The following is a 72,089-nucleotide window of genomic DNA, read 5'->3' as shown; positions in this document are numbered from 1 at the left end:
CATGGGCTGGTTTGTTGTTGCTGAAACCAGATATCGATCAGGATCGATTCCGTTCATGTCAAAGTTCAGGCGTCGCACGGTGGCGAACGGTATTTGAAATTGAAAACATCTTCGCGTTTATTCGAGAGTAACTCGTGTTCCACAATATAATTCGGTCATTTACAATAAGGTATCTAACCCTTAAGTGTTAAATTAATCTCGATTGAATTATTTTACTTAATGTTGATTTTTATCGAATTAGTTAATGGAAATCAACTTTGGAGAAACTAATGGAGGATTACATAAATTTATATTAAATAATTATTAGTTTAAACTTGCAGAGTAGTGATGCACTTAAGGGTTAAAATGGGCAATTTCGTCAAAATCCTTCACGGTACTCGAACTTCGTTAGTTTTAATGAGGAATAAAATGTCAGTATAGAAAGTGATTGAAAATAATTGTTTATAGAATTGGTGCAACAGTAAAAGTTAACAGATGTTAACAGTTCACTGAACAACTGATGTTTATAAAAGAGGAGGTTCGAGGAGGGTTCAGGGATAATCCAGCGAGCCCAAGGATACGGATTGTTGGCAATAGAAAAGCCTCGGCAGTGCTTCCTTCCAAAAGCAATTACAGGCCTAAAGGGTCGAGCCACGCGATCCACGTTGATCACGCGTACTAAATCGAACGATTCGCAAGAACGCATGTAATACGCGGCTCGCGTGCGACCCCGCCGATGGTGGAAACGTTCGATTTAGAAAAATCTGTATCCTAACACCTCGGTAGAGGCGCGTTGCAACAGATATAAATGAACGGGCAGCGGGCAAGCAAATCCTGCATCCACCAGGAGAAATAATAGTTCCCGCATAACCATTGGCCGGCCTATAACCGGTATTTAGAGGCATTCCTCGCCTGTCCCGCGATACACTCATAAAGCTGGTATGCCTCGAATTACCTCCGTTCCTTGGAAAAAAGAAGATCGAACAATGCCGTGGTAATATTAGCCGGGATCACAGTCCGATCGCACACGTGCGCAAATTTTATCGTACAGGAAACGTTCTGCGAATTATACGAAATTAAACTCAGCCCTCTTTGCTCATCCTCTGTTACCCTCCCTCCCCCTCTTCTCACTTTTTACTTTTTAGTTAGGCATTCTCAATATTTTATTTTTTTTTTCACTGTACAGTACATGACGCTCTCAAGACCGATTCCTCGCCCCGGATTCATGCAACTATCGTCCAGTTCCATTTTTCACGATCCTCGGAGTCTTTATTATGTTCCAAGTGCCCCGAATATTTTTTTATATTATTTCAATGACCTTGAGACGTGTCACCAAGGTCAACGTCCTTGGTATTCCACATAAATACGCAAAGTTTTTTTGATACTGTACAGGGAGTGTCTAAACATTTCCTAGACGACCTCTAAATATGTATAGGCTCGTTAACATACGAAAATACTCAGTTTTACGTTCCAGGGGTTAGGTTGAATAACAGTACTTTTAACTGCACACTCGTATACGTATTTTAATTACATTTTATGTAATAATATACTCCACAGCATATTTGTTTATCAGCAAAATAGATCGATTCCTTTGCATTTTATTATAATTCCGAATCTAATTCTTTTTGTTACTATTACTGCGTTACTGTAAAATTGTCAAGGTGTTCTGAGTTGGGTGTCGACGCGTTGATGATTGAAGTTGATCGAGTCTGTAAGAATACATAAAAGTGTATGGAAGATTGCACAAGCACATACACGAGAAATTTTGTTTCAACAGTCATAGTGACAGTGACAGTTACTGTTACTGTTCCAGATCCTCCATCGATACCGCGTTCGTTAATTCTTCCCGTCGCCGTTCATCGGTGTACTTTTTTTTTTCCTTATCATTCACACTTTCCTTTGTTCTTTCGTTCTCTAACGCTCATGAGAAATTCAAGCGACCCAGTTCGGGTTCAACGGCGAAGCCTCGGGGCCCCGTCACTCGGTCGCGAAGCGCAGCGTCCCCGTGCATCCTTCGAACGCGCGGAAATGAAAGAATAACTGTACACGCGGGAATTCCCGCCGTGGTCGCGGGGCATGCGCGAAAAATCTGCGCGCGGTACGAAGTTCACGGTTGTAACGACGCCGAAGTCCCCGTTAATGAAACATTTGCCGCGCAACGCGGTTCGAAGAAAAGGTAATTAAGATTCTTGGTGCGCGCTGTCAATCAATGGACTCGTGGAAGAAAAAAAAAATATTGTTTCCCACTGGTATCAAGCGGCGCTGTCTGAATCGCGAATAACCGAGGACGGGGATATTGGAAGCTGGGTGCACCATCATTCTCGCATTCCTCGAAAGCTTGATCCTCGGACGGAGCTTGAGCCAATCTTTGTTAACAGGTTAATGAATTATTAAGAAATAATTTAACAGTTACAGCGAAATGTTACTAATTCATTACCACCTTGAGCTAGGTCTGCGTTATTATAATTATCGTTTATTTTTATGGACGAAGAGTTTGCAAACGAGTGTTCCATCAGGTTATTCCGTTGAAAGTTTACGTGGATAAAATTTTGTTCGTTGTTTAGGTAAAAGTATGCCCAGCTCTGATGCTTATGAAATGCTCCATGGGGTACGATCAGCACGTGAAACAATTTAAAATGGCAAACGATCAAAGATCGGAGGCCGCGCGTATGGGCATGCATGGTCAGATGCGCGCTCGATGCATCATCGCGTCGTTGCACAATTTACCGCGGCTCTCGGAGCCCAAGATGGCGTGAACATGGCTGCGAGAGAAATTGAAAGTTTAATATGTATGAATGGTTAAGAGGAGCGAGGTAACTCTGCGTTACTTGCTTCACGATTATACAGGGTGTTTCTCAATATGTAGCAAATATTATCAGCACATAACGTCACCCTAGTGACCTGGCCAGGGTTCAGCAACTGTTTGGCCAGCTCCAATGAAAGTGCTTGAGAAGTCCTTAACTTAGCTACCCTGAAAACTTTTTCTTAGGTATTAGCCAAAAATGCCAATAATTACTGTAGAATAGTTAATGTTCTGATGAATCAATTTTCCCTTGGATCATTACTCAAAGATTATTTAAAATCGTAGAAGACTTTGTTATTGTGGGTCAAACTTCTTTTCGATTTCACGAAACATTTGCTATAGTGGTCTGCTGATATATTCATGTGATGCAATAATGTGTTGGGGAACATTATGAATTATCTGGAACACAAGAGAACTCAGCCTTGGATTAACTCGAGCACAGACTACGCTTATTCGTGGCTGGCAACGCGAAGTGCAACGATAAGATTCGAAGCTCTCAGAAAAGCTGTACGACATTTGGGTCACAGATTACGCCAAATATTCTGTGCAAAGTGGCTCTAAAAATAGGTGCTACTGCGTGTTCCTTTTTCATCCGAAGGACAAACTTCGAGTTACAATGATTAAGCCCATACGTATAAGCTTGAGAAGTCTGATGGACGACTTGTTAAGGCAGTTCTCATGAAACCTTATGGACCACTTCTATGAATAGTTCTCATAGAGTCTTATAGATTAGTACAATGAGTAGTTATCATGGAATTTCATAAGTTATATAAACTCCTAGGGAGTCTAATGCATGACTTCTTTGGGCAGTTCTCATGAATCCTTACGAACTAGTTCCATGAATTGTCATGGAATGTTTTGGTCCTATAGACACCTATGTACTGGTTGCCTTGAAAATTCTCATGGAGTCTCATGGACTATTCCTTCAGGCAGTTCTTATGTAGCCTTGCAAGCTATTTCTATGGACAGTTCTTACAGGATCCTACAGATTACTTTCATGACCAGTTCTCATGGAGACTTACTCGTACCATGAACACTTTTTATGGAGTCTTATGGAACCTCGTGAAATCTTATAGACTAGTTTTATGTTCAGTTCTTACACTTATCATGGATTACGTTTATGAACAGTCCCGATGGAATTTTAGAAACAACTCCTATGGAGTCTCACGAATTACTTCCATGGACAGTTCTTGTGGAATTTTATAAACTAGTTCTGCAGACAATTGTCATGGAATTTTTCTAGCTCAATAGATGACTTCTCTGGACACTTCTGATGCAATCTCATGAACTAGTTTTATGAAACTTTATAGAACAGCATTATGAACACGTAGCTTCTTATGGGCAAGTTCAATGAACAATTATAGACTCATGGAATCTTAATGATTTCTTATTTGGACGTTCAGTGTTGAAAAATTACACCAAGTTTGAATATTATGAGCAATCTAGATCAAATCCCACAAAATAACGACACCTTACTGGGACAATGCGAGCAACAATCGTCGTCTGCCCATATCAGTTATGAAATTAGAAGAGCCCGCGTCTCGTATAATCGATTTTCGCCTAATGTTTCTCCCACCAGAGCAATTACTATCAAAGGAACTCGACCAGTGCCGCTGAGACGCGAACTGTCACGTTAAGAAGAGTGGTAGAAATACAAATTCTCATTCTTGCCCTTGGGCCAGAACTCCCGAGACCAGCACGCGCACGACGAAAAGGAACGAATCGAGAGACGACTCGAAAGCAACTTGTCAGAGGCGTCGAAACGCAGCGATAAAGCCCGCCATTTTTACCGTAAAACGCAAAGTTGCACCATCGCGTTGTAACGATAATATTTTTATTACGTACACACAGTCGAATACATTCTTGACAATTTATAATTCTTAAAAGCAAGGATTTTTTCCAAGCCTCGAACCACTCTGCCCTAAAAAAAATGGCGGACCAAGCGTCTCGTTTTTCTCGCCGGGGCTGTCGCTGTTTGCATTGTTAAATATTACTAATAATAGTGCCCCAGGCGCGACACGACCGGGAGGTTGCGCAATTTACGAGCTAGGAATAAATACATCGCATCGCCTACAGCCTTGGACTAACGAAGTTGGAGCTGGTGCCTCATGAACCAGTACAAGATCATAAAAACGGAGACCACCGGAGGCTTTGGCTTCTTGCACCGGTTTCTCCAATTCTCGACCCTGTCTCGAACGAACAGGCCATCTTCTCCGGCTCTTTCTGCAGAAATTCAGAAACCAAACGAACGTCTTTCGTCTATAGCGAGAGTTTACGAGGCTTTATAGCGTAATAGTTTCGGAGGAACAGTTCTCAAGAAGCTCTAATATCATGATTAGTCCAGGTGTTTTGTTGGTTGTTTCAATAGAGATTTGCAATCCCCTAAGTTGTGATGAAGGGATTTGTGCGGTCTATTGTATAGTAGTTAAAACTAAAATTCCAATAGTGGATTCTTCTTTTGTTTCGTAGTAAATACGAAGAAGAATTTGTTAATTAAGATTTTTAATTTCTAATTTATGAGTAGTTATAGCGAAAGAAAGGATTGTAGGAGTGTTTTGCCTTGTATTCCCACGTGCATGTGACTTCGTAGGAGAGTATGTGTAGTTTATGTGGGCACGCGGAGACTCATTAGTACCGACATGTATTAATTTCCTAGCATTGTGCAGGGGTTTCAAACAGGTATTGAAATGAATTGTCATTGCCATTAGTAAGACGTACTAGTTGGCATTTCTCGAAGTATCGATGTTATTCAAACATCGAGTTTCATTGAGACATCGATGATGATATAGTCAGCCTACTGTCGGAGTTGTTGGGTTCTTGGAATACCTTGAGAGAAATCTCTATCTAGATTATTGTTCTTCGAGAAAAGGGTGGCTATGATTCTCTTGAAAAATTGCAACGAATATATCGTAAGTTATAGAAAGTCGACCCTCTCGATTTATAGAGGTCAGCCAACGACGCGTCGGAATAAAAAAGAGCGTGCAGAGGAGCAGAAGAAGCGCGTGGACGGAACGGACGAGGCGGAAATGAGCATCGAAACCGCGATTCGGTGCAAGAATTCCGGGAACGCGGCTCGTGAAACGCGGAGAGGCACGTTTCTTTGCTCGGAGCGTGATCGAGCGAGGTGTCCGCAATGACGAATCATGTCCAGAGCGCAAATCAACGACAGGAAAAAGAGCATGGACGCCGCGCAAGAAGCTGTGCCCGAGTTCCGACCGATCGAAACGCCGTACGAATACTGAATAAAATTCTTCGACGATCGCCTCCGTGGCGTCATTGACGTTTTCATTAAGCACCGTCCCTACGGACCCTCTCGCGATTAATTAAGCGCCTCGATTCCATCCCTTCATCGAACCAACCGGAAGTCATCGCCAAGACCAATGGAATCATTGTTGAAACCTTTCTTTCCATTTCTACTCGGAAATTTAGGCCATTGGATGACTATTTCTACTCTGACAGAATTTTATTTTGTGAGAAATCAAGTTCTAGTCATTCTCAGTCCAACGAAATAAAAAAATATTTCAGACATGGACAGATATATAAAAGCATGGAAATAATGTAGGGGTTGAAGGTGTTTTGTTCGTAAAGGAAGGAGTAAAAAGATTGTCTGCTCAGTGTGTTTTAAATTCGTTTGTATATTTGTACAATTTTCTCCTTTACTGGAGCAACCAACTGAAAATAAACATTGCATCGTCGAAGAATAAAATTGTTGAATAAGAGTTTGCTTAGAGTATATAGAGAAATTGTTTTAAAATTTAAATTTTGAATAGTTTGTCTTGGGCCTGGTCGACGACAGGAGATTAGTGCCGTTGCCAGGACAATGCGTGGTGCATCTTGCAAAACAAGGTCGGTTGTGCCCCCTTCTGGAAAGGATTGCTCCTCGACATGGAGAACGTCTGGGATGCCGTAATACCGCGTCAACCACGGCGCAATCAGGTTTAAGTGCGCAAACGCGACGCGCAAATAAACGCAAACTGGAACGGCAATTATTTACGTAAGCAGTTGGGATCGTGGGATCTCGTTGGAAGGACGCGTCGTCGCAGGATCGATATCCCGTTCCGAAGCATTACGGCCGATCATCCTTGAAACAGACTTAGACATCGCGAAACCGAACCGACAAGTAGTACCTGCACCGTGGCAGACGTCTGACAGTCTCCCTCGAGTTAATAAACAAACACCGAGAATCGGGAGGAAGAAGCCCGTGAAGTATTCAGCCACGACCGCTGATCTGAATATGTTTAGAATTTCCACCGAGTTGACGTCAATGGATCTGGACAACCAGTACTACTTGGGAGTGGTATTCAAAGCAATACGATAAGAATGATGCGTAAATAGCCCGGGATGCGTAATTTATTCAAATTAAAACGTTTTTAGAAGAATTTTTTGGGAGGGGGAAATCTGTACTCTGGGGAACGAGTGACAGCGTTTTAATAGCGTGTGGACTTAGAATTCAAACGATTAGAGAACTCGACAGTGGTATTATAAAAGGTTTGAAAAATGTTTCTTTTTATGTAGAATTCCCCACCCTCCCATAAGGTGACTTGTTATGGTCATAAACTAGAAATCCCTACATGTGATAACAGTATGTACCAAGAAATGGAGAACAGATATAATTGCAACTAGAAATGAATTCCAATAACAGAATTTTGAAAAGAACAATTTTCTGACGAAGACGCTGGGGTTTCTAACGAATCGCCACGAAGCTCGTAAACTGGAACATTAATAAGAGTTCGTCCCACAATCAGCAATTATTTCCAATGCCAGGTTTACGCTATATATTATTGCTATTATTCGCATAATCCTACACGATCCGAGCCTTAATTGAATGCCTTTAGTTTATCGCGTGTACGGGGTTATTTACGGAATACTTTTGCGAGTAACTGTATGGCGTATCCAGCGACGTTGAAGAGCAAAGGCGCTGACCTTCGGAAGGTCATCCGTCTTGCAACGATGGACGATATGCTTCCGTGTGCCAGCAATGGCAGCCCGGCACTCTCGTCGAGGAATATATTGACCCCCGGGTGAATAAAATCATTATTTCTTGGTATTTGACGGCCAGTTAGTTGATAGAAGCGATTAAGGTGTGAAATTAATTCAGGAAAGAATGTTTCGTTGCATTTCTTATTTATAATATACAGGAACCGAACGAAATTATAATACAGTTATACGGACGCTTCTTCTTCGTAACGAAATAAAATATTTTAGTACGTAACTTTCGTCTTGAGGAAGTCAATTTAAAGTTGGGGTTCTAAAATATGATAATATTTAATCAGAAGGAATGTGGGTGGATAAACCAGGTTTTATGTGGAATTTGGATTATGTAAAGGGGAGTAGAAACGAAAGTACCAATCAGAAAGGTTGGCAAATTAGAAAATAATCCACGTCTAATGTTCAGAGAATTGTCAAAGAGGTTCAGTACATCGCAGTTAACGATAATTCGTCACTTACACAATGTCGCGTCACTTACACGCTCTCTCAGAGCGGAACAATGCAGAACGTGTCAGTATCTCGCCATCGTTGCTCTCCCGATTCGGCCATTCTCGGCCAGAATTGTAACGAGAGATGAAAAGTGGGCTTATTATGGAAATTGCGAGTAAACCTAGTAGAATTGTCCCTCACGGAAATCTTACGATAAAAAACGCAAACATCGTTGAACTTTTCCCCAAACTGTTCAGTTAAAGTTATGTACGAGTGCAAAAATCTTCAATTTTTGTAAACTAAGAAGGCTCAAAAGCAAAATTTATCACAATGGTCGATTTATTATGGAACAAACTATTCTCGTTTGTACTATCAGTGGATAGATTGTATTCATTTTCTTCGCAACGGTTATCGAATGTTACGTGTTTGCGACCGTACTTGATAGTTGAGAGTCACTGAGTCGGGGCTAGTTCAGGCGTGTATGTGGCGAGAGTACACGCGTGTACTCGCGTACTTGGCTCGTGAGCGGTGTACAAACTTGAATACGCACGGCATGTTTGATGACACTGGTTCCTTTGAGCAGCGCGGCATAACCGACGGCCTGCCCCGTCGTTCAGGATGTCACGTAAGTTAACACACTCCGATAATATCCGTATTAGCGCGCTCAGCCGGACGCGAATCTTCGATGATTATCGTCGCTTCTTGTCAGTTCGTACCGCGGATAATTATAGATTCACGGAAACTTTCACTTAAATGACTTGGCAAACATGACACAGCGAGGGACGGTAATTATATTCTATAATTCTGAAACCCCTGTCGACCTCGCTGCGTCGTTAGAATTTCTATCCGTGCGTACGAATACTTCGGATAACGAAATTTAATCGTTTGATCGAATTAATCGGCATTATATTTTTAAGGATATTATTAGAGCGAAGTTCCGCTATGCGTATGCGCGTGCACCGCTCTGACCGATAGAGGGCGCGTGTCCGCGGTTCTGCGCAGTCGCGAGACTCGGAGTGGTGGGGATATCTGTAGACTTGAGCGGCCAGTTTAACTCGTTACCACTATGGTGGAATTTAAACGCTCGGATTAGATTATTTCTTTCTGTATCACACAGTTATTTTTTTATTCAACTTCATCTTTATGCATATGTAATAGTAAATTAAATTGTTCGATAAATTTTGCATATATCGAAGACCAAAGTCAAGCAACTGTAGAAGCAGCTTGTTAACCTATATCGATCCCGACGAAACAAACGAAAATAGTAATTATTATTGAAGAACCGTGTTCCCGAGATTCGCGAAGGATAACGCCATTAACGAAGTATTTCACAGCGCGTTTACTCGTTAGAAAGAAAAATTGCTGGCCAGGGTGTGATTCAATTCAAAGGCAAACAATCACGTTCGCGTATACCCGGCACAATACGCGCCGTGATTCGTAACGAAGTACAATGAAGCATAATTCAAAACGAAGATCCGTAGGATAGAAGCACCGGCATTCTCAATCCCTGACCTCAGTCAACAACGCCGCAGAGAAACGTATTAATAGGCCGGCGGGTCGCACACAATGAACACCGTCGCTCCTCGTCGCTGTAATCATCGTCGCGCGAGTCAATAATCATTCCGCGAACGGCAATTACGGGGGGACAATGACGGTCGCGTAACAATTTCTCGTTTAAACACTGCCATCAATATTCTTTGCGTTCCAGAGTAATTAGCCGTCGTCGGGAGGTGGAACGTGAAAGCGTTTGCAGTTCCGTGTGTGGAAACACGTGTGACTTTTTGCCGCGTCTCTGATGAAAGGGGCGAGTCGCTGATGAGACAGGATGACGTGTGCTCATCGTGGGTTCTGAACTTAATTCTTTTCGAAATCGAACGAATACAGTTGGCCAGGCCTTCTCAAACTTTTATGGAGCCCACAGATTGAAAACTTATGCCCTGGACCTACAAAATAGGAGTGGACAACATCAAGGAATAATGATTCTTAAAATGAACATCTCTCGTACAGTCTTCGTCTTTCGTACAGTGGAGGCACCCCAGCTCGTATCGTTCTTTAAATGTCGTAGGGTCGAGAAGGATAGAAATGTTCAATTTACGAATCACGTGTTCATTTTAAGAATCATCACTATACACGAAGTACCCATACCTCATCTAACGGATGTGAGATAGTCGATAGAGGGATAGAAATGTTCAATTTACGAATCACGTGATCATTTTAAGAATCATTACCGTGGAAATATTTATCGAGTGACTTCTTTATTGCAGCATTGTCCAACTTCGTACCTATATTTTGTTTATGCAAAGTTGGAGAGATCATTATCCGTTATTGTGTTTGCGGAACAATCGAAACCAGAGTTTGAGAGGTTTTTCAATTCGTGCTCCATCATTAAACCCGTTGGTGTCGGGCACCGGTCGTCGTTCATTAAAAGGGAGTGGCAAAAATATAAGTTGCGGGTCTACCTGGCTACTCCAGAATTCAAATTCTAGAGGCAAACTGCGATTGTTACGGCGGGGATTTCGCATCGATCAGAGCTAATACACCGTAGAAACAGTATCGTAGCCGAGCACCGTTGCGCAACGACCAATTGCATTGCATTATTGGCCGCATGCCGATACGCAGTTGCTCGTTTTTCCTAGAAACGGACACCTCCGATGAATAGATTACAAGGGAACCTTGTATCGCAATACTCTAACGTATCGCTGACATCATGAATATTAATGCACAATAATCCGCTAACGGTACTTGCTTCTGTGATTAACCTATCGTGGACGGGTTGCATCAATGCATCGATGACGAGCCATTGCTCAAGATGCATTCCTAATTTCGAAATCCATGTCAAAATAAATTCTTACGCCTTTCGTTAAACTTGATTGTTTCGTAAGTCACGAGGAACTTATGAACAACGTTGAACACGAGAAGAGCAGGTCGGAATTGCAAATGGAAAGTCTCAGCGGGCCACTAGGACCGACGGTCAGCGTGTTGCGCGAACGATGAGCACGTATTGGAGGTCAAGGTGTAGCAAACTCTCGTTAATTGTTCCTATAGACATAGCGAAGGCCGAAGTCGACACCTGGGAGCAAACAGATACTACGATTTACGTTGGAGGTCGATGACGTCGTTGGAGGACGCGTTGCATAGCGGTTCATCGGGATTTCTGAAAAGTGGCACGCCATATGTTCGAACAGCATCTGTTGGATACGATGCACGTAGCCGAATAGAGATGTATTCTAAATCGATATTTGTAATTACGAGGTTTGATTATGGTAACTGTTAAATCGCAAAAGAACAGAGGCGTCGGAGAATGTTGATGCTCGTGCAAGATATTCCGAGGCGTTTATTGTTTTGTTAGGCTACTATGTATCAGAACCACTACATAATACCGTGATTAATTTCCTGTAGATCGATATGATTGCAATTTTTAATTTTGATGGAATCTGACATATTTCTTCTCATTTGTTTCGAAGACAAACTATCGTATTTGTTACAGAAACTTCGTAAAGGCACGTTCTAGACGATAACAATTCAAATTACTTCGCAAACGTTCTCTGAAATTCTAATGAGCAATTTTCCAGCGAGTTTAATTATAATAATAACACGTAGAGTACGGTCAATTAAAAGCTAATTATCGTTAATTGCACGAAATCAGAGGTAACTATATTTTAATTAGACGAGGTATTCAAGTGAAAAACCAGTCGTAAGTATTCTAGTCCGGGCACGGTCGAAAAGTAAAATTTATTAATTTTGCGCGTTTCGCGAATCATATGGAATGTAAATGCTAATCTCTCAATGGTGGAAAAAAAAGCGTAACGTTACGTGATGAGATTAATCAAATACCACAACGCCGATGCAATTACGCTATCAAGTGAAACGTATTCAGATTATGGCCCCGTTGCTTCAATCTCGTGGAATTTATACGAGCTATGCAGACACGTCGAAACTCTCTCGGTTTCATCGTGAAATGCTAAATTACGATGTAGTAACCTATGTTAATTGCACAGATAGGTTATATAATACGCAGTTGTTAATTAGACCGCAAACGCTGTAATTAAACCATGGTATCCAATATCGATCCCGTGATAAAGAAGGTAGTACTTAGCGGTTATCACGTACCTCTCCCGAACAACGATATCTCACATAAATATTAAACGAAAAAAGCTAGTTGACGCGGTGGAAATTGTAAATAGAACGAGTTTTCCGCGCAACTATACCAGGGAAATTTTTAACCAGTTCTTTTTGCAAATATAATGCGCTGCTTATTCAAATTTTAACGAACGAAGAGTGCAGTAATAGTTACAACACGCTTCACCCAGATTGCTTATATTAGATGAGAGTTATAAATTACGATTAGTAGACTGGTATATCAAAAATTAATTTATTAAATTAACATATTTATTACAAACACGCACCATCAATGGACAAAACAAAAGTATTCGAACCTTGCATTTATTGTTACATTAAATGTATATATACATGTCTCGATTATTTTTTCTCTTGACATGCGTGTTGATGCAATCTGATATTTATTAAGTCTTTTTTCAATTTCCCTCCACAATTGGATTGTTATCTTTATGATGGAGTGTTTAATGTATATGGTATATTGTAAAGCAGCCATGTTATCCTGCTGAAAGTGGAAATTTGCTAAAATTCTAATTTCCAGGTAGTATCTTTGAGATTATTTTTTAAAACGTTGATGTATTTATATTTATCAAGCTTCTATATAACCCCATACCATAACAGTACCACCTCCATGTTTTACTGTTTGCGAGCTAAAATTAGATTCGTCTGAGAATGTTATTTTTCCCCAAAAAGCATCGTCCTTGTTAATATAAGTTTTTGCAAAATGTAGCAATATTTGACTTTATCTTGACAAGTCTATAAAGTCATAAGTAGACTGCGGATGTTTATGCATTTATGGAAAATTTTAATCCTCAAAAAACTACAGAATGCATGTAATATGCAAAAATATAAGAAATACTTAAAGTAAGATACGAATTATTATATTTAGGGGTTGAGACAGCCCTCTGCGAAGCTTCCGTTTCATTAATTCTATTAATAAAAATGTGAATTTGCATAAAGATCCGCAGTCTAGTCATAAGCAACAAAAATATGCAAAATACGTAGTCTATTGAGTTTTAGTCATAATTTTAAAGAAATTCGTCGCCATAGTATTCAGTGGAGGTTGACGGTGTCGTGGAAAATGGCGTGAAGAGCGTGGAAGAGGGCGCAGCGGGAAATCTGCCGCGGAACCGGAAGCTTGAGGCGCGCGGGAAAAGAAGACCCCCCGGAAGTCGAATAGAAAGGGAGTGGAAAGAAAAGGCAGGTCGAGGAGATCCTCCGTCGGTCGGCTCGTGTGCCTCCCGAGTCTGCGCGATACAGTTTATTTGAAACGTGTCGGAGGGGTGGGGATAAGCCGCTGCGCTGCTCGCGGCGCGTCCTCGCGGATCGCGAGCTTTAGTCGCACGATCTCGTCCGGAGCGTCGGGGGCGCTCCACGTCGCGCTCGAAGCCTCGATCGATCGATGGATGGATCCACCGCGTCCCTCCTCGATCCTTTGAGAAATCGAACCCGATCATCTTCTATCTCCGTCCGTCGTTTGATCGGTCGCCGGTCTCGTACACGGTCCGCTAATCGTCATCGGACAGTGAAAGTTCCGACGAAACACCGTACCGCGGTCATGGTTGTCGTGTGTTCGGTGCAGGTGAACCGCGTGCGTGCTTCTCACACGTTTGGTGGATCTTGAGATATCACCGGGAGCCGAAGATCGCCAGTGGGAAAGGTGGGTGCGCGATAGGAAACAGGTGGAAGGGTTTCTCTCGACGGATCGACGATCGATTTCGAGTACGTGGTGCACGTGCGTGGCTCCCCCGACGTGCGATTTAACGAGGTTATGTTTCCAATGGGGATGGGAACGTTAGAGTTCGTTTCTACGATGGCACGATAGAGTATCGATCGAGGGACTTTCCACGGTTAGCAGTTTTTCCCAGCGATGGAATATCGCTTCGTGGGAGAAGCGTGGTAAACACGACTCCGATCGATCGCTGATCGTTGCTGGCGTAGGTGGCGTAGGAAAGTTGCAATTTTTTTTTTAATTCGAGGCTGAAAAAGATTATCTGGTGCATCGAACCGTCGAAGGAAGGTTTCTGGGACTCACGGTTATCGGAGGAGCAGCGTTAGTGGTCGTAGAAAAATTAGTGCAGCTCCGTGACCGAAATGGAAATTTCTGTGACTCGCGGTCTAATCGTTTCTGCGGTCGTAGGAAAGCGATGGACGATGAAAAATTAACCCGATTCGCCATTGTTCGACGAAAGAAATGTTTGCAGGGGAACGACGAGAGACGGAAAAACGGAATTAGAAACTCGATGAGATTGAAAAACGACGAGGATGGCGGAACGTTAACAAGGATAGACGAAGGGAGTTATTAAAGGCGTTCGTTATGACGACGATGCCGGGGCCGCGAAAAAATTATCGCTGCTTGTTGGTTAAAGAGAAGCAAACAAGTGGCTCTATGTGTATATTTATATATAGCAAAAATGTTGCACGACGGCTTTTAACTTCTCAGCCGGGCAGAACAAGTTAACTCGTCTTTTACGAGAACCGCTTCCACAGTGAAGTTTGCACTTTTACCAAGATAACGCTTTATCGGAGCCTGTTGTCAAGTTTATTTTGAATTTTCATTTGGAAAAATACCATCGAACTGCTCTTATATCAGAGAAATGTCCAACAAAAATTAACGAATTCTTTCCTGCTCCGATATGTATGGTAAATAAATAAAAATAAAAAATGCCATTTAAATTTCACAGTTCGGATATCGCTACTTTTTGGAGTATCCTTCTATAAATATGGAAAGAATCGACACTAACGGTATAATCACCTTGCATATTAAAACACTGATTGTTCTATTCATCGTTAAATGCGAAAAGAACCAACGATCAAGAATTCCGTCTTAATTGCTCCGATTTCGTAGTCCATTATTCTGTTTACAAATTTCAAGTTGCGCTGTGTAACTCATTAGCAATAGTCGGTGATTTAACACGTTACACACCAAATACTCCACAAATGCGTAACACTAACATTTCCCAAGAATTTAAACGAACTGAAGGCATTATGAAATAGGAAAATCAAAGTAGAGGCGTGATTTATACGAATTCGATATCAAAGCCTTTGTTAAGATCAGTCAGTGATCATTTAAAAACATTTGCAATCTCATAAATTAATTCAGTGTAAAGTAATTTTAGTTTTTATTTGCTCAATGTCAAATATTTGATGGAAAAGTTACCTGTGGGATTTTAAATGCTCCTTTTATTAATGTATCCGCCTCGTTTGAAAATGATCGCTTGAATTAATCAAGGGCACTTTATCAATTAATTTTTATGGTATTTCTGGAATAAGTTTACTCCTACCTTCCTGTAATATTCTCGAGAAGTCCTTTCATTTCATACACACGTTTATCTTGGAAATTACTTTCCCGTCCAATCTTGCTCATTGCGCATTAACTTAAATTATATATGTGCATTGTAAATTGTACGGCGAAGGGATAACTAAAATTAAGTAAATATAACAAAATAAGGTAACAAGAACGTTTCAGGATATCGTATCTCTATCTTAATTTGCATTTTCCGAGCCGGACGAGCAAGTGCACGATGACTTATAGACGGCAGTGGATATTTGCGGTTTTAATTAGAGATAGAAATATTTTTTTCTCTATACAAATACTCGAGCCGTTCAGTGAATGAAATAATCGGTGAATGTGTTTCGAGTGCTTATAATTTGCGCTAATTGAAGTTACACGCTGTTCCAACAGATTAAAAAACCGTAAATGATATCTTGTACTCAGCGTGCGGCGATAGAAACGTATTGTTATTATTAATAAATTCCAACGAGCAGTAATAATGATGACGTTTCGCTCTAGGTATGCTAAGAGACTCGTCGATAAATAAATTGGAGCATACGTGAACTTTTTCCATGCATAGCAAACATTTTATTTACAATACTGTGATGATATATTAATTGGGCATTAATTGAGCATAATTTGAAATGGAAATATGGAAAGTACAGAGGAAAGTTTTTTCATCCAAGTCTTTGTTCCATCGAGAGTGATCGAGTATGACTTGTTTGACGTGTCTGACCATTGCTCGTTGTTTCTACTTACGTTTGGTGTTCCCTGCCACTGATATTGAAGTGGTATTATTTATTTTTGAAAAGGTTATTCTAATCAATTATGAGACGATAAGATTAATTAAGAAGAGACATTTCTATGGAGTAAATAATTTTAAGGCCACCGGTGCAAGTAGAAATATCGAGTAATAGACAGACACGCGTTAGTCGAGCCGCCTCTCGGTAGTATGCGAACCCCAAGAATTTTTAAAATCATTTTTCTCGAGAATAATGTGTACAAAAGATATAGCCCACATATTCGATCGATTTTTTAATATAGAATAATAATTAGAAACAAATTATTGAATAGGAGTGGTTCGAGGCCAGAAGCTTGTGGAACAGGAGTTTCTCATTTTAAATATTAAATATTAATATTACAATATTTTGATAGTGATGAAATATTTAAATATTTTGTCAAATAATTTGACTATTCAGATATCCCAAGTAACGATAGTATTCTTCAGAACACACGAATACTAAATTATCCGGCTAATCCCAGCGCCATTTTTAACCCGTTCGTTGGTTCGTTACAGCCCTATCGCGTTTCTTCTTTCGTGCCTCGAATAATCCACGTAAAACGATAGTTTATCGCGCCGGTACCATTGACTCGTTACGATTTAAATCCCCTGGATCCCAAGGTTGTTCGGCGTCTCGATTTGCGCATAGCGAAACGAAGCGGAAAGCGTTGAAAAATCGCGCGATGCCGCGAGCAAACTCGGCCGAGTTTCGCGGCGGGGCGGCCGACGCGTTTCAAAAGGCCTGGCAGCCGCCGCGGCGCGGTTTCGTTCTCACGGAACTCGTTGCGAAATATCAAACGCATCGCAATCATAAATTCAGATACCCCACGCCTCTACGAAAAATATCCCGTACCGTTTTCTTTCGCGAGGCCCCGTGTGCTCGTTAATTACGTCTGGCCGCCATGCAAGAAACCAAGACTCCCCTCGCGCTTAATTAAATCCGCTTAGTTCTGCGCGGACGCGTTCCGCGTCAAATTACGTCAGCGACGCGGGCCGGAATAACGTCACACGCGGAAAACATCGAGCGTTTTCAGCCAGCCGTGAGCCCCCGCTAATGGGCGAATTGCTAAATCGAAAACTTTCACTCTGGCCCCGATCTGTTACGCGCCAACAGCAAAAAAAAATCTTCTTTTTACTCGTCGATAAATGTTTGCATTCGCTACGGTCGTCCACGCGTCTTTTTCGATCCTGCAATTAGCAATTTTTTATTTATATTCAGTGCAAGTATATGACTGAGTATTCTCATAGTAGAAATTTTGTTTAATTTATAAAAATTATTGCTGTCAGATTGCACCTCTTTCGAAACTAGACAACTTTTGTCTGAACCATTTTTCGATATCGCCAATCGTTTCAGAGATACGTTCATGAAGTTCGATTTAAATAGGTCACCCTGTATAGGGTCTAAAGTCATGTTTGTACTCATTTTCTTCGGAGAAACCTCATTAACTCGTTCATGACACTCTCGGGAAGATAAACAGAACCAGCATGTGGGAACGATACTATTTTTTATTATATTATATGTTTATTGCTCGACGTATGAACAGCTGGCGTATTACGTGAATGGTTCCCGAATTTAAGGGGTAACGATCGTCGCGCGTATGGCACGGCGTCGGTCGCGAGAGCGTTAATTGGCGGGAATGGACGTTCGCGTGTAATTAATTTCTTTCGCGCTCCATGGCAATTTCGCCGACGATGCGGCGCGCGCCGGCGATTACGCGTGTTACAGATGACAGACGCCGGCCGATTACACCGGTCCCGGCGATACCAAAAAAGGAACGAGCTGGAAAGTGAAATGGCTCGCAGGGCGATTTCGCGAGAACGAAAGCGTTTCGAAAGTTCTGCTTGACTGGGCGATTGCTCCCAATGAAAAGCCCCCTCGTTTCCTCGAACTGCCACGACAAAGAATTCACGACAAATCCCGAGACTTATGGGGCACACGTAACCTGTACCACGTTTTCTATCAGTCGATCGATTTTATTTTCAAAAATACAATGTTCTTTGTGAAACAACTCTTGCTCTAAACATTCTCTTAGAATCTTTTAAAAAGAGACGAGTTATCCAACTGATTATACTTTTGATAGAAATGATAATTATAATTATTATAACGGTGATACTACTAGCATTTGAAGTAAATGTCTACGAATACGAAGACTGAGCTTTTCAAGGAGAGAATCACATATCCAGGGTCAAAGTATCTAAAACAAAAGATCGCGTATGCGAGAACAGAAGCTGTCCACAACCCCGTAACAGAATACAAAGCATTTGACCGAACCCAATCGGCATACCGAATCACGGAACAGACTGGACAAAGACTGCCGTTGAGTATTTATGTTATACAGTGTATACTGTACATAGCTATACAGCTAACTTCAAAGATAAAAGCAAACTTATAGCATAACATGTGGGGGCCATTGCATTCTATTTATAATTCGTTATAAATCATTGTGCATTCGTGATCATTCGGGGACAAACCAAAATCGACGACGTCAAATCGGTGCATCACTTTTTTAAACATTGATTCTCATTTACTGGTACTTAAAATTACAAAATATTATAATTATCATTTGTATTGGACAACATCACCTAAATAGTACCTAAGATCCAACTATTTCCATCTTTAAATTAAGGTACCTAAGGTACAACCATAACTATTCAAATAGCTAAGGTACTCAAGATACAAGAATGCAATTTGAAAATACTACTAAGGTACAATCATCCCCAACTGATATAAGACAAAATCTTTAAATACAACAATCCCTATCCAGTCTAAGAACATCTAAATTGGGAGCATCTAAATCTGAACCAAGATGGCGCCCTAAGACACTGCAAGATCGCAAACTCTTCTTGCGATCGCACGAATTTCGCCTTCCAAAAGTTCGACAATCGACTGCACAGCTATTATAAGAGTCCCAAGGCGAATAATGGGACTGGTCGAAGTTGGAGACAAGTTCTATCTTAGGTTTTATGGGAAAAGGAAGAGAAAAAGAAGTGGCTGGCCATGCGTATTCATGACCGGAACCATGTATAATGCCCGGAGTCTCCGCACATCATATCTTACACAGCTGGAATATTAATTCTTGTCATTCGTATGCGATGCGAGCGTCGTGTTGCGGCGAACACGCGGCTGAAGAATGGTACAGGTGCAAGTCACCTAGGAAACTGCGTTTTCGTCCTCCGAGGGAAGACGTCGCGGTTGAATTCAGATCGGACAGATTCAAACGATTGTCGAGGCATTATTCGAACAAACTAGACGATGGAAATGAATTAACTATAACGGAGAGTTGCAAAATGGCTCGAATACACTTGTAATCCGTTCGTTTTTTAATTCCTAAGCGCATCGTTGGTCGCTCTTCCGTGTAAACGTTTGCAAAAAAAAATTACTGTCTTTCAATCGTTTGTTGTCCCGGTGTAAAATACGCGTATAGGTTGTCCAATCAACGGGGAGAGCAAGGATTGATTTATAGCCGTACACCGCGAACGGACACGGCGAATCATCGGGTCGTCAAAAATCCCATTCGCTCCGAACCGGCTCGTCTTTCAGAATTCCCACGATCAATCCTCGCGCATCCCCAATCAATTAGCCTTAATTTGTCAGCTGGCTGTCGCGTGTCAACGCCACTCGCCGGAACAATCCTTAACCAACCGCGAACCAGCCTCATTCCATCATTCCGTGGGCATTTTTTTCTCGCGCCGCTGCCTGCTCGTCTGAAAGACAAACACCGGTGGCGACACAGCAGTACGCCACGGGAGATAATCATCGTCATAAATTCATCATCATCACCATCATCGTCAAGCCGCTCCGGAGTATAATCACTCGTTAGCCGAGGCACACTCTGCCGCCGGCGAATCACTGTCAAGGCTGCCACGCTTCGCGGAATAACGAATTCCGTAGCTGGAAAGGGCCTCGTTCGCCGGCGTTTCCCTCGATACGCAGCTGGCCAACATTCTGTTCCAATAACAGCGAACAAAATCGACGTTACAGCCCTCCATTACGAAATATTCCACCTCGCTGCTCAAATTCGAATTTTTTATTCGGATAAAAACAATCTCAACAATCGACTACTCGGAAAATTGGTATTAGATTCCAGAAGATCATCCATCTTTGAGTCTAAGGTCTGCGTCCTTCAGAATAAATTCAAACGGTGCAGCTCTTTTCACGTCACGTCGTCTCTCGACTGAACTCTAGCAAACCTCGTTCTGTATACCACAATTAAAGCGTATTGTGTTGTTACAAAGTAAACAATCTACGTGTTTCAACAATGGCGATGCGGAGGAGCGCGAAGGCAGTAGCCAGCTAAGATGTCGAGACTCTAGAGCTTCGGAACGATTCTATAGTCCACGCACGATGGGTGCTAAGGCATAGGAGACAGGTGTTGGCTGCGTGGCTCCGTAATAAGTGGCGAAAGACACATTTGGCGGCTGGTATCGTCAAGGCTATCGTGTTCCCACCCGAGTCTGTCTCAAGTATCATACAGTATTCCTTCCAGGTTTTTTACGATCCCTTTGTCGGCGGGCATCTGGATTACAAACTTTAACACCATGTTTAAGGATGCATATCGTGTTAAACGCGATATCCATGCGTCTGATCGAGGGATTGTTTTGCATTAACTTCTTCCTCTCAGCGTTGAAAATCTGTCTATACCAGGGTAGCAGGAATCACCTGTCTTTAGTTGAATTAGAATGCAAGATACGCCACTGTCTGAACCAACACCTAGCATACCACCTTCCATATCTGCATCGAGATAGTGTTCGCGATACAGCTGATTCTAATGGAATTAAACCAGCATCTTAGACAGAACCTGAATTATCAGATATAATTATCTTTATCTAAATCGAGATAGGGGAATATGATTCAGCCAATTCTATCTGGACTAAACCGACACCTTTAGGTGTAACTGTCTCTATATGTAGCGATAGTCTCTTATCTGAAATAGGATAGCATTTAAGATACGACCACCTCTATCAGAGTCTACCAACTCTATTGCACCTAACGAATAATCACGCCTGTTTGAATTAAGATCCCATTTTAGATTTAGTATTCAATAGCTGAACTAACATAGCAAGAACCGTGTTATAACAACTTGCACTTAACACAGAATCATCTCCATTTGAAATAATTTTAATCATCACTGTATTCACTAGAGTATCACCTAACATTTGCTTGTATACGGACTAGGACATCATCGGTTCTATCAGAGCTAGGATCTAAGAATGAAATCACTCTAGTTCTAGTGTTTGAATACTAAATATATAGTACCTAAAATACTGGTCCATCTTGACTAGAGTATCCACTAGAGTATCACCTACAATTTGCTTATATCCGAATTAGGAAATTATCACTTCTATCAGAACCATCACCTAAGAATGAAATCACCTTAATTCTAGTGTTTGGAAACTAGATATATAGTATCTACAATACTGATCCATTTGAATTAGAGTATCCACTAGAGTGTTGCCTAGATTTGCTTGTATCCAAACTAGGACATTGTCGCTTCTGTCAGAGCTAGTACCTAAGAATGAAATCACTCTAGTTCTAGTGTTTGAGCGCAAACTTTTTGGTTCCAGGACGAAGACACTGCCGCTGTGAAACGTGTAATCGCGTACTCAGTGTCTATGATAACGTGAAAGCCCAGCTCGTGCGTGACGATGTCATCGAGTGGTGAATTTTCGACGCTGTCCAGTGGTGAGGTAACCGGGACTGGCGACGACTCGTTGCCAAGCTCCCGCGAGGCGACCGCGGAAGCAGCGAATTCTGGGGCTGGATTTATGCCTCTGCGCGAGTTCCTGGACAGATTCTCGCTGCCCAGGGTGGTCAGGGTGGAAGGCGCCGGTGGACGACCGATACTGTTGTACAAACAACAGCAGAGATCGCTGAGAGTCACGGCCACCCTGCTGATGCACCGTTACCGTCACGACGTTAAAGTTGGCCCGGAAATCGTGATCCCGGAAGGATACCCTGGTGAGTACCGAGGTCCGCCATTAGGCTCCTGATTTAGGGAGATCCTCCAATGGATATTATTGGCAGCAAGAACAAGACGATCGTAATATCGATCTAATCCTGACTTTGGTTCTCTTATAACTATTTGACTTCTGTTTTAGGCTTGTTTAAATTGTAAAAATAGAATAAGGAGTAGATTATCTTGTTCTTATTATCAAAAATATCATAGTATATTTAGGATTAAAATTGTTGGGAGGGAGAAGAAATTAAAATTAAGTGTCTGCTGCATCATACTATTTGGCTATTTTTATTTGTACTTTCTATAATTTGTTTCTATTTAAAATTTTTTGATATGGCATAGAATTAGAAGTATCGTCTGGGGTAATTTCGAATTATGGAAGTGGCCTTGAGTTTGATTCAACCATCGGTACATACGTTTGCCAGTTGCTCTTATGGTGGTTGTTGACGATGAAAAATCGCGCATTACCGAAGAGGAAGATGAACTGTGTAGTAATTACACTATTTCAAAGTCAATTTAATGAGAGTTTCAGTGCAATGCGAATTATATCAGATAATGAACAGTTAATCTTGAATGCGAACTTGATATAACAAATTATGTTTTCAACATGCACGAAGTCGTTAATACATGGAATGGATCTATTATCTTTGTAATCGTCGATCTATTATCTTAGCAATTATAGAATAGCTCCTGATAGGTTTATTTTCCGTTAAAGTACCAACGTGAAATTTTTAATTGGTCGATTTATATTTATCAGCGAATTTCATACTTTTTATCGACTCCATTTTTTTACAAGAACAAACAATTCGGATTGTATACCTCACAGACTTCCGTCTTTTTGAAAACACTAATTGGCGTTAGAATAGGACATCTTGGCTCAATTAATTAAGAAAGGGAATTTTACTATTTGTAACCAATTGAACAACAATTCGATTAGCAGAACAGTTACTCCATATCGTATCACATTAATAACAATTTTCGATTAAAAATTTTACGTTCCACGTTCGAGTCGACTCCAGTAAATCTTTCCTTCGACTCCTACGCGAATTCCGATCCACAATTAACGCGATCAACCGAGTATTCTTTCAAAACAGTAACGTGCACGATGAATTTGATCTCTAATCGTGCTTTATCTGTTAATCACCCGAATACAAAGTTAGAAAATCGAGTCGATCGATTTCAGGACAACCTAATATTATGTACTAAATATACTCGTACGAAAGAATTCGTTATCGCTGTCCGTTCGATCTGTAAATAGCAAGTATAATAAGAGAAAGAGCCAAACGAGATTCGTAACATTCCTGAATTGCACCCCCGTCTTTTAGCGCGCGAGACAGCTGGAACTTTTCCCTGGCCGATAAATCAAGTCAAGGAGAACCGTCAAAACGTTAGGCGAAGAAAAAGCGAAAGCCAATAGCCGCGCAGCCAGAAATTCATTAAAGTACAGTGCGCCGGTGGCGCTTAATGGACCGCGAGGTATCCGTAACTGCATAGAATTGACCAACCGTGCGGAGTGTCGATATATCGATCACGTCGACGGCGATGATCGATCGAGCGCGCGAATCCTATCGGGAATTCGATCTTGGATTAAAGGCATTGCAGCTGCTTGCACAAGATCGCGGCTAAGAAAGCGACCGATTAATAAACTGTTCTTTTGATCGATGAAAACGTTTACGGTTTTCATTACTTTTTTTGGTTCCCATCTTCAGGGACGTTCGGAATCCACCCTAAAACTCGAAACTGTTTGATACATTGACTACCAGCGACATCTCTGACGGCGCCATTTTGATTTTAGACTGTTGGAAACTACATAACCTAAAATGTGTCGTAATATTTATTTTTATTTATTTTTAACTCGTAACAGAATTAGAATTATGATTTATCTTAATAGCCTGTGTGACATTTATAGAATATAGTGAAAATGTATTGGAATTTCTCGTGTAAATTGTGAAATAAGCTTGTTCGATATTTCGAAACATGAAGTTTATGAAGAAAGTTGACAGAATCGGTTACTTGGAGAAAGAATTAGACAGTTTCGATTATAGTATAAATTGTAGCGCTGTATCTTATATAATATTACAAAGTATCGGCTAAATAAATCTCGTTAAAGTAAATCCATAAATCAACGCACACCAAGATGAAGGTACTTAATTTTATTTGCGACGATCGATTAAACACTCGAAAGTAATAATTTATGATCTTTCCGCCATAATATTGGAACTAACAAGGTTTCATCACCTTCGCAGAACCACGCAAATCGTTTCTAATGCGTTGTTAACAAGGAAAAATAAATGATTTTTAGTCGGGCAAGAACGATTCGACTGATTTGCTGCGTGAACCGAGGAGTACTTGTCGAACAATTTGCAACGAGGCATTAGACGTTTCAAAATACACGTAATTGCATGCTATTAAGATCTGGTGAATGATAGGCACGTGAAAGTACAACTATTGTATCTCGTTAACAAGAATCGCTGCACCATTCCATGAAATTAGAAACAATTATATTTTTCAACGTAAATGGTTAATTCATTTTCCATTAATAATACACCTCTATATTTATTCCTTTTGAGCAAAAATCTCAAGAATTTAGCGGCTTCCATTTGCTTTTCTTTTTCATAAATTTTTTATTTTAAAATGAATCTTTCGTACACATACTCCATTTTCTCCTCTATATATAAGGTACAAAGAAAATGTCACCCTTTACACGCGAATAAAATTAAAATACTTCGTGGAAAATGTGTCTATCCTTGTTCAGGGAGATCCACACGATCTCTATGTAAATCCTGATAAATAATTCTAGGTTTAGAAGCACATAGCACGTGGTGTGTCAGGGTGTGCTAGCTCGAGGGTTGAACATCCCTCGATATACCGGTTCGTGGCATCGCTTGCGCCATTCTCGAGATTTCCTGCCGTGGAGCGATACATAAGATGTATTTGTTTGCTTATTTACCCAGGATCGAGTGTGTACATATGTAATCGGGTTGTAGTAGGCACGGTGGTGATTTAACCGAGGTCCACGGAAAGAAAGTAACACGGTTGTAGGTGGCAGTGTCGATTCAACAATGAAACCGAGCGTTGCCCAACCGGGGAACGTTCGACTCGGACTGTTCTTAATCCCGAGCAAGTATTTTATCTCCCATCGGACGGGGTTACAGTCAGAAATAGGCTGCACTCTTAAAAAAGCTGTGGTTTCACTCGACGAGACGACCTGGATTCAAAACACCCACAAAAGTGAAAAGAATTTTTTTGCCCGTTCGAGACCATCTCGAGTTCGAAGATTAAAGCCTCCTCTTTGCAAACTTCCTCTCAGAAGCTTCCTTATGGCTGCTAGAGTTTGACGGATCTCCTCGCGTTCCTTCATGACTCGGATAACGATGAGAAAGCTAGGTATTGCGAATTCAATAGCTCCTGGCAGTGATGAACGGAGGGGTAGATCATGTTCTTGATCTTCGGATTAAGGATCTTATAGGCTCAATAGCCCCGGCACACTCAATGCCAATGAAATTTAAGGGTTTTGTTCCTGGAGAAATCGCGTTAAACTCTGCCAGAAAAAAATCATGAGACCTCCTTACGTCCCTGATAACGACGAGACAACTAGTTACTTCCAGTCTAATACTCCCTGGTAGTTCTATACCGAGTACTAGACCTTAAGATCAAGCATGTTGTAGGCTCAATAGTCTGAGTACTCTCGAACTTACCTCAAAAGATGTTGAGTATCTAAGAGTATCATTCTACTATCATTACTGCAGTATTGTTCAGAGCTGCAAAGAAGGCAAGTCTAAGAAATTCTGGCCCAATTGGTTCACGTGGATGGCGCTGCAGTCGAGAGACTACTATCGCGACCTCTACACCGTCTCGGACTCGGTTCGTAGCCGTCGCTGGGTTCGAGAATAGGCACGGTCAGCCTATAAATAGTGAAGGAAAGTCTGAAGTAACGCGGCGAAGCGTGCCGTGAATTATAATTTAATATCGTCCCGATTCGTAATACCTGGCGAGTGCCTGCGAGACCGGTGAACGTACGAATCTCGGATGGCGATTCTTCCCGAATACGCACACCCGCGCTGATCAACGAACAACACAGGGCGTCTATTATTCAACGAATGGGCCGTGGCGGAGGTGGTCAGTGACATACGGCCGCGAGTAACGGCCCCGGCCTCTCGTATTAGCATAACGCCCCACGATACTTTTTCAATGAAAACGCATGAATTACGTATGCACGATCCGGGAGCAGCGTGGGCCGAAATTACGCCGATGCCGTAACTCTGCACGGAACGGTGCAACGTTTTTTTATCGGAAACACGGTAGATATGTCTTCCTGAATCCGTCTTTGTCCTCCGTTTTCATTCCTGCCTCTCGCGATTACTTTCTTTTCTGCCCCATACCGCGTCCGCGATAGTTTAATTGGACGAATTTCAATGTTTATTCCATCTGTTTCGCTGCATCTTGCGCCCAGCATTTCCCTTTTGATCCTTTTCTTCTCCTTCCTTCATCCTCTGCCTCGCCCCCTGAGCTCCTTCCCTTCTCACGCCGTAAGAACTTATGCAAAGTAGACGCGTAATGATCACATCTATTCACAATGGGTCGCTAACGAAGTCCCGACTGCCCTAATCTAACTACAAAGATCAACCGTGCAACAATTGCCGCGCACTTCCAGGCTCATCGTGCAGGCCCTCTGAGTATTTGCTCTGGCAATGCTCGCTTCGTGTCAAGTCAGCGATCGATACACATTGAGGATTTAATTAACTGCCCAACAATCCATGGGTAGCGTTTGCTTTTGTAGAATATCACTCTTGAGATAGGTTCAACAGCAGCTTTTATCCCTGGGACGATGTCTTGATTCATTTCAGACTATTTTCGAACGTAATCAGAAGTCTCCATAGTGCAATTATTCCCCTTTTAAGCTTGCAATATTTTATTATGAATCTACATAGCAAAATAAGACGAAAAGCAAAAATGGCAAAATTGCATTGGAGGCTTCGTTTCCGAGATATTAATTGCTAAAGTTTGTGGATTCACTGGCGGCGCGCGCATCTCCGCTGACGCATGCGCACTAGCAATAATATAGTTCCCTTTACGCGAATCTTTAGCAATTAATATCTCAGAAAGAAAGCCCCAAACGCAATTTTGTCATTCTTAAATTTTCTCTTATTTTGGCACGTAGAATCAGCCTATAAAATTTTTGACACCTGTCATCGAACACTATAGACACATAGGCATACGAAAAAATTAAGAAAATCTGTTATAATATTTGCGTTCCTCGCTTTCCAAACGTTTAAATTCCAAAGCAATTTACACGTCGGTAGTCACGATTAAACCGAAGTAAACGTTAATAATCGAAGGAAGGGGAATAAGCTGTAAGTGATTTAGAACTGCGGTTCGATCAGCGGAGAGCCCAGAAGTCCTCCTAGGGTTAAACGCTCGATTACGCTGCTCTCTCTGCCCACGCATAAATCTCGCGTCGCCCATTACATCTCTGATGACAGAATAATCTTTCTGGCAATGTTAATTGATGATAAGGAGCGTGTACGAGCGAAACATTATGGACGATAGGTGTAAGTTCAAGGGTCCGGGTTCAGATGCGATAGATATTGGATTCTGCCTTTTATTGCTTCCTGTTTGTTCGAACTACTTGGACGAGCGGGATTTTTAGCAATCATTTCGAATAATGGCTCCTTTCGCGATTATTTTCTGTAATAAATAGCGTTCGGTAACTAAGCTTGAAATTACAAAAGCTTTCTCAACACGTAATTGATTCGGGAATATTTAACGACGCTAGTTTCGAAATTTCCACTCGATTCTTTCTGTCGGTCGAAAGTGGGGGCTCTTTGTTCCTCGTAGAACTTTGTCAATGTCAAGCAGGACCGACGTCCGTCAGGTGCGGCCGAGTTTATGTGCCTAGAAGCAATGTTTCTCGGTAGAAGACGAAAAAAAAGGTCTATCTTTATTGAGGCTGTATAGATATCGCGTGAAAGCGCGCTCGTGACTCCACGAAACCGTGGGAGTGCCTTCCCGTTCGAACGAAATTCCTTCGACGTTTTATTATTCACGTAATTTTACGAGTACGTCTACATATAGAAGTATAGTGTCCACGAAAAATGATAAATATGTCAACATAGGTCCGTGGACCAACCTTTGCTGGAGGCGAAACAAAATAAAGGCAGAAGATTTATTTCAATTCTTTTTTTTTTTTAACTGGTATCGACTATTATCAGCCATTAGCCAGACCCACAGGTTTAAGTACTTAGACCCCAAATCTTCTAGATAGTCGCCCCCCTAAACTCTGAGAATGCATTTAACGCAGTTTCACTTTGGAGATTGAAATCGTTGCTTTAAAAAATCATTTACTCGAAATGATACATAATACTATGTAAGTTGTTCTCGATAAACGAAGAAACAATATCGCGAATAATTTATCAAACCTAATGGACCAGTATCGAGTACCTCTATTTGCGGTATGAAATGAAGAGTAAGAAGTGAATTATTGAGGCGTAGAATAACCTGATTACATATGCTAATGAAATGTGTAGATCGGCCAAACAAGTTAATGATACACGCGGGCAAAAATAAGAGACAGACTAATTCCTTGGATAGAGATTAACTTAAATTAAACGTGTGATATAAATTGAATGGCTAAAAGAGTTAAGTACTCCGCCTTTCGTAAGTATTTTCCCACCTTCACTGTATCAGAAATATATTATACATTGCAACTTTTACTGCTCTTTTGATCTCGCGTACTAATGTCCAGTAATTAATGGTACGAATAGTATTTAGTGTCAGTCAGTGCAAATAAAAAAATAATAAGTGGGAAGGAAGTTTAAAAAGACATTGAAAAACTTGTTACTCGAGTGTCTCTGGTAGTCGTTTTGATTAGCAACATTTGCGTTGTAACAGCGATATAAATATTTTTATGTGAACAAGTGGAGCAAATTCTTGAAACACGAAGTCTTAGTGATGATACTATTCCACGCATTGAAGTCACTGGGCACTGTCGCTACCACGCATTGAAGTCACTGGACGCTGTCGCTACCACGCATTGAAGTCACTGGACACTGCCGCTACCACGCATTGAAATCATCAGAGCGGTGTTTCTTATATGAAATTTCAGCGCATTTAAAAAATATTTCTGAACTAAAATTTCAGTCAATTCAAGGAAATCTATATGCAATTAAAATACAAATGAAACATTGATTTTTCAAACACTTGCACTTAAATTTAAGGCAAGAAAACTATACTAAGGCATATTTTTATATTTTCTCACGATACAAATGAGTCGAACTCTTGTCTGAACATTTTTAAAGACCCAAAATATAAACAAACACCATTCCTAATGAAATATTCCAAACAAACGACACTCAAAGGATTGAGTGCCGCGACTTGCACGTTCTGAAAACTAATTGGATGTCTGGGAAGCCTGCCTCGTAAATATCGCGAGGAATCGTTGCGAGTTTGAAGGGCCCTGTCGTCCAGCGACTACTCCGTCAAACAGGAAACAGATATTAGTTTCTGGAGACCAGGTACGCGGAATATTTGGATAATTGGCGTTTGGACACGGAAGGCTGAACAGTAAAGTTGCAAGAAATAACAAAACGCGTAGTTTTTCGAGAGTCATCGGGCTGGAAAAGATGCAAGCAACAGCGGGGCGGAAGTGGTCCCTCGACTGGGCTTCTCCTCGCATAACCCTTTGATTTACAACCAGAAGTGCGTCGTGCACGCGGATTTTCAGGCGGCTTCTTGCTCGGGAGTAAGCCTGGCTCGTCTTCGGATTTGCATAAATCTCGGAAACGCGGGGGAGCCGCGAAATCGAAAGTTCAGCGCCGCCGCCGCCGCCGTGGCGGAGATATGAAGGGTACTCCCATGCTTGAGCGTTTACGATCGAAGCCGGTCGAAGGAGTTCCTTGGTTCCTCCGTAGCCGTCGAACGCCACGGACGCGCGATTTATGGCGAACCAACGCGAGGAATTTCTTGTTTTATTTATGACCCGATGCTCGACCGACGATCTCGCTAGAAATATGTTTATTCCCGTGTGGCTCGGTCTACACCTGGTTGACTCCGCGGAAACGAATCCCCGACCTCCGGGGGATGTTCTCCGAGCCCTTTGATTCCTCCGGGCACAACTGACAGGGAAAATTCTACAGATAAAACCCCCGAGAACGTCTATAAACCGTAGCTTTTAAAAAAAAGCCCCAAACGCAATTTTGCCATTCTTACTATTCAAAATTATATTCCTAGTATAGTATAATAGACATTCCTAGTTTGTACTATTCAAAATTTTGCCTAATAACGTCGATTTATTTACGTTTCAGAAGAATTTTGCTTGTCTCTGTGGTCAGTGACATAATTCTAGCTGATAAAATCTCGGGTTCTAAACACTTTGATTGTCTTTAATCGACGTTTTGCATTACCCTCTCCCCGATAACAGTCCCCGAGGTCGAATTCCGAGGCGACGGGGCCCGCGAAGTGCAGTTTTAACTGCTATCTCGAGCGAGCCGGGAGATATCTCGGAGATTACCACTTTGACTCGCCGACACTTTCTCGAAGTCGTCCTCATATTGATTGCGAGTGGCTTATCACGCTTCGCGGTACGTCCTCCAGCGAATGCAGGCCCCTATCAACCTATTGGAAATTGCTTATCGTTGCCATTCCATTTATTATGATGGAATTTCTTCTGCGCAAGCACGATACACCGATTAGAAGGACATTTAAAAGTTTCGCATCGGAAATCCTTGAAATGCTGAAAAACTTTTTGCCAGCCTCTCATTTATCCATCGTGGATGTGTAAAATTTAAAATCAACTCGTATCACTTTCGTTCTGTGTTTCCGTTCGATGGAATTTCTTCTGCGTAAATTTAATATCGCCGATTGACGTAAACGTGAACATTTCTCCCGCAGAACGTTAAATTCGAACGATAAAACTGTAATCCAATGCATGCCGTAGGAGGCGGGGCTGGTCCACTTCCTGATCGTATTTCTTCCTCCGCTCTTTAATAACTATCAATATTACGCGCGATTATGTACTTCCTCAATGTATGGTTTAACAATTTCAAGTTTGCTCGGTAGAGTAGATTCCCGATAATTGCAGGAAAATGAGGTTGAAAATTTATGCGGCCATAGAGATTCATGCAATGATAGGGGTAATCATTCCAATATAATGCTCTTAGTATACACCGCGTACGCTCGAGTTATGCGTATTCGTGGATGCGTGGCTATGCATTTTAATCTTTGAAATCACCGACGACGCTACAAAAAACGTTTCGAACAAAATTTATGTGGTTTCAGGAGTTTATCTATCTACTCTGTGTTCTCCAGACAAATAACACATCTATAGTGAGTTATTTAAAAGTTAAAAATAATTTTGTGTCAATTTAATAAATATCGAATGAGAAATTGCTTTCATGACGATTGACGTCCACAGACGAATAATCATCGATGTTCTTAAAAAATTTAAAAGCAAAGTAAATTCGTATATCGCGTGGAATCCAGGGGAAGAATAGGATCCCAGAGGATCGTAGAATTTTTCTTACGAAGTGCATCCTCCGCCTGGAGAATGTTCCGCGAAAGATCGAGAGTTGTTCCACGATTACAGCCCACGTGCACGTGCATTCCGAGTTTTCTAAATCAAACGTTCCCCCGTAGATCCTCCCGGGAGGGTAGCAATCTGGAGGTTAACAGGATCCCGGGATTCCTGGCAAGAAAATCGTTCCAATTTCACCCGGGAAATAAGTGATATTACGTCGCGAACGAGCGGCTCGTTCCTGGCCAGCCAACGCTTAATCGGTCCAGGAAAGCCGGCTGAATTCATTTCACCAACGAGCCGGCAAATTTATTGGCGGCACGAGATATCTGTTATCGCCTCGATAACCCTGGGCGAGTTTCCTACGATCGAAAACGTTCTTTTTACGCGGCTCGACCTCGCGTTTCCGCCGAGAGCACTTTTCTCGGAAAGAGAAACTCATTGTCGCGTGCACGACGCGGAATGTCGCGGCTATGGAAACCGGAGAGATCTATTTTGAGGCAACTGGAACCACTTTCATTGAGAGACGCTTTCTTGGCCGCGACAGTTTATGGTTTTCACCGTGAATACTAAAGAAAGACGTTAGAAGTTTCATTTACTTGTTTAATAAATCTTTCCCCTAAAATATATTATTTTTATAGAAGTTTTGATTATGTAGTGATATTCCTTGTGAAAAATTACGGAACTTTCACTTTTACTATTTTCTTTTAGCTCTAATTGTTTCCGAGTTATTCGATTAAAATTGATTTCTCATCCCCCAACTTTGAAGGGTGATTTCACCCCTGAAATAGAAATTTCCGTGTTTGGAAAAAATATATACATAATGTTAGATAGCTAATCTATTTGTATCCCGAGTTTCACCAAAGTCTCTTGTTGGTAAGTTAAGGAAAAAAAAGATTTTGATCGATACGACTCGAATACCACTCAGGGCTTCTCTCTTGAGATTCGAACTCTACATATGAATGCAACGCGCTAGGATTCTTATGGCGACAGCTGCGCCAGTCTGCTACTAAATATTTTTTAAAATAGTATCTGGGTCGCAAATTTAGATTTCTATAGTACAACATCAAGAATCACGATCGTTTCGCTTCTGTTAGCCCAACTATCCGACAATTCGTGAAAGTCTACGTAGCATTCACGCCCTTAACAGTACTCGCAGGAATTGCCGCGAAAAAAAGGTGACATTCCGGTTTTGAAAGAGGCTTTTGTGACGTTCAAGGTTGAACAGATGAAGGAACAGAGAGTCGCTGATGGTTCGAGGCTCTCTGACGATGTTCTGTAATTAGTACTCGTGCCCAATGCTCGGCGCACAGAAAGGGCCCATTGAGAAATCCACTTTGCATAAGCGTGAATTTCAATCATCGCGGCTGGAAGGAATAAATTTCGCGTGTGTCATTGTGACGGGCGAGTGAATCGACAAATATTTGCAAATGTATGCTACGCGACGACACGGTTGTTTCGAGGATCGCGGCGACAAGAAATTTCATTATGGCGCACCATATTCATTCTCTTTTTTTTTTTCGCGAACATTTCGTGGCATTTTAATAAATCCTGACCGGCGGAACATCGTCGTGAAAAACCATAGGGGACAAAATGAAATCCGTGACGCAGAAATTTAAATTGAAAATTTAATGCAAGACCGAGCTGGTTGGTTTACGGGGTGAAAATAAAACAGACTGGTTTTATGGAATCCCGAGGGTCTTCGATGGTATCCCGTAATTAACTCGTGATGGATGCTTCGCGTGTAGAAAAAAAGACCCATTGAGGAATTTGATTTGCATAAGTATGAATTTTAATCTTTATTAAGGGTTGGAATTTAAATGGGAACATATGGGGTGGTATCGAGATCAGTTTATTCGTTAAAATAGTGTTCCTCGACATTATCCAGTTCTGTGATCCTCCATTTGTAAATCTTCTACTCGTAACCCTAAAACAATATGGCGTCAAAAGGATTGACAGTCGCAGATACCAAAAATTCAATCGTTAATAGTTTCTCCCATATCATATGTTACTACGTGGCTCGTTGAAAAGAATAAACAATTTATATTGTTAATTTATTTGCTCTTTATAACCATTATTCATACTACTACTCGAAAGTTGAAATTTGTTCAGCACAAAATAGGTTCTGTCAATACTTAGACACGTTATAAACTATATTAATTTATTTTCGACCAACGTAGTCAATTAACCACACACGGTGATTTATCATCTGATAAACGATATGTAATACGTGATCTCGTTTCTCGACAATGAGATAAAAATTATCGAGATATAATAATAACGTTACGGCCGCCTGAAAGACCGTTGATAAATGGGCCCAACTACTCTCATCGTCTCTCGGACTCGACGATATAGGTTAATTAGACGTAATATTTTTTGACGTAGCGATATTACTCAGTGTCGAGAAATATTAGTTCTTATTGTTAACTGGCCCCGAAGAAACATTATTTCTTGACTAAAACGAGCACGAAATACCATCAAGACAACTCATTAATTCCAAAAAAATATCAACCTGTTACAAATCCTCCAGCATCCTCTCAAGCTACCAACTACATCATAAAGTCCAGCTTCGTTACTCTGATTCTCATCCTCCGCGCACCCAGCCCTCCAATTGAACGAGACAACGAAATAAAGCAGAGAATTGATCCCTCGAAACGCTCCATAGTTTTCAATTACGTTGAATTAACATGTGAAGACGTCCGGGCTGCAAACTGTTCGGATCTGCTTAGGTGATCGCCGACGTCCAACGCAGATCCGGAGGATCCAAGCAACGACACCGGACGAGCGCGAAGCAAATACGGCTCGGGCCCATAATCCCCATGATAATTCCCGACGTTTCGCATTACAGCCGTGGTATTCGCTACAGATGTAAATACCCCTGGGCCCCGAGGAGCCCCGGGGCTATTAAATATACGCTCCCCGGTACTCGACAAATTGCTCGCATGAACCAGAATAATTAGCATCGCCAGCCTCCGGGTGGTGGCTCTCCAGCCTGGAACAACGACTAGCCGCGGACTGAAATGTTCAGGAATGCCCAGAAGAGTTCGTTCCTTCTCCTTTCGTTCCCTATACCGAGCCCTGTCCGTCGTCCCTCTCGATCTCGTTGCCACGACCCAGTCGGCTTGGTTGCGTTTAATCAGGCCCCGCTGACTTGATGCGGCCCTCTGGTGCGCGCCGGCTGCTGCTTAAGAATGTAATTTAATATGCAACGTTACCGCGGGCCCTGGCTTGTCATATTTATAGGTACTTATGCATCAGCTTCGTGGGCACGTTTACGCCGAGCCGGTGCGCCAGGGATCATTGAAATTACCTCCAGAGAGCCCAGCGAGCAGCCATCCTACGTGGGAGGAATTTATCGTTGTTTATCACTCGTTAGTTGCACCTACAGACACGTTCTGCGCGCCCCATATTCTCTGGTTCGATGATGCTTCGCACAGTTTTCTATACGCACCTGTCGCTGACTTAATCGTTCGTCTCAGTAGCCGCTCCTCGGGTTTGCCCGCTTTCAAGTGACACCCCCTTTGACCCGGATTCAAGTGACCATGGTCATTCACGTCGCTTTCTGTTTATTCGGTGCGAGGGATCCCCTGATTCGAGTCTCAGTTCGAAAGGAAAATCGGTACTCACCCCGCTTTCAAGCAAATTTGCATTTGCATGTATCGATACCATTATTTGTCTTTTCGTTGAGCGTAATTAGTCCTTCGTGCCTTTCAGTAGCCGCTCCTCGGGTTTGCCCGCTTTCAAGTGACACCCCCTTCGACCCGGATTCAAGTGACCACGGTCATTCACGCCACTCTGTGTTTATCCAGCCTGAGAAATCTCTAATTCAAGCTTCAGTTCGAAGCAAATATTCCTACCTACCCCGCTTTCAAGTAAAAGTACTTGATCTTGCATTTGCATCTATCCATACCATGATTTGTCTTTGATTCGTTTGAGCAGCTGCCGTGCACAATTGGTAGAGTAGTACCCGGATTCAAGTGACAGAATTTTATCAAGATTTACAATTTCAAACAAGTAACACTCTGCTCGTATAACTAAATTCGAATTTAACCAAGGAAACTCGTTGTCAATTCCGATCGTTAAACTTATTTGATCAGAAATAGAAGAGAGATTTATGTGCATAGTATATACTTCAGGAAGTTTGCAGGAGTCAGCTTTTAAGAGAGATTAGAAAAATTATGCCCCGTGGAGGCTTAAAGTTGTTGCAATTTCCAGTTACCTTGTAATTATGTTATTTATAAAACGACACGTTCCGTCGTGGATTATCAGGATAACAATTTTCCGCATTTTCTACGCGTTCCTTGGGCCAGGACGACGTAAAACGTTTGCGCCAGGAGCGAAGAGCGGTAATGATACGTTGCACGCTGTGTGTTTGGGGCATTGATGACTTCATGAAGTATCGATAAAGCGTGGTTCTTAGGAAACATAGCTCTTAAGCGGGCTTCTTGAATTAAACATTAGTTTTAACGGTAATCAATTTGATTTATAGTTTTATGGAGCATCGACGCGGCTGGAATTTATTTTCAGCGAAAAAATAATCCCACTCGTCGAAGCAAAACAAAATCTATCTTATAATTTTGATTCGTTCGTTCGAAAATTTAGTTACGTGTATTGTTCGCATTATACAAAAATAGTAAGTGTACGCAATTTGTAAGTAAAATGTTCTCTTCGGTGGGAAAGAATATTTTAATGAACAGCAAGTAATGTCTATCGCCTACCTCTTCCACTTGCACTTTTTAAACTTAGAGGCGAATACTATGGTGCTTATATTTAATCGCCGTGCAGTTATCGGTTCCAAGACGATAGTCGCGGGGGATTTTTAGTACATTGAAACCGGTTTCAGGTAGAGAATTGAAACTTTATAGAAAGTAATGTGTCGAAAAAATGGTAATGTACGATGTTTTCCAACGTGCAATTTTAAACATAATTACTTGGATGGATTTTTATAATGAGGCACAACAGATCGGTTTCGGATACGGTAATTATAGAAAATTTCAAAGAATATTCATGCATTCGCGTATAAAAGATACGCATACGACTATAAATAAACGCTGGAAAATGGAGTTTCCACGACTAAAAACGCACGATGGGAAACCTCTTATTCGAAGTTAACCTTTTATTGCTACCGTAGATTCACGAGACTTAATTAGTACCGTGGAGTATTTCAACACCCTAAAAAACATTATTGAACAATAAAATACAGTGTATAATTATCTTTATTCCAGTACAGTTGGTTACACAAAATAACAGAGCCCAATAATAATTGCAAATAAAATTTTTACACTCGTTGGAAAATCGAAATATCCCACGATAGCGATTAAAGGTTGAAATTCCCACATAGAAGAAATAATATCTTTCGTAGCAAAAACGTATAAAAGAATATACAAATTCTGTGGTTATTTTAAGATGGAGTTTTTGAACTTTGTGATGCGAAAGAAGTCTCCTTCGTGCATCATTAATCCATCGATAAGTATAGCAGTAGCCATGATGCATTTGCAAATCCAATAAGTCGCGTTCCTTCCAAGCACTTTCGTGCCTGGAATATTTCCTTGGACCACCGTGACGATGCAACATTCACAAGAATCGCGCTTCAACGAAGATAAGAAGTTTGCATTTCATCACGTGCCACGTGATGGTTTAGGAGTATCGCGAAAATAAGTTTCTTAGAACAACAAAATGTACGGACAACGATAAAACTACATATACAATTGTCATATTGTTACAGAGGTCGTTAAACTTTTCTTTTTATCTCTGCTTATGACAGTTAAACAGAAAAGTTTCCCCTGGAAATTGTTCTCACTTAAAAGAGAGTGCAAAATTTTGTTCAGCTGCTCTTTGTGTTTTCCTTAACAGACCCAGAATTTTGTTATTATTCTCTTCAAAAAACCGAAACGCTATTAGTTATTAACTTTGTAATAATCAGAGGAGTCAGCAGAGAAACCTTTCAGAAGACAATAGAACTTTTACTCAAAATAAAGTATATAAGAAAATTGTGTAATTAAAGATTTTAATATAAATAAATAGTACTAAACTATTCGTTAAAAAACGGGACACTAAATCGTCCTGTAGACTATGAGGTTTCAACGAAGTATATTGGCACGGAACACACATAAATTTCCCCATACACCGCGGTGGTCCTCTGCCAATAAAATTCGGTATTCGTGGGGCATCGCACCGACAACACGTGCCGCTTCACGCGAACATCGATCACGGGAGAGGGAAATCGATTAATCGAGGAGTAGACTTATGTGGTGCTCGTAGTACCTCAGTCACGCCCTACTCGTCCCAGAAAAGGGAGTGGTTATGGTAATATTCCGATCGAGTTGTACTTTGTGACACTCTTTGAACCCGATACGCTTATCATGTCACGCGTGTTCATGAATCGCCTCCTCGTTTAACGAAATCTTCTCCATTCTGACTACGTACGAGCCTCATAGCGTTGAAATTTAATTTCTATATCATTTGCTATACAATAAGTCCTCGAACATATTTAATGTATATGTATTTAGGTGCTAAACGGAGTTTCCATTTCTCCAATTTTCAACTTTAGCACTTACTTGGCAAGAGATTTCAATTTTTTAAATTTATCTTCCAAAAATATTGTAATTTCCTCAAATGGTACCATGTGCATTTAATTTCATAGAATTATGAGTGAATTCGAGATAGTCTAACCTTGAAATGACCTTGTCATATTTAATCCAACTCCAATAATATATACAAGGTGTTTTAAAGGGTTAGCTGTGCAATAAATAAGATTTAAAATTGAGATTGAAAAATAAGAATTAAATATAAAGTTTACGAAGCCCTGATTTATATTCTGCTTTGCGCCTCTGGCTGAAGCTTGCGGCGAAATAGCACCATTGATAAATGCAACACGGTATTGCAGTTCTGTATCTTTGTTCGACGTAAAAGAGAAGTGGAAACGAAACGACGCATAAAGGGATCTTTCGTGCGTTGCCACAATGTCGGTTAAACGCCTTCCAGCGGCCGATAAGCGAGCAGACGCAATAAAGAAGCGAAACGAAGGACGCGTACGAAGGATACCTTCAATAGAAGATCGAGATTGCGGAGCCTTGAGGTGTGACCGTAATTCACAATTGATGATCAACGCCTGGGATCTAGATCTCTCTATCAAGAATAAAAAGCACCTCGTCGAGAATATTAAGAGGCGGAGGAATGATAACTTCATATTACGGAATCCAGGCATCTCCTCTCCCATCCTTCTACCCTTTTCTTCAGCGTTCTTTGAAAATTATTGATGCTATCGAAAGGGTATTCTTGTCTTCTTTGGTCGTAAAGAGTTTGGTCCTATTCGATCTTCATTTATTCCTTTTCCTCTAAGAAATTATTCAAGGATGAAGCATCGAATTTGACAGTATTTACTTCGGTTTAAAGAAGTTTATTTGCAACAAAGTTTAAGGTACCATTAAAAAATTGACAATTTCGCGTAAAAGAAGCTACCATTTTGAAAATGCGAACACGCAACGCTGACTTGGAGAACGTTTCCAGCGAGCAGAGTCGCGTTGCATACGGTGACAGAGGGTTTGTTGAACCCTCGGTGCTCCGCAGCCTCGTCAACGCGGCGACGTTGAGTGGCCGTAAGGAACTTCGAACCCGTCTCGTTCCAACAGTCATAATTTTCAGGATCACCGATGCAACGCTATAAAACAAAAGGTTTCGCGACGGCCCTAAAGATATCGTCGGACGGTGACGCCGTGAGAAACGACGCCTCGCGTCGTTCCTCTCTTTGTTCCACGGCACGTAGGTGTTATAGACGCCCGTGGTGCCTCTTACGAGCCTCGTGGCGGTGGAAAAACCAAGCGTTGCGCTCGTTCGACTTCTTTACCGTCTACCTCCCCTTTTTGGTGATTCGCAGAAAAGAAAGAAAAAAAAAAAAGAACGCGAACGTCCGCCGGCACTTTCGAAACTTATTCCGAACGTCTGTATGGAAATGAAACCAGTTTGCTATGCTGTGGCTTTTAACCGTGGACGAGTACCGTTCGCGGGCGACCATAGCTCGACATTCGTGAGATAGGGTCCACTGTGAAATGACATATCTTGGAAATTGTTGCTCGCGGAAATGTGGTTCGTTCGCGCCGAGCGACCGCCATTGTGCTGCTACGATTTCGCGGGTGTACTATCTGGTGGTATTTTACGACGATACTTCGCCGGAGGATTTACACATTATTACAAGACAATGTCCGGGGAACAGGGTGCCACGCCATTGCGTCAAATCGTTTTTACTTTTCGACGACGGAGGAAAATGTTGCAATCGTGAGAAAAACAAAATTATGGAATAGTATAGGGTGCTACCATCTATTCGAGGACTTGTAGTAATATTACTGGCAAACTTTTCGTATTTTACGGGCAATTTAAGAGATTTTATACTCTTTTACTTTATTTTTATGTAGATTCAATAATAGATAATGATAATTCATCAAAATATTGTGGAATAAATTCAATAGAAAGGGTTTTTTTCTAGTAGAAAGTCGTGAAGCTATGAAACACAATTCGAGCGCCATGTTTGCGCAAAGTAGATGCGCAATGGATTATTCCTCGTTTAAATGCAATACAAGCTAAAATCTCGGTTTATGGTGTAAAAATACACATTCTGATCGTGACTGTACTAAGACAGACAATATTAAAAACCCAGTTCGCTTTCTATAATTCAAAATTTGAGTGTCAAGTTTCCCAATTTTATATCTTCTTTTTAGAATTAATTTGATCCACTTCTAATACAACTTTGTACAATTTTCATCAACATCCTCTTCCCATAATATCAAATATACCACCATAGCACCGAGTGTATCATACATAATATTAAAAATTCGTCCTCGTCGACAAGTAGATTTTTAAAAGCGCCTTCTCAATGGCACCCACGAACGCCGCTATAGCGTTTCCTCTTATGAGGCTCGCAATGGTTCCCATTCTTCACGGAAAGCACGCGGAATTCCTCGCCCCGTTGCGCGGAGGTATGAATTATTTATAAATATTCGACCGTGAATTATTACGATTCCGCGGCGTGTTCCGTGGCCATTATAATAGGAATCTAGGCACGAGGGTGGTTATTTACGATCGAGACGTTTGAGGCCCTTCGCGAGTGCCCGTAGGGAACTCATTCTTCGGCCCGACATCCAGAAACTTGTACGTGGCATCGCGGAACGTGCACGTGTCCCGACGTGACGCGCGAAACGTAACGAGAAAAGAGGAATCTCTGATACGACCTGGCATCTTTATGTTAATCTGTGTCCCAACGCCGCGATCGGGACCATTTTGCGGCATCCCCGAGCGGAGGATCGTCGCGGGGATCCTTTCGTGATCGTGTTCCTGCCGACCGAATAGAGTAACCGACGCCAGTTTATACGCCACCTACTTGCTTCTTCGAGTTTGTTACAAACTAGTTTTCATGTCTTGCCTGGCGTAGCTTTTTCTCGGAGCGTATATAATTGTTACGTATCTGCAATATCTCTCGAAAAAAAACCTAAACCGGTGATACGCAGATGAGAAGACGAGACCCAGAAGATACGCGAGCCGCCTTTGATTGGAATTATTCACGATTGCGGCTCGAACATATCTCTTGCCAGTTGGTCGCCATTTTCTGGCAGATATAGGCCCATTTCGTGGCTTTTCTAAGTCGAGGATCGTCGCGGGGATCCTAGCAAGATCGTGTTTATTCCCAAACGAGGAGAAAAGAATGTCTACTACTTGCTTCTTCGAGTTCGTTGCAAGGTTCTCATTTGATATTAAAAAACCAAGGTACGTTTGGTGATATCTTGATTCTGATACGTGCAATGATTAAGTCGACTCACGATCTGTCTGAAAAAGACGAGCAACGAAAAGGAACAGCGAGAAGGTGAAAAGCAACGAGATTAAAATTTCCAACAGTGCAAGTATTCTATTTCTTCTTGAAAGGAACAAAAAAAAAAAAATCACTGCCTCCTATTCGTTCCGTAGAAAAACGGTAATGCCTCGCACCGAATCTATAATTTTCACGCATCAGTAACAATCAGTTCGCCGAGTGAACGCCGGTTTAAGTAGCGAACGATCAGCCTTTGGCTTTGCAAAAAACGCACTGCCACGGGTAGGAAAGCGTTGCACAATCGTCCGAACGGCGCGAAGTGCGCTCTCCTGGGAAATGACACGTAAGAATGTTACGCTGGCTTGTAGGTAAACGTGGCAGCGAACTTAAGAACAGCACTTTACTGACCGAAAGATTCTCTTCGGATGCCGATCGAGGGAAACGGGTCAGGAGCGTACCAGTTTAACTGCACTCCCGTTGCAACCTCGCATCCTGTAATTTTGCAGTCATCTCCGATTGCTTTTCTAGAACGCCACTGTCAGCCACCGCGAGAGTGGCCACTTAGGTCTGCAAAGGAAGCTCTATAGCACGGTTAGATTACATCAGATAACCCATGCGGACAGTGGATGCTATAGGATACGTCGATCAACTGTGAGAGTTGATAAGAAAGTAGCCATCCTTGAGAAACTGCTGTGACAAACTATAATGTACCCTCATTCGCTAGGACACTGCAAACACTCATCTAGGTTCCTCGAAAATTAGTTTTGGTTAGGGGATCAATTACAATCATTTTTAGTCAATAGACATACCCTCCAAACCCTAACCATTTTCAAGAAAAAAACTCCTTACTGAAAATATATAATATTGCCCATTTTCGAAACTCTCCTAACAAGATTCGATTCCAAAGTAGTATGGAGAAACACAGGCTCCATCATCGTAACAAATTCTTGGTGATCAGTGCAGCGAGTTATTTAGACCGCTTCTAATCGTCTTCTAAGGGCTACTACTGTTGACCTATCGTCGTCAGTCGAAGGCTACCTTACAATAAGAGTCCTTTTAAAGTTCCAACTACCGTTCGTCTCCTACAAAACCGTCAGTTCCAGTCTGTCCTGCGTTGACCATTCTCGAAACCTTCCCCAGCATATATCAGTCTCCCCTAACAAGATTCGATTCCAAAGTAGCATGGAGAAGCGGAGGCTCTATCATCCTGTGTGAACAAACTCTCGGCTACCGGTCCAGCGAGTCGACTTAATCCACTGAAACGAGTCCCGGAGGCTTCCAGGACGCGACCCAGGGACCCGTATATACGTGACAACCGGTAGCACACGTACACGCCAGCACACTTAGCGCTCGGCCGAACGGTGCCTCCGATCACGTAATCTGACTAATCGCTTCCGGTTTCGCGGACTTGCTTCCAGTATTATGGCCACGCGAGCTAATACCAGGCCGTGTCCGTGGCGGTGATGATACGGCTGCCGCACGATCTTGGTCCGCGTGGAGGTTCGCGTGATCCGTCGCGAACAGCCACGACGCGAAGGTTAAACGCGTCGTTTAACCCTTGATCATGGGGGGTCGGCCAAGGGATGCTTGGACTAACCACACGAATGTTTTAAGGGCCGATGACTCGGGAGAAAAATGGCGAACGCTTGGGTAGATGGAACTTGACCGATGCAACGAATCGCTCCGTGAGGCAAAGGCCTTTTTCCCAAGATAGAATGATAATTCTGATGGAAAAGTGTTAGGTGCACGAACTTTCGTACCTGGGGACCTGGAGAATAAGTACAGCAAAAGGTGTACTTTCTAAAATAGGTGCCTGAATTCTCCCTTCGACAATTTGCTAGGAAAATGAAGTTTGTGGCTTTAAATTGATTGGAAGATTGTCTGTCTGGCCACTTCTGATTCTAAATTATACAGTCTTGAGAAAGTTGAACCCCAGAGACGTTTCTGATTCGCCTGGCTCAACCGTGAGGCAACGACAGCGTGCTCCAACAGGTAACAGCACGACGTATGGCATCAGGCGTCTTCACGCGATCGTGACTTGCAGTATCGCGTCATCGATCAGTTTCCTGGGTCTTCGCGGGTCTTTATACTCGGTGCATCGATAGTAGCGTGCGCTGAAAGACCTTGACCCGCGGTAAAGGAAACAGGCGATGGTAGAGGAAGTAATAGCGGTCTAGCTAGTGGCTGAACGATAATGGGAGGCCTGGCGAGTCTTCCTAGGCCCGTGCGCGTTAATTACAGGTTGTGTTGTTCGTTACGTGGCTTTTTGATTCCCTTACAATCCCTGCCCTGCGGGTTGATCGTGTTTTCACGGGGAGAGAGCCTAGGATTACTCGCTACCTGCTGATCAGCTAGGCGTTCTATCGCGGGTTCCACAACGCTTCGAGTGATACGCTGGTGTTCCTACCGGCAACTCATTAAGAACAACCTGCAATTCAATATGCGGATTTTCACGCGGAAAAGTCGAACCCTGACTAGTTCAATTCTTTTCTTAACTTCGTTAGTTGTTCATTCGAAAATCAGTGAAATTTAAATGACACGTCTTCTCAAGCTTCGTGTGTCTCACCCTTACTTTTCTGAACCCTTATATATAAAAGATAGTTCGATGCATAAGCGTACAAGTCGAATATTATTGCAAATCAACAAGAATTGTAGAATTCGGCGCGTTATTCTCGAAATATGTAGTGATGTGAAGAACATATGGTCAGTGGTCCGCCATATTGGAAGCTACTGCGCCTGCGCGAAATCGTAGTCTACGCGCAAAGATTCCGTTGCACTCCTCGCGCCTCAAACGTTTAAAAAAATGCTTTGAATCTCTTTAATACTACAAGTAACCATTTTCACAATTTTTTGACGATGGCAGAAGTGAAACAATATTTATTATTCAATAGTTATGCAGCAAAGAAACAGAGATCCATAAGTTTTCGACTGAAACAATCACAGGTTACTTTTCTTTTCCAAATACGAGTTACATTGGAAAGAGTCTGTGTTTAACTCGATCTGAAAATCGAACGATGGCAGCGCGTATTTCATGGCACAGCAATCGTCCGAAGAGTCGCTTCCGGTGAAACTGGCGAGCCCTCTGCGTCCGCAGCCAATCGTTACCGATACCCGGCGCAGCTAATAGAACGTCTGGCATGTCCGCGGGTATTGTTAGTGCCTAACCGCCGCAGTTTGTTCCCTTTCGAAGGAATGTGCAGCCGCGTGCACCCTTCTGACGTTGCAACACGATACAACTCGCGGGTCCTCGTGACCGGTTTGCTCGAAAGGATCGTGGCGTATTCTCCTGGTTACTGGTATAACCTTGCGATCACCAGCGAACAGAGCAACTCTGACTCGTAAGAATCGCCGGGGTTACGATTTCAAGGCTGGAGAATGCTGCGGAGTCGAGGGAAATACGAACGCTCTGAAATTCTCCGATGAAAGTTCTCTCATCGTTTCAACCAGAGTCGCGTGAATTTCATTTTTACTACGATAAATATAAATGAACGAGACCCTTATTAAGTGACACATTGTGTTGTCAAAACATTGAGATAAATAATAAAATAAAATAACATTATTCTGTTCATTTTAGTGAACAATGAAAGAGTTAGGTAGTCGATGTTTAATATAGGATATACTTCTGTTGGATCATTTGCTTCGGATACACCCTGTATGTAGGCTGAAACCAAACGAGGTGGAATTACAGAGCACCACGGAAAAGGCCATCCAGGTACTCTACTGTGCACTCACATCAATTTAACCGCAATGCGTCTAAAGAACGAGCAGAATTCAAAAGGAAATTGACTGTGCCATTTTTACCTAGCATGCGTTCGAGCAATCACGCAGAACGAACCACCGTGCCAGAATGTCAGGGTGTCAATGTGTTGCGAATCCGTCGAACTGAACGAAGAGGAGTTGCGTAACTCGTAATGAATATCAGATTGTTGTTTAAAAATTTTGGAGAAAGTCGAGAATATGAGTTTGGAGTGTAAAGGTTTGACTTGGGAGTCTCGTAAATCATTATATTTATTTTTGAAAATATACTCGACAAACGTGCGACGAAATGACTGGTGGTTTCTGAAAATTATTCGATATTCTTTGGATTTACAAATTCTTAATACTTCTGACAACGTATAACGATTGCTACTGGCTACTGCTAGCATCTGCTAGCCTCTGATGGCATCTGCTGATCACTATTGATACTTCTGATATGATACAACAATCAATGATACAATTTGAAAGAATTTCAAGTGTTCTCATCATTTTTCTCCAAATCATTCGCTTAGTTATAAGATACCTCTTGTCTCTCTCGCAAGCGCCCGATCGAAAAGTTCAAAAATACATGCTACTTTATGATGGACTATATCGCTATCGACGATCAGAATTCGAAAGCTTCTGGAGAAGTAGTTCGTTCCATAGATGACTTGGACAACAAGGAGCCATATTGTTTTCGAAACGAGAAATGTCCCTAGCGCGAGACGGGGGAAAAACTCATCAGATTAGTCACTAGACACCGTTGTCCGAGCAGCCCGGAAGAAATCGAGAGTGGCTCGACAAGAGAGCTGGGACAAGGTCGTAATCCCGAGGTTGGAAAGGAGAGAAAGCATTTAACTGAATCCGTGTGGTTCTCGGGTACCACGGAGTTCTCGAAAGTATCGAGGTGGCCGGTTGCATAAGCGAACGATCCTAACCCTGAGGCTATGGGCGAGGATCGATTTAATTTTTCGTCCCAGCCTACTTTTTTACGGTTTCGCGATCGGATTTACGACGATCATGAATTATGCCGTCCTGGGCCCCTGTGCAACGATCTCGAAGATAGAAAGTCGAGATACTGCCTACGTCCGTGATATATAATTCGATATTTATTAGAACAAGCCGATCGTGAGCTTGATTAATGATCGAACCCGATCGATGGCGATCGGCTGTCCGTGGGGTACAAAGTTTCTGCTCGCAAAATTGCGAAACTCCGTGTCTCGAGAACTCGTTTGCAATTTTTGGGGAATGGTCAAGTTCGTTGACTGGCTTCGTGAGTCTAGGAATAGTATATTTATTTCTATTGGTACGAATCGAGCATCGAGATGCAACAAGGAATTGCAACTGTCAGATCGTGAATTAAAAATGGTTTCTGGATGAAATTATTTTGCTTTTAACATCGATGTCTCTGTAAGATTCAATAGAAAATTGAATTTTCTTTGATGGTACCCAACAATAACCCTGTCGAGCAATGGCAGATCTATTCTGTCGCTACAGAGTGCGTCTATATTAATCGATGTTAAACCAGTCGACGAACTTGGAATCTGAAAAGAAGACGTCAACCATTCAGGCCTCGACGCATTACAGTTGTTACGAATGTTGCGAAGCGTGTAGCCGCTGTTCCTTTTCATCGAACAGCAGGCACTATTTAGTCGGAATTGGGCCGACGAAAACATGATGAATGACCGCGTCGATTCATTTGCAAATTATCGCGCACGTTGCTGCGAATCGTAGCGTTAAACGGCCAGGTGTGAACGACCGTGGCACAGATTACTTGTCGTATTAGAAATGGCAAAAAACGAACGTGTTTCGCGCGACGATCGCGTGTCACCGATTTTGTACGCGGATATAATTTACACGGGCGAACAGAAACTAGCGATGGGTATAATTCCATAACAGTTATCACCTCGATAGTTCGTAATATCTTTCTCGTCTAAAATATAAAATACAAATTTCTATACCGACATATACGTCTGGAAAATTTAACGACATATTATATTAAAACATCGATGAAAAGTGAAAGTAAAGGCTGTGGACAGTTTTACAGTATTTCGATGTGCAGTTATATTAGAAAATCTGAAGGAACAAAAAGGAGGAAGCGAGCGAACGTCGACGACGGTTAAAAAGTCGACAAGCTCTTGAAAGCTCGATAACATTCGCGGATCCAATTATCTCTAAAGCTGCATAAACATGAGCTCAAGTATCATGGGTCTGCATCGAATGGCATCGCGTACGCGCCGTTGGACGACACGAGCAAATACTCGCGATAAAAACGGAATACTTTCCGTGAAACTATCACGTGGGTATCGTTCCCATCGCTAATAGGAACTCGTTTCACGTTGAACGGTGTCTTCCGTGTGCATAACTGTCGCGATCCAGTGTGTTACGCTTGAAAAACGAGCCAACTATTTCAGCCGGTAATTATGACGTGGAGCTATTCAGGCGGGAGTTTAAAATGACGGAAACCGAGGCAGAGATATATGCACGAGTGAACGGAATCGTTGAATGCAACGTGATTGCGCATTAACCGTCTGTCTAACCGCTAGCCTCGCGGATTGATTAATTCGCTTTTAATTATAAAGAGACCGTCTTAACGGGAGCTGCTCCGGGCAATCTGGAGTCCCTTCATTGGACGATTCCGCGCCATGAATGAATTGTCAGACGCGAAAAAACATTTACACCGCATAGGAAGAAAATAACAAGGCGGATTGCAAAACTGGTTCCATGGGGATAATAATTTTCGTACGGGTCGCACCCTATCGTGTGCAATTTTATTGTAACTCTATTTATTCGAAGGAAAATTATATGGAGAGATACGTGGAAAATCGTTTTAGATGTCGTCCTTGATTTTGTAATATTTTAATAATATGATTATAATTTTAAGGAATTGCTTGGTTGCAACTATATACAGCATTGTAAAATGTTTCTTATAAAATTTGGAACTGCATAGTTTGATATTGTAATACTTGTGTCAGTTTCAGTCGTTGTGTCAATTGTAAATATTAAGAACAATAAGTGAAAATTAATACGATGAAAAGACGAATAGAACGAGACACAGTCATGTGCACATGATTACTAAGCAAGCGCATTGTCTTATCAATGCTTAAAACTCTGCAGTGGTACTAATACCACGCATTGAAATCACCGAGCGGCGGGTGATTTCAATGCGCGGCTAAGGCATCAACAGTTACAGCATTTATATCGCACCTTTCGTTCGCGACTTCCTTATAAGAAAACTATTCTCGTTATCAGCGATTTATACTTTATCTCCCTATTCGTATCGAAATTTTACATTTTTATTTTCATATAAAATATTCGTGAATGAATTACTCGTTCGAGCGCTCGAGTGCCTGTTGTTTTCTTCCAGAAAAGAAATTACAAAAATTAATGATGCGTCAAATAAATTACTTCGAAGAGCTCTTAATTGCTTGGCCTTTATAGGCGAGATACGTCTAACAAAATTGCAAAAATTAATTGGCATCGCTTGTGCTCGAGCTGTTATTAGAAACGGGACCAGTTATACGTATCTTGCGAAAGAATAATTTCCCCAGAACGCGGTAATCCGTTCCAAATCCGCAGTCAGAAGCCACAACAAAAGTGCGTTGCTTTATCTCGGTTGCAATCCGAGAAAACTGTTTCTCCGTCATGGTTCGCGGACCAGAAACGAGAAGTCGGTTACCTCGAGGAGCGCGATACTTTTCCGGCCGAACAGCTGTCATCGAGCATAGTATCGCGAAACGCCTACGCAAGCAATTGCCGGGCCGTGCATTCCGTGTACGCAAAAAGAAGCAAGACTATTTATATTTACCTGGATCGTATAGGTATACGTACCAGAACTCAATTATAGTTTTATTTCGTACGAGATTAGCTGAATCGAAAGAGGAATAAATTGCTCCTTACTGCTGCTTCTCGGTAATTAAATGCAATTTATGGTAAAATAATTCATTCCGTTTCAACGTTTTGGTTACGTTTCTCGGGAATGCATCGATAACGAAAGCAAAATAAATTTTACTCTTGTATGTTATAAATACATTAAGCGATCTATTATTATCTTGGATTCGGTATCGATTTAAAATATTTTTGATACGAATTTACCAATATCACGGATTGGAAACTACGTGCACGTGGAATATGTTTAGTATTTTGGTGGAAACGGCTTTAATTTCCCAACGATTGCATTCTAGTTTTGTTTACATAACTCCGAAGCCACGTAATAAATTTCTAAAACTAGCTGCGTTCGGGTTGCGAGAAACTCGCGTTAGGAAGCCTACTATAAAACCCACGTAACTATTGTGAAAGCATGCGAGAAACGAATTTATAATAAAAAAAATATTGTTCCAATCGACGCGGCAATTCGAGCTGTTTGATATGGCGACGCAAAACGTAAAATTTTATTGCCGTAAAATCGACAATTCGGTTCTTGCGCCTGGCTAATGCATAATGGGAAGTAATAGGAGTTTCTAGTTTGGAAAGTGGGACGCTTGATTTAGTATGTTTTCTATATTAAATTGGCCATACTGTTTTGTGTTCTGTTTAACAGAGTCGACGAACACAAACATAACGAATTGAATCCATTTTAAACAAGATTCGCTGTTTCATTTTTCTGCTCATCCTTGTAGGATATTAAAGGATATTAAACGTAACGAGAACTTGTGATTACTGGAATAAGGAACTTTCTACGAATTAAAAGCAGAGCTATTATGGCACAGTAGCCGGCGAACCGTCAATCTTGATAAGTCGCCGAGTAAATATGCAATCAAACGTGTATGCATTGCGTCTTCCTAGACCGCACGAATCCATCGACTTCCTAGTCCCACAGTTATTGTGAAAAAATTACCTTTCACGTGGCGATGGTGGGTTGTTACGCGACGATACTGCGCTCAGACGGTTTGGGAAAAAGGGAGAACGTCTTTACAATACCGTTTGAATTCTTGCATTCGTTGGAACAGTGCTCCCTGGAAAGTGTAGTCGCGGAAGCTTCTTTCTGCAGTGCATTTATCCGTGGTAATATTGTGGATTATGCACGAGCCTGGGAACAACGAGCCGCCAGGAAAGTATCTCTTATAAAAAAGAACAGCGCCTGGAGAACTCTCGTTATACGACAGGCTGAATTTAACACGTAACAGAAATATAAATATGGAACGAAGAAATTTTTATTCCTATCCTTTGATCGTGAAATACCAGAAATCTCGACCCCTCTGGCTCCATTTTGTTCCCACGTAACAAGAAATTACAGAGATTAAATTTTTAGTTGAAAACGATTCCTAAATCGAGAGGACGTCATGCCAAGATCTTGGGTTATATTTGCTCAGCAAGATTGCTTCGTCAGCAACCTCTCGAATGATTAAACGGCGATCAGCAAGCATTTTTCAAGATCTGCAGCAACTGATCCTTCATTACAGGCCCGCTGAAGGTCGACCTGGATGTGTATCATCTTCGAAGCATCCTCGACCCTCTTTAAATCATTTAATCCATTGGTAAACCACTGACTGGCTCTCAGCAATCATCATCGATACCAGTTCTGGGCATCAACAATGTTTCCATACCGGTTTCACAATTTTTCATGCAAAACTCCGGGCAGGCTCTTTGTTCTACCACTCCGTCCCATTACAGGTACAACTGATACTACAAACATGTTCGAACCATCGTCTTTTTGTCGATAAATGTGGATGTCCAGCCCGAAGAATTATGGACTTGTCTGTTTAACGACAGCTTCCACTGATAATAACTGGTTATCGGACTACGTAACTTTGTAGAGTATTTTGTTATCGAACATCGTGTTGCCTTTTTAGTGTCTCGTGGCAGGAAGTGTCCACTACTAAATGTATTACAACAAGTGACAAATGATCAGGAAACCTCTTGCTTCAAACATAATTAAACCAGAGCAAACATGGACAAAATACATTGATATCATTTCTGTAACATTCTTGGGAGCATAAGTATGTTTCCAACGCATTTTAATTAAATTCTTCAAATGCTTGGTACGAATAATCAAGCCAGTAACGAGTGACGCTGCTTGTTAGTCACGTTTCCCCTCCATTTTGGTTGCAGGAGGCTCGTACGTCGCGAAAGAATCAAACCAAGTCGTTAAATCCCGTCCGTATCGTGAAGTCGATTCTATTTAAAGACACCCGTATTCCAAAAATACACGGGACGGTAAAAACAGCCCAAAAGGAGTAGCCGGCGCAAGGTTCCCCTGACACTTTCACAATGTTGGCCACCGAGAAATTGCACGGTTCTTTACGATCCATTTGCAAAAACCATTAATTCCCAGCGATCATGCGTGCACGTAACAAGCGGTACGACCAGGCCACGTAACGCCAAGTTTCGAAGAAGTGGCAATTTGCCCATGTTGATCGTTATTTATTGTGATCCCGGGCTCTGGACGAAAGGAGAATGGAATTTGCATGCGAAATTGTCGGCGAACGGTGCACTCGCGCGCGAGTATCTTCGAAAAGGACTTGATGCGAAGGCTGGCCTTACGCAACCATGTTCGCCGAACACTGGTCAGGGATCGGTCATCCACGTTCGCGCGTTGACACTCGCCATTTGTTACCCATCGTGTTTGCCGGGGGATTTAGCCAAGGAAAATGAACTCCGAGACAAATTGAGGATGTCAAGGAGGATGGAATATGGACCATGGCTGACGCACTGAGAGTTAAACGGCTTGAATGCCTCAAAATTGGGTCGAATCATATAGCAAAACACTTTGATGCAAATAGAGCCTCGACTGAACGATGATTATAGTAGTCTGGGGCAGTTATAGCAACTCTAATTGACTTTGATAGTTAAATTGGGAGCATTGGTACTAGGATTGAAGGGTTGTATCACCTAGATAACGTCTAAACCGTCCATTTGTGTAAACGAATACGAGTGAATAACTTGGCTGATATGTCTGTCCATTGTCTGACTCTTTCTACTTCCACCGATGTCCAAGTCTGACTTTATTGAATACGACTTGGCTAACGCGTCTGCCCATTATTCACTGTTTCTACTTCTACCGATGTCCAAGCCTAGCTCTATTGAATATGATTTAGCTGACGCGTCTGCCCATTACTCACTGTTTCTACTTCTACCGATGTCCCAGTCGGACTGTATTGCACCTGTATACGTTTTCAATCTCGATTTTCTGGAAAACGGAGCTTGGAATAACAAATACCTGTACTACAAATAATCTTAGAACACATTCTATTATTTTATAGTGAGAATTCCAAATGAAAACGATTCACTATACGATGGTTACTTATAGCAATTTTAAGTTAGAGCTTTACAGTTGGATCCAGGCCATTTATTCCAAACTTAAGACATTGTAACACTTTAAATGACCGTGCCTCTGTAACTGCTAGACCTCTGGCCTGCGTTTCTTTCAGTTAACCGAGCGTACTTGGTATAATTAATCGTACGATTAATGTCGTTCGATTTTGCTGGCGATTGCGTGCTTCTGAAGAGAAACAGTCGCGCGTCGGCACGCGCGTTACGCAGCGTGAAAGTCCCCGGCTAGAATTCATTCTTCCTTTCCAGCTCGCCCTGACCTCCGCGATAATGAGAGTGATCTGAATTATCCGGATCGTTATGTATTTGGCAACGTTTGCCTGGCTTAATGACTATCGGGCGTACCCCAATTTCTTTTCATTTCTCGCAAACGAACGATTAGCATACAACTGTTGCGTGCCGCGTTGCGTAATTCCGGGCAACGTAATTGGCCTCGCAGTATGCGCGTACCCGAGTATGCGTGAAAGGTTAAGTGATATAATCGAGTCGACGAAGTTACGCATACATTGTCCGTTTTTATTGTGTTCCATATACAGCGGTGACTTTTTAACGAGGTTTGTTTTACTTCGCGCGGAGGGCGGCACCTTCGATCAGGATTTTTTTGCTGACACGGCTGAAACGTCGGGTAACGAGAATTTACGATTATGAAACTCGACATTTCGAATGTCATTCGATCGTAAGATAACTCTGCTTCGAGTAAACTCTGATTAATTAAAACTGATGATACTTCAGATCCAAGTATCGCGTGTTTTCGACTCTATTTTAATATAAAATCTGTAAGGTAATCTCTTAATTCAGGTCGTGGGATTTTTTCACGTCCGTAATGCTATGAAAGCCGAGCAGCAGTCTCGCAAATTACGCGTTTCACTTTCTGTACGCGTTCGGCTCGGTAATTTAACGCGTTCCCTGCCACGATCCGCCGTACCAACGATCTCACTTCGTTCTAACTCACCCTTTCTTGGTTATTGGCATTGGGATACGCCCAATCGGCGCATCTACACATTGTAGGATAAGTTATTAGTAACATACTGTGTTGCTAGACCCCTACGTACGCCCACTGGATCCCTGCGAAGCCTCTCTGTACTTTGTTAGCTCGCTGTCTCGGTATAGACAGTTCCCCGGTTGATTAACTGCAACTTATTCAGCAAGTGGAAGATCTACCCCGTGATATTAGGCCAACTGCTGTTCGCCACGATGATCGAATCTCATCTGCCGACTTAGGGGACTGGAGAATAAACAATCTGTCTGCCCCGGAGCTTGGGAGGGTCCGGGGAATACTCCACTGTGTCAATCTTCTCTCTGGTATTGCGTAAATCATAATAATCGAAGCATAAGAAAGATTGCATCTCCGCGGTGGAATCAATTTATAAATCCACTTTCGATCAAGTTATCTGCCAGGTCTTAGCACTGATAGGCAACTGGTTAACTAACACTTAGGGTAGCTCATCGCTTCGAGGAATATTCATAAGTTTCTGTGGAGGCTGGAAGATACTATATTAATTATCTAATATTTTTGCTAATTAAAGTCAAAATTGGACAATGTAAATTAAGAGAAAAGCATTGATGCAGCGTGGATTCTTAGTGATTTAAGAAATACTGATTTTTATTTCGATGGACCGTGAGGCACAGGGTACGTAAGATCGTTTATTACAGCAGATTGCGAGAGCGGTCTTCGTGAACGAGACTGTAATTTAATCTAACCTGGCGGAGGAGATCGATCGACGATAAATTTCGCGACTCGCGTAAAACGAGACGTGCCGTATTGACGATAAAACACCCACGTAATACATTCGTGGAAAGGACGTTTCGCGGAAAGGACGGGACAATCATTGGAACTCGCGCATTAGTACTAGCTGTAAATCAATTCAAGATGGCGGAAATACGATGTAAACCGCTTGCAAATCGATTCAGCGATTTATACGCCCCTATTGTACGCGAGGCCGGGACAACCGGCGGATGTTTACATTCGGCTATAAATTATAAGGAGAATCGCGCGTGTATTCTGCAAATCGTCGATAAATTATTAATTTAAGCCTAGAACCGCGAACCGGCCATTTTAATTTCTCGACGTTTCCCTTGTACGAACCGAGTTTTCGCCGCTCGATCCGCGGATTATCTCCTTGGAAGAATATTCAGCTTCCCACAATAGTATTTTTATTGTTTAGTATTTACGAAAGTTTCAGTAAGATTATTAGATTAAATGAAGTCTAAATAGAGCTTATGGAGCACTTAGCTATAGCATATAGAGCATATAGAGCTCTCAGCTATAGCATATAGAGCATATAGAGCTCTTTTCTATAGTTCATAGAGCATATAGAGCTCTTTTCTATAGTTCATAGATCTTATAGAGCAATCTAAAAGCAAGTAGACCTCTTCAACCAGATCACCAGCACATTTAAAAAGTGAAATTGAACGAAATAAAACGCAGGGAAGTCACCGAAGACGGAAGGTAAATAGAGACGAAGATTCGTTGTTCGACGGTCGATTCTGTTCGCGGTGAAAATCTCACCTGGAAGTTGCGTGAACGTAGTTCATCGGCGTTATGCAGCACCTTTAAATTACCCATATGAAAGTGAGTCTTAGAATCTCGTTAGACGAGCTCGTAAACGTCGCTGTTCATTTCGACGGAACTTTGCGCCGTTCGATCGTATTAGCAGCGTCGGTTCGAATTGACATTGTGACTTGGCAAAAAGTGCCGTGGCCGACGGAGGGGCTGCTTTAATGGTGACGCGGACGTGAGTTTATGAAAGGCCGGTTTTTCATCGCGAACTGGAACGCCGTTTCCACGGCGCAACGGTAACGTTTGTCACGTTCGTATCAGAATGAACCGGGGAACACGTTAACGAACCGCCGTTCCACAAAACGAGCCATGGAATGACGTTGCACCGGGCCTGACACAGATGCCACGGCTCGCGTGTCCTTCCACGAGAAAGCGAAAATTACCGTGTCACTCGAATTGGATAACTGGGTCTTTTCGATAAAAGCTGATCATTCTATTTGCACGATAATCCACAACAACTTCAATACTGATACACGAATGGAAATGAGTTTGAAATTGGCGGGGAATCGGTGGTTCGACGTATCGATCCACAGAGGGCGCTATTGTAACGTTCCCGAACGGCCGCCATTTATCGTACGAACTTTCCTGCAGTTATTTCAACGCATTTCAATTATTTAACAGCTAAATTAACACAGGAGGAAATGACATTATCGAATTTAATTATTAACTAACTGCAAGTAGAGTTTAATCGAACATTTGACGCGATAGAACGTACGAAATTTGATGTGACAATATTCGTTGCAGGCTGGTTCTCCGTTGTCTCGAACAACAGTGGTACTGGAAGTGCCAGGGTGTACAGAAGAGTGGGAGCTTTGGTTCGAGCTGGTGTCCCGGCGTTTCTGCTCGCGAAACCTCTCAGAGCTTACACGCTAACACACTCCAAGATGGGTAAGTTTTGGTAGCTTTCGATCGTATGGCGAGACAGCTGCATAGAGCCGCCTCGTAAATGGCACATAATTGCACGTTTCACGAGTAGCGGTTATCCTTTCGCTCATTAAGAACGCAACGCCGTTGCAAGAAATTACGTGCAAGAATTACTATGATACGAACGTACGATAACGTAATTAACTGTTATAATGTTAGGTAGTCGCGGTTGTTACATGGACACTATTAATATCGCGATCACGCCCACATTCTCACGCGGACAATCGAGGATAATTCGACCAGTAATTTTGATTGAAGCTAATCTCATTTCAGATCGGATAAGACGAAGGGACTTAGGATAATTTAATATCACGCTGCGTGCGGGAACTTATTATCGACGACGTGATAGGATCTAGAGAATGAGGAAGATATCACGTTTGCATGTTTTGTTGCATCGTGTGTTGTTATTGAAAGCCAATGGGGCAATGATGATTCGAATGCCACCCTTTTCAAGGTAGATGCTTGAAAGACCATTTCCAAGTTCAATATTCAAGATTCTCCAGCACCCACAACTGTCTAGTCTAATCTCAAACTGAATCACTCGCAAACAATAACAAATTCATCATCGGAGAAGAGGAAGACAATCAGAATCTTAATAGGTCTTTAACGACTTTTAGTATTCTAATAGTGAGGGTTATTATCATTTCCAGACTATATTTCAAAGATTCTCACAAAGATTAGCATCTATTCTACCAGAGGCAACCTCAGAAAAATGGATAAAAATTAGAATCCTAATAGTTTTCAACGTCTCTCTAAGACCTACTCCCCTCAGCCGTTATACGCAACTAGTACCCTAATAGCGAGGGTTATGATAATTTCCAGACTATATTTCAAAGATTCTCACAAAGATTAGCATCTATTCTACCAGAAGGGACCTAAAAAAAGTAGATAAAAATTAGAATCCTAACAGTTTTCAACGTCTCTCTCAAACCTGCTCGCCTCAGACCACTCTGCTCTCATCGACACGAGTCTTCCCAATCCGGAAACAGATAATAATCTTCAGTCTTGTCAGGAGCCCAAGCTACTTACAAGCTACAAGACACGTGTCTCCATAAAAAGACACCCAAATTCGTATCCGAACAGATCTCGACTACATCTTTTCCGCCCTTGTATCACCGACAGGGAACACGATCGTATCCTGGACAGATACTACGAGAAGGTGCGTTCGACGGTGTACACAGGCGTAGAACCGTGGCGAAGGCAGGATCGTCGTGGTGTACGTCACTCGTCTAGGACGTGACAATGCATCCTGGTGCGTGCACAGGGACGTCCGCGCGCTCACGCACGGTCCACGCTTCGGTTTGTTCCCTTGGGTACAGCGACTGGCCGTGACACGAATGTCAATGTGTCTGTTAATGCGACTCTACGGCGCGCTTGTTCGTGCGTTTAAACGTAGGCGAGGGGCACGTAACGTAATAGGCATGCGGGCCCCGGTGAAAGCCGTTGGGGTTCTTACGATACACACGGGCGTTATGCCATTATGTACTATAACGATTATGATCGCGCGTGAAAGGGGATTTCTATGGGCATCGCGGTGCCCGTGTCTCTCCCCCCCCCCCCTGATATCTAGTAGTTTCGCCTTTTTACGTTGCCCCACGTGAAATCGAGTAGGTCCGGGTTAGCCACGGGTTGGGTTACCAACTTTGCACTTGGCTGAATTATGAATCGCGCTCCGGGGCACGGGGCTCTTAAAGAAACATGACAGTCTCCGATTCTGGTGATTATGAGGAATGCCTAAGGTGGAATCGATTTGAATAAAATGCACCAATCACGGGATGAATCAAAGAAGAATGAAGACGTCAGTCCTCGAGTCCAGAAAAGTGGCTACGGTCCCCGTATGATTTTCTGAAGTTAACTTCCTAACAGGATGACACCTCGATGAATGATGACATTTTCGATTGAGCTATCTAATTTACAATATGACTGCCACGGGAAGTTAGCCTTGTCAGGGGTCAGCGGCTAGTAGTATATTACGAAGACGCGGGCTCGTAAATAGTTAAAATAATCGTATCGCGTGGACGTCGGCGACTGGTATCCACAAAGTTCGACGCGATTGAGTGAGATTGCCACAAATTAACCGGAGAGCTACCTACCTATTTGATGGCCACGGGCAGAATAATACCGCTAGATTTGCCCGATAATATTTAATTAGAAGATTTCTTGGTGCGCCATGTTTGAAGGCGGTGACCAATGTGCTATAAAGGAAGTTCCACGCGGTTGTAAAACTATTAAAGTCTAACTGTCCGGATATATAAAATTGGAAAGCACATGATTCGGGTTCTTATGACCAGGCAATACTCGCTGTATTAAATGCTCGAACTTCCATTAATATATTTTTAATTTCTAATTGGCGGAAGTTTAACTCCGAATTCACTAATTCTACAACTTTTCGCTAGTTTTCGGTTTCGATCACGATATAGTAACAAACAGCTCCCAATCTTTTGATATTGCGATGTCCTGGGCTCAATTTTCTTGAAACTTTGCACATTTGCACTTATAGAGCTCTTAAGTAGAGCTTATAGAGCTTATAGAGCTCTTAACTATAGCTTATAGAGCTTATAGAGCTTGTAGCTATAGCTCATAACTCAATTCTAAAGGGTGAAACTACCCTCTAAAGTATCATACTCCTAATGCTACCTCCAAAACAACTGTCTACAGTTTATTTTTAAAATTTCCCAGCGCCCAACAAACCCAGAGAAAGGTTCATCGAAGACGGAGGAATGCTTAGCGGATGCTTGTCGGTTAAATGAGAGCGAAACTGCAAATTTCTGTCGCAGAGAATGGGAATCTAAGGGCGCACTACACGAAGACGACCGTGCGCGCGGGGGAAGTTCTACGGCTGGCCGCGGTGTTCCAGGACACGCGGAGGGCGCCAGTGTCGAGCGGCATTTCCGGTGTCGTTAGCGGCGTCCCCGAGGGTAAAAGTTCAAGGTCGTCGGAACGAGATCAGTACGCGCAGTGCCTGGATTCTCACGGGCACGAGCTATTCGCGCCGCTTTCAGCGAGAGGAGAGTTCTACGCCACTTGCCAGAGCGGAAGCCTCGACACCGGAAGCGACGCCGTCTTGTATAGAGTTCATCAGCTCGCCAGGAGGGATCTACCTCTGAGGGTAACTTTTCCAGAATTTTTTACGCCAACGATGCAACGTGCGTGTCTATAACATTCTGACGAACTGAATCTGTCCTAAATTAGTCTGTTCCTTAACAAGTAACAGGAATATAGCTTCTCTAAGATCCATAGCGTAGAGTAAACGATCAATCTAGCCAGCTTATAGAGCTTGTAGAGCCCGTAGAGCTCTTAACTATGTTCCCATTAATGAAACTGCGTTAATCCTACTATCGAAGGATGTCTGATCGTTAAAGGAACACAATTTATGGTTCGAAAATACTGATCAAGGAGTTTGCAATCCGATTGACAGGTACGGTTGGTCGCTGGACCTCTGCCAATACCGTTGCCACGAGATTATAGCGGTCTGATGCAACTGGAAGGTGCAACGAGGGGCCCCATAGTTTTAGGTTGCGCAGTGCCGCTGGTACCCGAGAGACCTGTGCCAAATTCCACCGTCCCAGAACTCCTTGAATTGGTTGCCACAGGACCAACGGCGCCTCGAGTGAAAAGAGCGCGATTAGGCTGTCCTTCCGAAGCACGGTTGCTGGCCTCGCCAAAGATGCAGCGATTACTATCAGCCTGCAGGTAAAAACTGATATAACAATTGCAAAGTGGATAGTAACAGAGAGGCTAAGTGCTGTAATTGAATAAAGACAGGCTTCTTCATAACTAGGTGCTAAGCTCTAGAAATTAGCACACGTTGATAGACTTAACTCTAGCTTCTTTGAACTGCTCTAGGCTCTGAAGGGGTGGCACCAACACCCCTACGGTTACTTTTTGGAATTGGTTAGGTACTTACTACTCATGTTAATGTTATCATTGGTTACCAACCAGGTATAATCTTCTCTAGAAAAGGTTCAGTTGCACCCAACCACTCAAACCAATTTCATTTCCAAGACACCTATCGACCATGTACTGTCGTTCCAATTACAGAAGAGCCCTGGACCAGAGAGCGACGGAACCACGCGTAGCGCCTCCGAAGCCAACCAACACCAGTGGTCAACTGAAAGAGCTCCATTTGAAGGAGATCAAATCCAAAACGGAGGCGAAACCGATCCTCCAGAGTCTAAAGGAGGGCATAGAGCACATCAAGAGAACGACTATCAGAGATCGTAGCAATAGTCGGACGAGCAACAACAACCACAGCATCCTCGATCGAATCACGAGGATAGCCCAGGGTGGGAGGAGCAGAAACCCTGCCAAGAAGTCTGCTTCGTTCACGTTCGCGGTTCGGCCGGAAATTGGCATGAGGTCCGAGAGATACGCCAGCCTGGAGTCGGAGACCAATCTGCTGCAGGCGTCCGCCTCTTCCAGACAGCAGGTTCAACGGTCAGTTTCGACCAGCGTGCTGGAGGTACAGACTCAGCAGGACTTGGACCCGCCGTACTCCAAGGTCAGGGACAGTCTGACGCCTCTACCGTCGACTCCGCTGCCCAAGACGGAGGAGATCTACGCTGAAATCTGCGAGCTTACGAACGTCAGCCCCCCCGAGGAGAAACCACCGCCACCGCTGCCTGGAGGGAAGAACGGGACCAGAGAGAAGGACAGGGGCTACGTGAAGCTGGCTCTGTCGCAGTCCGAGATTTCTGACGCGAACGCTGTCGAGGACGAAGAGGGGATCTACAATACTGTCTGCTGATCGTGGTTCTTCCTGGACCGGAGGAGACTCGCTGCGTTCCGGGGAATGGAAGCGCGTTAGATAAGATAGGGGAGCAAGTTTGAGGGGGATCTTTGGGTATCGAGGATTTGTGCACAGTTAGACGACCCATTTGAAGAGATTAGAGGTAGCTAAATAGTAGAGACGAATCGAGTTGTGGCGGGGAAGCGAATCCAGAAACCCTTTGGATCCCCGCATTTGGAACTTTTAAATTTGTACATTTTCTTCCAGATATGCTCTGTCGTGCTTCCGTAGATTTCTTAATTCAAAATTTCGCGCGCGTAAATCCGAACAGTGTGGCAGAGGGCGCTCCCGTTACTCGAAAGCGACTGGTAACACGGTGTTCGCGTTAAAAATGATCGCTTGAACCAAACTTCTTCGCTTTGAATCGAGTCTCTGATCACCGAAACCTTGTTCCGATCTAAAAATATCTGCTCGCTTCCCTGCACACGACGCGACAGTCCGGTCGTCTCGTCCGTAAACCTGATTCTCCGATCGCTCCGAGCGGCATGAATCGTGGACGTCGACATGCGAACGCATCGAAAATTAGCCCTCGAAGTTCATTGACGGAGATAAGGCGCGACTTCCTAGGTCGAACTGCGGAGAACCGTTCGGGCAGAAACCGGCGCTGCGGTGCACCGACGGGATTTACAACGCCATTTGCCGAAGAAATTATCCCTCCGAGGTCTTTTTCTCCCCTTTTTCCGCGCTCAGAGCGGCGGCGTCCTTCACGGGGAACCGGGCGGAAGATTTACAAGGCTGTTGACCGGGGAAAATGAGCGCGTAATTACGGTCCCGTGCGTGTATAGAGGATGTAGCGGGCCTCCTCGAGACGCTGCGCGACTTCCGGTACTGGAGAATCTGTGCTGCGGCTGATCGATATTATTAGAACCGACCGATCGCTTGTACTCGATGTCTCGACGCATCCTTAACGAGAAGTCCCTAGATCCGCGCGAGCTGTGACGATAAAGTGGACGAAATCTGTAAGAAACGTTTTCTCCGAAAATGGTTCCTTTCCGTACGAGTACACGCGAGGATATACTTTTACGCGTCGACGGGTCCTCCGAACGTTTACTGATATTAAATCCTCTTAATCCTAGATGGACCTAGGGGGATTGCCAATCGTGTACCATTTTGTAAATTTGTTGGTACCCTTAGCGTAGTGGCTAGTGTCCAGGCATTTTGTACATTTGTTAATACTCTGCGTGCTGGTTACGGACGCACGCAAGAAAACATTTGTAATTTTCTTACTGTATAGTTATTATTTTAAAATACACTCATTTGCAAATAATTATAGCGTGTTTTTTTTAGGAGGCAACCCAAATACTATTTTATAAGTGACTTGTAACTGATGACTGAGTCAAGTAACTAGAGATTCTTAAGACTCTAAATACTTTAACTATATTTGTACATTTCTGCTATATATGAGTAATTGACTATATTCTGCTATATTTGACTATTTGACCATATTCATGTCTGCTATATTCGAGTAATTTATTCATCCCTGAAATACTCATAATTAAAGGATTCATAAACGATTAATAACAATAAATATGTCTCTAACCAACCAAGAGACAAGACAATTACACATATCTAGAGCATTAACCGGATATCAAGAGACCAAGACCAAAGCATTCAGCCTGTCCTACTTCCATTAAGAATCCAAAGGTTCCATCTTAAAATATCGTGTTACAATTCAACGTCCAGGTCAAAGTAGCCCAGTCGCTGAGTGACTTTTGGCCTAACTGTAACGAATGATAACAAAGTAGCACGTTTTGCTCTATACAACCGGGCACGTCTCACTCCTTCAAGGCAAGTCAATCACACGGTCCGAGATCAGATTCATTGTTGCACCTCGTACCAATCAGTTTGTCTTTCCTGGCGAGTTCAGAGGTGTCTCGGCATGCAACTAGATATCGCCCCAGGAACCATTCTACCGAGAAGTCCTACGCGAACGAATTCCGAGGGCAGGCAGCGTGAAATGACGCTTTCGAGTCACGTAGATCGGGAGAAAACCACCGGGTGAATGTAAACGAGTCCGAACGTTCTGGAAACAGGAAATTAATGGCGTCCTTCGAAGGTCTAGGCCGTCGAAATTGCTGATGAATAGTTGAGCCGGGCGGCGGGGGTGGTGGTGCGCGGCGATTAATTTATTAACTCGTCATACAGCGCCGGGGACCAGTTTCCCCTTCGCGCAAGACTGGTCGTGGTTTCGTTGCGTGACGCCGTGGCGATCGTTCGTTGAACGTGTGATTACGTGCATCGAAACGCTTCGAGGAAACTGGAAAGCAGCGTCACGATGCAACCGGGATTACGAACGGCAGAAAAAAGGACGAAAAGAGGGTCGCGAAGAGTTCAGGGTGAGCAGGATCCTGTCACGCTCAAAAAATGCTTCGCGGGCATAATCTTCTCCCTGGTTTTCGTGCCTTACCATTTCGAATCGTCTGCGAGAAGTCTACGACTCTCCTGAAGATTGAATATCACTGATAGTAAAGTTTGAAATCTGGAAATTTCATCTAAAAATGAAATGGTGCTATATCATGATCTGAGTGTTGCTCTAGAAATGAAATGGTGCTATATTATGGTCTGAATATTGCTCTAGAAATGGAATGGTGCTATATCATGATCCGAATGTTGCTATAGAAATGAACTATTACACTTCTAGAGTTTGAATTTTGATATAGAACTGGACTATTGCCCTAGTAAGTATTAAATACTCTTCCAGAATTTTAATGCCGTTGTAAAAATGTTTAAAGACCGTTAATATGAAACATAACAATGATGATAAAATGATAGAGTATAGATAACATTCGTAGTGAATATCCAATCCAAGTTTCGAACAGCATGTTCTAGTTGTAAGATAAGTCCCGTTTTTCATACACACTGAAACTAGTAGTTCCAGTCGCCATGATGCCCTAGCCCAGTCCACGTAGCAGCCGGTTCATCCACGGTCAAGAAAATTGGAAATACCGAGATAAACACACCGACTGGCTCTGACTTTGAGGAATAATAACGCGAAACGATCGTCAGCGGCTATAGGTCATTAATGTTTTACGAGCACGTAGTACGCACAGCTGCGCCTATTCAATTATAGCCACGAGCCTTCTCTCTCGTTCTCCTTGTCCAGCCGTTTCCATCGTCGGTACAGCGATATACGTTTACGTCCATTAATATTAACGGCTCGAAATAACGATAATAACGAAGAACTAAACAGACGAGGAGGTGTTTTCCTTGACGATGCCGACTAGACGTTACGGTGGCCCACGTAGCTCCGTGGGGTGCAAGGCAAGTTGCATCTGTTCGTTTTTAGGGGATGCACTCGAGTTTGAATGACACGAACGCTGCTTATAGCGAATTGTGGTTTTGTTCAGGTTTCCTTTACTCGTGTCTTTTTGCTGGTGGTAGCTCCACCGATGAAGAACACGTTCCCGTCTCAAACTGTTCCCAGGTTGTGCTTTACGAAACTTCTGTTTCATATTCGTTCGCTTCTGATCATAATAATAATATAAAAATGAAATGCTACACTCTATCACACTATACGTTGCTATAAAAATGAACTGATGTTCTTCTAAGATTACGATGTGAACTATGAACGAAATTATACTATTCTAGAGTATGTAAGTTGATACAGAAATGAACTTGTGCTCAACGAAAGTTTGATAGGCATATAGTGCTATATCGTGATCCCAATGTTGCTCTAGAAATAAAATGGTGCTATATCATGATCCTAATGTTGCTATAGAAATGGACTGTTACTCCCACAGAGTTGAAACACTTCCAATTTGTGATTCGAAGATTAGGAACGCAATCAGGAACGTTTATTTTGAGTTTGCGTGTTCCGTTTGCGTCATAGTTAGCAATTTTGTCTCTCTTCCGATAGCAAGATCTGTTCAAATAGCGAATCGTAAGATATACTCGGATCGATCGAAACAACGGTGCTATCGGGACCCGGTAATCTTGGTCCATGGGTGCATATTTCAAGATCGGCATGCGTGAACGATTTCATGGCCGTCGGGTTGCCTTGTGGTCGTGTAACTCACCTCTACAACGTTAATGCGACGGCCGCGGAGCGCTGGCTATCATATTTCGCAGCTCCGCTCGACTGATCGACGAGGCGTGTTTTAATATGCAAATTAAAATGCAAATAATCCGCCTACCCCCCGCGCCCGTCTGCGTTCACTTTTGCTGCCCACCCTTGTTGGTCTTTGATCTAAGTCAGGCTAATCGTCATCCCCCTCTGTCCAAATCATTTTTGGAGACCACAAAAGCCTACGGTTTGCAACCAGAAATTCGAATTTCTTATTTAAAACTGCAAATGATGGACGATACGGAACCCATAAAATTCAGTCTGGTAAATCATCTGCTCAACCGATCCGTAAAATTTTAGAGCTATAACTATCAACCGATGTTACTTTCAACGATGATTGGTGGTCGTGGTCGATCCAAAAACGCGATGAAAGACAATATTATTATTGCTTTCTCCGATCGATCGTATTCAGGTTATATTTACCATGCACACTAGGGCATCGCGAGTGTCTTTCATTGCTATAGCGAAGTGGAACACTTTCTTTCAAGATTTCGAAGATACGATCACTGGCTGCGCCATGAAAGGACACAATAGAAACCCTCGGGTCTAGGCTGTCGGATCAGGGACGCACAAAAGGAACCTTACGATTTTGTCTCGCGACGGGGGTGCGTTTGAAGAAGCATCCAACAGGAAGAAACTACACGGTATTATTCTGTGACGTTCGATAAAGCAAGAGTTTGAAGCATTTATCCGTAACATTATCTCATCTCTAGAAGACGATTTGAAAGAGATGAAAAGGTGTTTAGAATCCTGTTTCGAAAGGCATTAAAGGAGTACGGGGTCTATTGGGAGCTGGTCTCTAAAGATCTCTGACGATTTTCATTGAGAAATATGTTAATTCAAACAAACGGTAGGATTTCGCATCCTGAGGACGCCTTATCTTCCTTCAGTCGCGGTTTTAAACGCCCCAGGCTCTATCTTCGATTCATTCCTGGTTGGGTAAAAATCGCTGGTAGATTCGCAGATTGCGTTTCAAGGCGACTCAACGCGTACAAGCGTGGCCATATAGAAGCTAAGATGAATCCTCGAGCCATCGTACGCGTAATGTCTTCAGTACAGCTACCCTCCTATCATAATCTCGGTATGATGGACGAGCAGTCTTTATACGGGGACGTTGAATGAAACGAGATTAAACGAACAGTCATCAATAGCGTCAAAGGCGAGGGACCCGGCGAAATAAAAGGTAAAAAGAAGGACGAAAACGGAAATCGGAACGGCTCAATTAGTCGCGTTGTACCTGTTCAATCTGTCACGATACGCGAAACTCTTTCCCTTGGTCCGGTATTGAGGATCGCGTGCCGCCGGCGAGTATCTGCGATTTGCACCAACATAACAAATAACATGTCGTGCGATTGCATCGAACCGAGACTTGAAAAACGGGGCAGAATCGTTTCTTCGTGGTGTTTGCCGCGCGTTCAGTCTGGTACAAAATGGTGTGTCGTTACGTCGTCGATGCTTAAAGATCATTGATCCCCAATGGATTAATTATTCGAGACTCAATAGTACACGTAATTCGAAGAATAAGAAAGGTTCGAGTGGGAACAGAGTGGATGATTGATAAGAATTCAGATTGAAAGTAATAAGGATGAAGTAATTGAAGATGATACGGCGGTTGAGGTCGATTAACGTCAACTATAGAGTTAAAACTGTCTGTTAGAGGTTTAATATGGGTATAAACTGCTATAGAATCGTCTAGAAATGAACCAATTCTAGAGCTGTGGATGTAACTATAAAAATGAACCAATTCTAGAGCTGTGGATATAACTATAGAAATGAACTAGTACTTTTCTAGAGTTCCAATGTGGATGTAACTAATTCTAGAGCTGTGGATGTAGCATCCTGGACCATAAAAGTTGACTTAGAGTTAATTTATGATAGTTCGAATCTCTATCTGAGTATGTCACAGTATTTTAGAGCGTCGAAAGTTGAAAAGTTGATGGAATAAATGTTTAGGATGTTTCATGGAGAATGTGGAGGCTCCAGTGATGGAGTTTCAAGGCAAGTGTGACATACTGTTTCCTGATACGAGTAACATACTGTCTGCGGGTGAGAAGTCACGCATAGATCAGGGTACGTACACCCTGTCACTGAAATTCTTTCCAACTGGGGGGCAAATGGCGTAGTTCAACCCCTTCACCTTCTCGGCCAGCGTCAGTTTCACTCGCCAAGATGTTTGACGGCTGCGCAACATAGATGGGCAGAATCATTATGGCGCCAATCGCATGACGGACTTAGACTAACCTCTCGTAGTATCTATCTAACCTATACGCGACGAGATAAACGAATAATGTGCAGAATTTTTGCATACTGCATATTCCAATTGTATCGATATATTCCGCACATGTTATTCTGAATATTTTATTTTATTCGAGGGATTCCATTGCATTGCACATATTTCAGTATAGAGGGTGGACCACAAAACATGATCAGCTTGGATTATTATATTCTTTTATATAATTTAATGTCATCTAACAAGTCATATATGTAAAATAAAACAGTAAAAAATACGAATTTCAACAACTCTGTCGCTGATAATTCTGAGAATTGGTCAAAATCTGAGATTCTTCGTCGGTAAATTGTCGAAGCCAGATCGGTTCTCGAATGAAGACTGACTTCTGACAGGAACTAAACTACCGAAGTCTAATTGCATCGATAGATGCTAACCGAGTCGTTGCTAACTAAACACAGCCTGCTGAAGCCTAATCGTTTCAGATACTAATTGATTGATCGATCTCTGAACGAACACTGAGCTACTGAAACCTGTTTGTCTTATTAGTTGTTAACTGAATACTGTCCAAACGAACCCAGCAACTCGCTAGGCATAATTACCTATCGTTGCCAAACGACTGTTAACTGAAAACGAAACATTGGAGCCTGATTGCTTTCGAGAACATTAAATGATTTATAAATTCAGGATGATCGTGTCGAACACGTATTAAATACAAAGCGAAGGACATAAGCTGAGAATAATCCAGAACGAAAGCACACGAACTCTAAGAGCTACAAGAACTAACACCCACATCGCCCACGCGATTACATCAAATTATTATTATTATACGGGTGATGACCCTTTGGTAGCAATGCACGGAATATACATAGTGAGCTGAATGTTCCATGGTACGAACCCAACACGGATTTTCTTGGCTATGAAAGATGTTGATGAAATTTTTCTTACAGCAGTAATGGTTAGGGTTAATAGGAATAATAAAAAAGAATTTATTATTTTTCAATCATTCAAATATGATGGGGGGGTCTGAAAACGTGTATTTCCGTGAGAAAAATTTCACAAAATTTTTTTCCATTATAGTACCTTGCTTATGTACGTCTACATACATAGATCGGAAAGTAAAAAATACTTGGGCAGTCGAGACTTGGAATCGTATGCCGTCGACGTGAGGTCGAATTTCAGTTGTTCAAGAGCGAGAAGGCAAATGAGCCTTCCTCTCTCGACTCCCACGAGGCGGTCCGAAATTACTTCGGGCAGCTTCGGAGAATCGAGAAAGAGGGCATGCGTCAGTTTGTCTTTGTCGGCTCTCCGAAACTCCACGAGCTCACGTACACGTGATCTGGCATGTGTGAGTAGTGCACCCGGTGCTCAATCTGTCATCACTGGGTCCAGCTGAGTTGTTGATTGAAACCTAACCTCAAATCTAGATCTACGTTGTTGAAGACAGACTTAGATTTGAGGTTAGGTCTCAATCAGTAACTCAGCTGGACCTCGTCTGAGTTTAACATTTTCATTCACGTTCACACAAATGTTAAATATAATAAATAAACCTATATCCAGCTTGATGGATTGTACGAAGAATTAAATTATATAAATATATTAGGTTGTATAAATAAATTCGATTGTATGTACTCGTTAGTAAACAACGAAAAAAAATATTAATTAATCTGGAATTGCTGGTATGGCTTAATGGATATAATTAAACAGCAAACAATCTAACGATGTCGAGGAGCAAAAGAAACGTTTTAATGAAGAGCTTTTAAATGAGCAAGAACGAGAACTCAATTTATTTGTACATAAAAGATAATGCGCTAAAGAAAGGTCCATGACACTTCTTCGCTGCTTATGCGCCAACTTAATTCGATGCTAACAGATGCAACACATGGTGCAGCCGATGCAGCAACGTCGGAACCCCCGTTAGACGACACCCTATCGTCCGCGACGCTGTTCAATGCATAACAAGTAGGTCTAGAAAATCAGTTGTCGGTAGCTCGTAAAGTTCACTCCACGGAGGAATCGAATGAATCAGCTTATCCTGGCTGGCCTTGCAGCTTATGCACCAGTCTGCCGTGCATATAGTGGGTCACAAAAGTATCAAGACGACGGAGACTATTATAAATCTTTCGTGATTTATTGAAGCGGCCAACAAAATACGCTTCCTTATCTGGACTATAATATAATAATATTGGAAATCCTGTGGATAGTATCTTGAACACCATTGAACATTTTTAATCTCAAATTTGAATTACCAAACAAAAATGAGGGACTTTAAAACGAACAAATTTTTGTTAATTACGATACTCTCTGTAAATGGGAATGCAAAAATCAGGAAATAAATTTCATCGTTTTTGATTTCCCATTTTGGGTATATAGAATGAAGCTTTAATATTTTTTACACCAAAAACACCCTATTTGCAATTTTATAAGTAACGATCACTAAAGAGACACAGAAGTCACGAGGGTCCCAACACCCCAGCTGATTCGTGCTGTCACAGAGGTCCCAATACTGCGAGCCCCGACTGCAAAGTGAGGGGGAGGGGGGGTAGGAGACACAAAAATCGAAATTTCTATCGACTTTTACGTAACTGCAGGAACAGTATCACTCTCTCCACGAGCACGGTAGTCCACCTATAGTTGGTCGATAACGCAACTGCATGCAGTTGCATTATTGCGAGGCTGCGATGGGAGAGGCTCCTAGAGGCGGTGGAGGGGCGCAGAAGAAGGTGGCCGGGCCAGGAGGAAAAGAAGAAGGAGAAGAAAGAAAAGGTGGAGGAGGAGGCGGAGGAGGAGGGCACGTTGGCGTCGCCTGGAATGCCCGTGGACCACGAACGCTGCCGGTACGACGGGTTTACCTTTTACAGCCTACCTACCGGTCGTTTCACTGCGACTGCACCTTCCACGTCTGCGTTACCTCTCTTTTTCCTCGTCGAATTTCACCCGGGGAGATGAAGGACGAAGTTCCTATGCTATTTTTTTATTCCGCTGGTCCCCGATTAGTTTCGCCAATTAATCGTAGACACACGGTAGATGGGGACTATTAACACGTCAACTGCCACACCAGACCCCTCAAATTCACCACAAAAAGGATACTTTGCTTTGAGACAATTTGGAGACTAGCATAGCCACAATTTGTCATTGGACTTATTTCTACAGACTCCTTAAAACTCAACACTCCTATCTAGATTTATTTTCTTTAACTAGCTCTAAAGATACAGAGATATAGGCTAGCTCTAGAGATGCAGATTAGCTCTAAATATATAGAGTTATGAGTTTGCTCTAGAAATATAGTTTAGCTCTAAAGATATAGAGGTATAGATTAGCTCTAACCCAAATTGTTTACTATAGAGTACCGTTACCATTACAAATGAATAAAAGAGTAATAGTATCCTCAGTAATCGAATATAATTGTCGTTTTATCATATGAAACTGCTTGCACGCTCGAAGAAACACATAAAAGGTTAATTGTTTCTCCCCTCCCCGGTTCATCGGTTAATTATTGACACTACGGGCCGAATTAATTAGCCCAGCTCGATGCATTTTAAAGGGACCGTGAAGCGGGACGTGGGGCGAGGGACAGGACGATGAGGTAACCGCAAGGAATCGTCGCGAAGATGTCACAATTTCTGCGATAATGTTTATTCATGATCACGATTAGCCACTTACCACGCGGCCTATCTTGTCGTGCAGCGCGGCTCGTGAATTTTCATGGGCCATTACTTTCTCGTTCTTGAGAATCGATCCAATCTTGATGCACGAAATCCAGTCTCCATGCTCGGAATTGGTGGAACGGTAGACTCCGAGCACCATTCTAGAATCGGTGGCAAGAGAAGAAAAAAAAGAAACCGCCGCGAGTAGGTCTACGTTGCTCGCTATAAGCGGAGGATGACTTATTCCAGAGACGACCTTGGGCTGACTGGGATACTCGAACTGTGCAAGGTGTGCGTGACTGTCTAACCAACCCTATATAAGCGTCAGGTGACATTTGAAATGGGCAACTATAATAGAATTTTTAATATGACACGTTTAATAAAGTATATTCAAGTTATATAAAGGATAAATTATTTATGTAACGTTCAAACTCTGTGTGTTTGTGAGTTCCCTGTAAATCTTGTTACTTTCGTCCAATCAGAATGAAATTTTGTATAGTTGTTCCTTATATTCTGATGGGTAGTATAGAGTATGTTAGAGTGCTCTAGGGTCAATGAGGCTCACGAAAAGAAGGAGTCAAAGGTGACGCAAGATAAATAGAACTGCCATGACTGAGCAAGAAGAAGTGGCAGATATGAGGCAATGCACAGATTGCCTCAAATGGTACACACAGAGAATGTGTTACTCTCGTTAGAGGAGCTTGTCATATATTTATATCCCCTAATGACTGTGATTGATTAATATTATGTTAACTATATCAAATGATCGTTAAATAAATTAATACAGACGTCTCATTGTCTGATATAAGTAAAAAAGAACAGTAAATAGGGAGAAGACACTGCTAAAAAACATAGAATACTATTACAACTGTACTAACTTGCACTTTCAAGGATTTTTACACAAAACTTTCGTCTCTTCCGAAATAATCCACTCGAAAATACACTATATTCGATAAACACTAGATATACAGAACCTGTAAACGGAACGGGTTTCGGATTCCACGCAGTTACAGAGCTCATAAATAATATTTATTAGCAATTAATATTGAATCTGATCGAGGGAACGATACGGATATCCTAATTAAAACAAAATTCGTGTTTCAATGCAACCGTCGAGGTTAAAAATATGCGCAATCAATCAAACAATGCACGCTCGGCGGCCCATCGTTCGCAGCGATCGTTTCCTTCAAAATGGCGGCCGGCCGAACGGGTAGCTCGTTAACGACGGACGCGA

General features: G+C 42.4%; 1 protein-coding gene across 1 annotated transcript; it reads left to right on the top strand.

The window, feature by feature from the left end:
• The first annotated feature begins 13,692 nt into the window (after window positions 1-13,692).
• Window positions 13,693-62,084, top strand: LOC122396161. The gene is made up of 6 exons (XM_043394321.1): window positions 13,693-13,976; window positions 21,937-22,330; window positions 55,950-56,093; window positions 58,907-59,238; window positions 59,548-59,822; window positions 60,171-62,084. The coding sequence occupies exons 2-6, from the start codon at window positions 22,018-22,020 to the stop codon at window positions 60,874-60,876; spliced, it is 1,770 nt and encodes a 589-aa protein (XP_043250256.1). The 5' UTR covers window positions 13,693-13,976; window positions 21,937-22,017; the 3' UTR covers window positions 60,877-62,084.
• Window positions 62,085-72,089: the final 10,005 nt, after the last annotated feature.

The sequence above is a fragment of the Colletes gigas genome, unplaced genomic scaffold (assembly GCF_013123115.1).
Source record: "Colletes gigas isolate AHSC1104 unplaced genomic scaffold, ASM1312311v1 Colletes_gigas_Sc00007, whole genome shotgun sequence".
NCBI classification, from domain to species: domain Eukaryota; kingdom Metazoa; phylum Arthropoda; class Insecta; order Hymenoptera; family Colletidae; genus Colletes; species Colletes gigas.
Note: the sequence above shows the minus strand (reverse complement) of the source record. Positions and strands in the feature narration are given on the sequence as shown.

What these genes read in the sequence shown, in the direction of transcription:
- LOC122396161 (XM_043394321.1), top strand. Translation starts at nt 22,018, where the DNA reads ATGTCATCGAGTGGTGAATTTTCGACGCTGTCCAGTGGTGAGGTAACC. An exon ending in GCTAACACACTCCAAGATGG is followed by an intron (nt 56,094 to 58,906) that starts GTAAGTTTTGGT and finishes TTTCTGTCGCAG; the next exon opens with AGAATGGGAATCTAAGGGCG. An exon ending in GGAGGGATCTACCTCTGAGG is followed by an intron (nt 59,239 to 59,547) that starts GTAACTTTTCCA and finishes TCCGATTGACAG; the next exon opens with GTACGGTTGGTCGCTGGACC.